Raw genomic sequence first — 72,089 nt, 5'->3', positions numbered from 1 at the left:
CACTTGGTGTACAGTTTTGAAAGTTCTGAACTTCTGGCCTGATAGGAAGTAAAAAACATAAGCCACTATAATAACATAGATTGGAATAAATGACCTAACTAACAAATTGTACAGTCCACATAAAAGGAAAACCACAAACTGAAAGATGTACACATTAGGAATGCTTAAGTTGCAAGAAACAGAATACTTGACTTAAACTAGCTCAAATGACACAGGCAAATTTTTGACTCACAAAGGTCTAATTATAAAAAGAATAGACTTCTGGTCATTCATGATCTAGTGGTTCAAGAATGTCACTCAGAATCTAGTTTCTCTTAATTTCTCCTGCTTTCTGCTTAATCCTAAATTTGTGTGTTTTGCACTTACAAGAGGCAGTAGCAACTGCAGAGGATTATGTCTTTTATTTTTTTTCCTAATTTCCAAGAGAAAGAGTATCTCCACTGAAGAATAATGAAGCTACTTTTCTGAGAAGTCTCTAAAAAAATAACTGCTAGCATCTCAGTCACCTGCCTATTCATCAACCAATCTCTATGACCCAAAGTATTGGAGGTGCTTTTTGGCTTCAGTTAATTAAGAACTGTTCCTGAAAGAGTGAAGTGTTTTATATGAGGAAGGGGTTGACAAAAAGAATAAAACAACCTAGCAGCTGGGGAGGCTGAGGCAGGAAGTCACAAGTTCAAAGCCAGTCTTAGCAATGTAGAGAGACACTGTCTCAAAATAAAAAATTAGATAGGGGTTGGGGATGTTGCTCAGTGGTTTAAGCACTCCTGGGTTCAATCTGTGGCACCAAAAAAAAAAAAAAAAAGAAAAAAAAAAAAAAAAAAGAACTAAATATAAATAACAGTAAGACCATTGAAAATTTCCCTAAATAGGAGAGACTGAGTTATGGTATTGAAGTTTAATGCCACAGTATGAAGTTTATAGTTAACTAAATAGCTGGCATGTGTCCTTTAAAAAGCAGATTGTGAGAGTAACTGATCTGAATAGAAGATAACAAAATGGAAACAGATTGAACCAAAGAGATGCCATTTTGTTCTGACCCAACTCCATTTTATGCTCACCTAAAATGTTTACCTTTCAGCCTCCTGCCAGCTGTATCCATGTTGACAGGACAGTGGGACGTTCCCACCTCCCTGAGTATGGCCCTGATGTATACATAGCAAGGATGATTCTGAAATGTATGATCAATTCTCTTATGTAATCAAAATATCTGTCTCGACAAGGTCTTTTTGACCTATATCTTTGTGGTTTTTGTGGTTTTTTTACCTTCATAAACACTGTGCTTCCAAAATTCAGGTGCTGGGAGTTCTTGGAGGCACTAGCATGCTCCCGGCCACTTGCCTGGCGTGCTCATTACAGGACCTTCTTTTCCCTTTCAATTTGGCTCAATAAGCCTGGTGGTCTGTAAACTTCAGGCACCCCATAACAAAATTAATCTCAGATATGTTGAATTTAAGATTATGGTACGACAGCATCTAAACAGGAAATTGGAATGGGAAACTGAAGTCCAGAAAAATAAGTGAGGTTGAAGACACACTTCAGACAGTTTTGAAGCTGAAGTCAATATAGCATGTTGGCATGAAGAAACTACCAAAAAAACAGATTTCACCACCTTTTATGTAACTTGTGTTATAGTGCCAGTGTTCAGTGCTCGATCACTCAGATAAAATGATTTCATCTAATCGGGGCAGTGTGCAGGGAAATGAAATTGCCTGAGCGGAGTTCATTTTGCACTAACAGTTTTTATTTTTATTTCACAAAACATCAAGCTTAATTCTATAGTGACTTTTAAAATATTGTGGCAACGAGTCAATGTGCCTTTCTCATGGGATTCTTAGCTGGTAGAGAAAAGTGTTAATAATGCCTACTTATTTTATAAGCTCTTATAGCTTATTACAATTCTTAAAAAGTCAAATCAGGAAACAATTGGTCTTTAATGTGAAAAAATTGCAAATATGACATTTTTGTGTTTTCTTTCCAATTTTATGGTTGAGATTTAAACTGTATTTAATCATCACTAAATGATTTTGTATAGTAATAAACCCTTTGGCTAGGCCGCAATGCAGATAAACCACTGGCATAAGCAGAAGTTGGAGGAAAGATGAAAAGCAGAAACTGTTCTTCAGCTGCATTAAATTGCAATTATTCATGTGAAACTGGACATGACCAGTAGGTAATACATGGATTTGTTATACATTGGGCATTTAAGACTTGTCATTAAAAATGAATTAGCTTAAGTAATTTCAGAGTGTTCACTAATAAATAGTTGTGTGTTATTGAGTGCTTATACAATGCCATATGGCTTCAAAAGAGAAAGGGAGGCAATCCAGAGCTGAAAACAGAATTTTGAGTTATTATCCTGAGGACTATTCAAGAATCATACCAAATACGTAAATTTCACCAGACCCATTCTTTACTTTTAATATATAACACCTTATGATCTTACATCTTACAATAAAAAATTTGTGATTCATAGAAGATTTCAAAATTATCATAAAGCTGATACACATCATCATTTAGGATACCTGTCGATCCCCATCTCACATTTTGGAAAGTTCAGATTAGCTCCCCTGCCATCGATATTTTATACTTCAGATTGGTCTTTCTCTTCACTACTTTGTACATTCTAGTGGAAATCTTTTTATTAGATGTTTTTTAGAGGTTTTGTTAAAGTTATATCACTCAATCCTTTATCTCTTTCCTTTTGTTTTTCCCTGATACCGTCATAGAGGGGTAGTCATGCTTTGAACCTAACTAGCAGTATAACCATTGTCATAACAATCTTATAACAAGAAGACTACAGCAAATGGAACAGCATCAAGGACATTAATTAAGCAAATTGTTTCTGCTAGTATTCACACAGACCTCAGGAAACGGCAGCCCAGCTAAATATACTGGGATATCTAGGATGTTGTATGAGGCAATAAGAAGCTAATGTTGTGGGAACTGATTGAAACATACTAGATTTCCTATCACTAAAAAATCACAGCATTTCAGAACACATTTGGTTTTAGACAATATTTATTCATTTGCATTTCCAGACACAGCCCAAATGTGGAAGTTAGCTTAAGATGCGTTTCTAGTTTCTTAGAAGACAAGTATATCACTATTGGTCATGAATGACATACATCAGCATCACATAATATTGGAGACAAATTAAAAGACTAAAAAGTCATTTACAACTAAATTTAAATTACCAAGGGAGATTTTCACCAGTGAACCACCTTTGACTGGAAAATAAAGGTCCTTTAGAACAATAGTTTCTACATGTCTACCCACACACAAGTTTAGTTCAGTAGGGTTTCTATGAGTTTGAAGTAAAATAAATCAAATATGAACAGTACAATTAATTTATTATAGAATTCATTTATTTCATTCTAAAGAATATTTTCTATTCCAAACTTTTTTTAAAGATTCTTTATTGCTATTTTTTTTTAAACTATGAAATACCAGTAAAGATAATATAAGTATAGTTTTGGTTCTTTGGGGTTTTTTTGTTTGTTTGTTTTGGCTTTGGGATTACTCACACATGCTAAGTAAGCACCAGGTCTAACACTCAGCTAAAACCCATTTCCCCCTGTTGGTGCTTTTGATTGTGTTCTTAATGACAAAAATTGCTAACTTTACATTTTTCATCTTTCATTTTCTTTGAAAATGAAACTTCTCTGTTTCTTTATCTGTTCACTTACCTGTAAACTCTTGAAGTTTGAAAGCCACTTAGCACAGGGATTCCTAGCAAGTCTTGGGGGAACAGTTGCTCCCTGTTCACTCCAGACAGGTCTTTCTCAGTGCATGGTCATGTACACATGCACATCATGTGACCTTATGGAGATGGGCAAGAATGGGAGAGACTCTCCCAGGAAGTAACCAAGTTGCTTCCTCCTGGCAAAGCATCTGCAATTTTTGCATTGACCATCAGAAGAGTGGCTTGTCATCTTACTATCCGGAATAGCTGATCAATTTGAGGAAGATGAGTTTAGTGAGAGAGAATCTACTTCTGTCCCTAGACAAGAACAGAATTATCTTAGTTCTTTTTACTTCACTTAATCCTCTCATCCCATTTACAGATAAACATCATAGGAATTAGAAAGCTTTTGCATGGGTTGTTTATGGCCACGTAACTTGTGGTCAATGCAGAATTTACAAATTAGAACTCTCTACCTCTTCTGAGTTTCAAGTGAACTCAACTCTTCAGAAAAGCTTCTGTTAGACCAGACTCCAGTGTTTCCTGTTGCAACATTCAGGTTACAAAAAATTCAAGTGAATTTTATGGAGATTGTGAGAATGAGAAGCCTAACAATATAGGTATTACTTGTGAAACATAATCCTAATATATTATTCCATAAAATGATTCTTGATTTACCCATGCCTTAAAATGTTTTGCATTCATTTGCAATTTGTTATTTTACTGAAAATAAATATATTCTGGTCCCTTAGTTCCACATGGTTAAATGAATCCTTCAATTCACAGCTATTTTTAATTAAAAAATGCATGCTCCCCTCTGACTATAATATCACAACAGTGAAAAAAGTCATCTAAATGAATTAGGGGAAGATTGCCCCTTCAAAGTCAAGAGCTTTGTTTTAACACATTTTCTAAGGATATTGCATTTGGCTCTTCCTGTTTTTTCCAGGGGAGACAATGCAGAGTTCGAAAGTTTGTTTGTTTGTTTTTTTTTTTCCCTGAACAAAAAAACAGCTTGGGAACACGGGGAAGAGAAAGTGGAATGTCTTAAAGATATCCTGTCCTTCTGCCTGATGATATTGGTGCCATGGAAGAATATCATTTGAGTCATAGCTGTTAAGAAGATTGAAACTGAAGTCTGATTTATAAGATTTTGGTCTCCTTATTTTATTTCACACTGATTTTTTTCTTAAGTTTTATTTCTCTTGAAAAAGATTCCAGGCACTATGAATTTTGGTTATGTCTTTGCATGGTTATTGTTTTGTACTATTGGCCATTACACTTCAGATCTAAATAGGTCTCAATAGGTATCTTTTCAATTCTCATTAAAACCTGTCTGGCCAGACTTCAATTTGATTATAGATATCTGAAAAAGACAGCCTTAATAATATGTTCTTTCATTCAGATTTATACCTTTACTTACTGAGGTGATGTAAACTGACTATATTTTTTTATTTAACTTGAATCAGGGGAAATTTGAACAAGCAATGAGTACAATATACAAGCTGTTGAGCTCCAGTGAATATTCCCTTCAGATTTTAAGTTTGTTTTGACTTTTCATCTGAAAGCTGGAAAAGGGGGAACCGAGTAATATTAAAAGAAATGTGTGGGTAGTTGCTGCCTCAGAGGCCCACACTGGCCTCCATTAGGACTGGTCAGTTTGTCTCAGTATCAACACTATCAACGCAAGATTAACATGTTGCCTAGTTAGAGGAGTTTGAATGTTGAAGGAAGATCCCCAAATGTGGTTATTTGTACAAACTACTCTTGCTGGGAAAAGGGAAAATGAGATATTCAAGAGAGATTTTTCAATGACTCTCCATAAGCCCAAATAACCAAGGTTTTATTGCTGCCTCTCTGGTGGTGCAAAAAGCTGGGAAGCTCTAAGAAGGGTCAGGAGGGGCTGGGATTGTAGCTCCGTGGTGGAGTGGTTGTCTCACCGTGTGGGGCACTGGGTTCCATCCTTAGCACCACATAAAAATAAATAAATAAAATAAAGGTATTGTGTCCATCTACAACCGAAAAATAGTTTTAAAAAAGAAGGATCATGATTTTAAAAAATGAGTAAATTGGGGGGCCCAGCTGCTCTCACTTGGCGAGTGAATATTATAATGGCTGTAAGTCATTTTGAGAGTCAGTTTTCATTATCTAATCCCTGCCTTCCATAACTCCTTGTAACAGATAAACCCCAGTTCTAGCCTCAGTTCTCCCCATTCTCAAGTGAATCTTAGAAGAGCAAGTCACATGGGGGGATCTTCTATCGTCCCTGTCCACTGGATGTGGAACTGAGTCACAGTTGCCAATGTCAAGTTCTGTGGGTCCCAGCACAATTGTTGAACTCCTAAATCTTCCTAAGTTTACATGACTGATTGCCTCCCAATCGGAGCAAAGATCTGGAGAAGAAGTACAAGTCAAACAGGTTGGAAGCAGAGGACTTTTCTTTTCCCGAGGAGCCAGAGCACCATGATAGATGGCTGGGCAGGGTAGACAGCAAAACTCAAGGCAATAACCTAGACCCAGATCCCCAACCAATGAGAGGGAGAGGTTAGGGACCAATGAGGAACAACATACCAAAGTAGTAATAGTGTGGGCCATAGCACCAGACTGCCTGTGTCCAAATGTCTACCCCATCATTTACTAGAACTGTGACTTAGGACAAGATATTCACCCAGTCAAAACTCAGTTTTCCCATCTAGCAAATGAAAATGATATTATTTTTAACTCTTGAAGTTGGTATGAAATTTTAAAGAGACCATAGTAAATACTTAGGAAGAATAAGCTACTCTTATGTTGATGGTTTATCTTTTCCTATAGTTGGTATGTGTGTTAGTGAGCTTTATGTCGCTGTGACCAAAATACCTGATAATAGCAACTTAGAGGAGGAAAAGTCTGTTTGTGCTCATGATTTAGGAGCTTCAGTCCATGGGGCCCACTCCATTGTTCTGACTCCAATGTGAGGTAGCAGATCATGGCAGAAGGGCATGACAGAAGAGTGCTGATCTGTTTCTGGCAGTTGGGAAGCAGAGAGAGGAAGGGGAAGGGACCTCAGGGAAGAAGAATCTTTCCAGGGCATGTTCCCTGTGCCCCATGTCTTCCAGCCATGCTCCACCTGCCTATAGTTACCAACCAGTCAGTCCATTCAAACTAGGTTGGACTTATGAGGCTACAGCTCTTAGTCTCTAATAATTTCACCTCTAAATATTACTGCATTAACATAGGAGCTTTCCGAGGATGTCTCCTATTGAAACCATAAGAGTATGTCTGGCTAAATATCCTAGTTCCAATTTCTATGATTATTTGTAGTGGGACACAACTAACTAAGTAGAGGAAGCATCATGTTACTCTACCACCCTGCTACCTTTACAGGCATGTAGATGCATTAACAGAGAAAACTACAACTAAGGGGAGGAATTTTTGTTTTCATTTTTTAAACCTGTCTTTTTCTCCTGAAACCTTACAGTAATTTTCACCCAGAGATCTCTTTCAAGTGTTGCAAATTTTCCCATCACATCCTTCTTAACAAATGCACCCATACTAGGATCTCACTTTGTACCCAGTTGTCATTTCTCTTCCAGTTCCTTCAATCTTGAGCGATATCTGTCTGTCCTTGACCTTCCTGATCTTAGCATTTCCAGAGTTGCAGGACATTCATTTTGTAGAACATTCCTCAATGTGGTTTTGTTTGATATTTCCTCTTGATGAGAACCTCATTATGCATTTTGGATGAAATTATCACAGAAGTGAGGTGGTATTCTTCTCATTTCCTCCAATCAGATGGTACATGAGCCAATCACTGTCAGTATTGATGGCCTTATTTTTGACTATTTGATAAAAATGGTTTCTGCCAAAATTGTCCTGTATAACATTACTTTGGAATTAATAAGTTGATTGTGTGGAGAAAATTTAGGACCATTCAAATGTCCCATTCCTCATCCCACATTGTCCTATTCAATTTAGCACTTACTGAATTATTGTTGCTGTAATGGATAGGGAGTGGTCATTTTCTATTGCTTCAGTTCTTCTACCTTTCTTATTATACATTCAACTATAAAATACTTTCTATTTCCATTTGGTTATTCATACTAATTCAATGGATTATTTAAATATACATTTATTTACATGAGTATTTCTTTTGAATACTGTTCCATATGTGGACAGTAGGAACCCTTCAGATAAGGGTTTTTGACATATTTCCTCTATTCTTCCAGTACTTCTTTCATTTATGGCACACCAAGCTGGTATAATTACTCTTTCTACTTTGTTTTCACTCCGCCCTGGGTTAGCTATTTCTCTATGAAGGCTTGGATGTTTTTAGTGAGAATAGTACTTAGAAATCAATGCCTGGATGCTAGGGTATGTTCACTGTCCTGGGATGTTGCTATTTGACTTGTGCCTTTTATTTGCAACATCCACTAAATTTCTTATTGCATTTCTCACTCCAGAGTTCATATTGACTCAGGGCTCTCTTTCTTCCAGACTTGCATTCACGTCTCCATCAGTGAGAACCCTAGCCTGACATCTTCAAAGTATTTGTTTATTTGCCAGTCCCCTTATGTAGCTAACGTCCCAGCTTGCCAAACTTTCCATACCTCCCAATAGCCACCACCATCCCTGACCAGACCACTGATACTGGTCCTGCCTAATGGCAAGAAAGGAGGCAAGAAATCGAGAGGGGGGAGATGGAAGGAAAGAAGGAAAAAAGAACATTAACAGAATTGTCTTACTTTGAACCTTGTTTCAATTGCTGCTTATCTTGCATTATTTAATACACTCTTAAAATTATTGTTAGATGTTCCCCTTGTAGATCATTCTCCTGCTATGAAATTGCTGTGGTTTCATCTTTGGATTCTTATTTGGTTCCTCTCACCTCTTTTGGCATGACTGGATTCTAGTCCACTGAAACTGATAATGGGAGGGATGGGTAATGAATATGGTTATTGTCCCAGAACTTGGCCCTTTTGCTGTGTTAGGATGATAACGTACTGTGAGTGGCAGCTCTACCAAAATCCCACAATGCGAGTGTGTGTGCATCTATAGCAGGAAGGCAAGGAACAGTGGGTGAGTCTGTTTCCATGAGGAAAGAAACATGTTCCTTCTCAATTCCGCAAATGTTTCTCCTGATTCATTGCAATGATCTCATAGGATGATAACGTACTGTGAGTGGCAGCTCTACCAAAATCCCACAATGCGAGTGTGTGTGCATCTATAGCAGGAAGGCAAGGAACAGTGGGTGAGTCTGTTTCCATGAGGAAAGAAACATGTTCCTTCTCAATTCCGCAAATGTTTCTCCTGATTCATTGCAATGATCTCATGGCTGGTGTTCTTATCTTCAATTTTCAACAAATTTAGCTTTCTTACTAGAGACTGTGCATGTTCCTCTATCAAGGTGACATCTCCTTTTTCTCCTCCAGCTTGGCCTGGGAGACATCTCTGTTTTATCACTTATGGTGCTAATTTGAACTGTCTATCAAGAAACTCTGAGGTTCTATGGAGGAGGAGTCATTGGATTCATCTTTAAGCCCAACCCATTCCTGAATGTATCTAGAATTCAGTAAGTGCTCAATAAATCCTTGAATTAATAAAATAGGGGATATATGGAAGCAATCTAAGGAAGCCAGTGTCTGGTATTGTCACTTCCTTTATAAGTTACATTCTACCATTAATTACTTTAAGGCAATGCCCAGGAGTCTGAAAGTTTAATAAGGTTTCTAAATGATTCTATTTAAGAAAAACTGAAATATTCTCTTAATTTTTGGCTTTCGAGTTTGAAGAGAGAATTTCATTCTTTGTTGTGACTCCTAGAAGATTGAGCACTAGAGACACTAAATGAATTATGTTTCATAAGGAGCTGAAATGATTATCTATTGGTCTTCATAGATGCAAACTGACACATTATTTTTCTTCTATTTTACTGTGGATGCTATGTAAATGCTTCTTCTCATTCTCCCAAAGTACTCTTCATTATCTGTGTATTTTAGATCTCAATCTAAGAACATATCTTCCTGTCTAGAAAAAATATGAACAGGCTTTTAGGATTGCAGGATTTTAAAGAATGACCCAAAAGTCAATGAGTCTTAAAAAATACTGTGATCTAGAGATCATTTGCAGATAACCAAGTCTCTTGTGCTATGTACATGACTAGATAAATGGCAAATATGTTTTTTATATCACGGCACATTTGTCGTCTTCAAGTTCTCACCCTTCTCTACACAGCTGGGTTGATTTATATCCTTTCTAACGAATGAGCTCGGGAGGAAAATTAAATTAAAACTTCTCTTCATTGCCCATGCCATTTGTTGAATAAAAGACTTGAGTTGTGAAATTTATATATGAATGGCAGGTCCCCTTTGTCTGAAAAGATCTAAAATGATTGTGCTTGGAGAAAAACAAGAGGAAAAAAAAAAACTAGGTCTGTTTTTGTGATTTCTAGAAGTGTGAGCACTTTGACTGCATCTGTCCCTACCCTGTTCATTCAGGGTGGGGAATGGCCAGGTCACACCAGAGGCCAAGCCCTGGACTAGAGTTGGCATGGACCCATGACTTCAAAACCCTGTTTCTCTTTTTCACAGAACTGGACATGTGGTCTCCTGCTGAGTCACTCACATCTCACTTTCACATCTGATTCAAGAGTGCTCTTCTCTGCTGCACCTTTTTGACCTTTATATTTTGTCCTCTAGTCTCTTCTTGAACCTCCTCTTCTCCTACATCATGGGTTTTTGCACATCACAGTTTAGATCAGAGTCCCAGAACCCTTGAAAAATACACAGTGCTCTTAAAGTATAATTCCCATTTGGCAAAAAAAGTTTTGAACTACACTCATTATCCTGCCCTGAATTATAGGAATTAAATAAAGGACATCACACAGATAAAACCTGTGAATCCATCTCTCCCCCTTTTCCTTCTAGCCTGTGGGGGGGGGGGGGGGGGAAAAATGTTAAACCAACATGAGAGATTTTTCTTAAGTATATCACAATAGAAAGGTGGAAATTACCCACATATCAGTAACAGTTACTTCAAAAGTGTTTCATATTGTGTAACTATATCATTTCCCAGATGGTAACAAACATATTGATTACGCCCACAGTATTGACTTTTTAAAAAATGTTAAACAACACCAATGGAAAGTAAGATAGGGAGATGAGCAGTTAGTCATAAAACCTCTCTGAATGGCTCAATCTCTCAAAGATTTCTTATGTTGGTAGCTATAGTTTCAGTCTATTCCTGAAATTTTCTGCCTGTATATATGTATGTGTGCACCTACTCAGAAGTTTATTCAGTAAAACATTGTATACCCACGGTTACCAGGTGAGTGTGTTTAGTAATGCTCACAAGAATAGCAAAAGTTGGCTTCAGTAGCAGGAATTTGCTCAAAGACAGATACACTGTTAAGAAAGTTCATTAAGAATTACAGTAATCAAATATTGTTCTACCCTTGTGTCCATTTACTCAGCAATGAAGAACAGCCAACTTGGTAGTCAATGAGGGAAAGAGTGAAAGTCTAGGCTACATTAGTCTTCACTCTGCTTACTTGTTTCCTAGAGACCAGGATATGCCATTGACAGTCTCCTGGGTAATTAGCAGTGTGATTTCCACATAGTTACAGCGCTCTGTCATAGGTGTGACTTTTTTTTTTTTTTTTTTAACATCAAAGATTATGGTGGAAAGTGCACCTTAGGAGTCATTTCTCTATACACATCTAGAGCATTTCCCCCTGCTACCCTAAAGTAATTGAGTAGGGGAGAGGGACTAAGACTGCTTGACTATATCAGAAAAGGCCAAGTTGTCTAAGATCCCTTAAATTTGGTGCCTTTAAAAATGGGAATACTTGCAGGACAATAATAGATCTGGGAAGAATTTATAGGAAGCTCTTCACTTTGTAAGAGAAAGAGAAATATTTCAAAGTTCATATTGAGTGAACAGGGAGTGAATGGGCAGGCTTTCTTGAGATGAGAGCAGAGAGACTTAAGTTTCTAACTTCCCCATAGCTCAAATCAGGAGATTGCCCAGAATGCATCTGGATTAAGAGACAATGTGTCTTACTAGATTTGGTCAAGTTTCCTTAATAAGATGAAGTGTGATTAAAACCAGTAATCTTGGGCAAATTTCTTAACATCCTTTTATCTTAGTTTCCTCATCTGTAAAATGGGAATACTACTTGTTTTAGTCAGCTTTTTTACTGCTGTGACTAAAGGACCTGACCAGAGCAACTGTTAGAGGAGGAAAAGTTGATTAAGGGACTCCCGATTTTAGAGATTTCAATCCATAGATAGCAGACTCTGTTCCTCAGGGCTCAAGATGAGGCTGAACATCATGAAGGAAGGGTGTGGCAGAGGGAAGCAGCTCACATGCTGATCAGGAAGGAGAAAGACTCCACTCTCTAGATACAAATACGTATCCCAAAGCCATGTCCCCAACGCCCCGCCCCACCTCCTCCAGTTACGACTCAGTTAATCCTATCAGGGGATTAATTCACTGATTACAAGTTCATTTCTTCTGTGAACTTTCTTGCATTGTCTCACACATGGACTTTTGGGGTACACCTCACATCCAAACCATAACACTATGACTATGTACTTAGAAAATAAGTTGTAAGGATTAAGGAAAGGAGTATGTGTAAAACTCTTACATTATTACTTTTTTGGTTTATAGGGTTTTTTTTTTTTTTTTTGGAAATAAGCATAAATTAACTTTTATGTTTAGGCTTAGCTTTATAACCATCAATTATATTACTTAACTTTGATTCTATTGTTTTTTGCTCACATTCAACAGAAATTTCTGCTTACTGGTTGGATTTTTTTCCATAATTTCTCTCTCTGCTGATCTGTTTAGGAAATCAGCATTGTGAGAAAACTGAAAATCAATAAATTTATTTTACTTTGACAAGTTATCTTACAAAGTAAAACCATGCTTTTGATACATACGAGGAAAGACAGGAGGAAATTTAACATTTTTTAAATTGTTCAATATCTACTACCTTTCTACATCGTGGATACTAAAATTTCCATTCATAGTTGAAAAAAATTAGTCCCAGGCAACTTAAGTAACATTTTTAATATCATGATTTCCTAAACTTTTCAATTATAAGAACCTTTTCAAAGTCACTAAAAAATCACAGAGTACACCATAAAAGCAATTGTAAGTATTGTATTGGTTAATAGAGAAAATATATACTGATAATAATTGGGTATAGATTGGCAGCATAAAAATCATAGTGAGAACAAAATTAAAATGAAGGAAGTGGTTTGATTATTTATATTTAGTCTATAAATTATGATGTATATATTAGTCTACCTTTTAGACTTCTTACAACAACCCTTTGGAACTAGATGATTTCTCAATCAATAATTTGAGGAAGCAAACAGTGAAAAAATCATTTTTAATTAATTATATATCATGTTTTCTGGTAGTTTTGAGGCATTTTTAGGTATTTATTTTAGGCTATCTTACTTAGATTAACTTTATTGAGAGTAGGATAGATATATAAATGAGTTTTAATAAGCATAAATGGGCATTTTTTAAACTGTTATTGAAATAAGAACTCGTTTATTTATCTGGAATGCATATGTTTTGGAAGAAATTTTGGGCAGAGCACTGTTATGGTTTGAATGTGAAGTGTCCCCCAAAAGCTCACTTGTGAGACAATGCAAGAAGGTTCAGAGGAGAAATGATTGGGTTGTAAGAATCTTAACCCAATTGGTGAATTTACCCCGACAGGGATTAACAGAGTGGTAACTGAAGGGTTAGGATGTGACTGCAGGGGGTGGGAATTCGGGTGTGGCTTTGAGGTATACAGTTTGTATCTAGAGAGTGAAGACACTTTCTCTCTCTTCTCTCTCTCTCTCTCTCCTTGCCGATCTTCTCTCTGCCACACTCTCCAGCCATGATGCCCTGTTTCACCTCAAGACCCAAGGAACGGAGCTGGCCTTCGGTGGACCCACAAATAAACTTTCCCTCCTCTTCAGTTGTGCTGGTCAGGTCCTTTAGTCACAGCAGAGAGAAAGCTGACTAAAACAGGCCCATATTAATAAGAATCTGCTTTTATAGTGCAGTGACAACTTAGTCAGAAAGGTTATTTTTAAAATTTTATATTAAACCAAAATCCTTTATGTTATAATCACGAATATTAGAAAACAGGTAGTTATTAAAATTTATTGTATAAAAAACTGAGTATAAGGACATACGAAACAAAAAGGGTAGTAAATATGTAACATGAAAACACTAACCAAATTAAAGTTGGTTAAAATCTATTAAAATACTTTTAAGGTTAATATGCATAACTAAGTAGAACTTGTTCTCATCATAAGCAACTGCAAAAGGCAGGTCATTTAGTAGAAAAAAATGGTAAGAAGTATAAATAGGCATTTTACAAAAAAGAGCTATAAACTTGACAAGTAAATGGAGGAAAATGTTATCAATTTCAATAATCATCTGGAAATTCAAATTAAAAATAGGCACAAAGATCACTACGCACCTACCAGAACAAAATGAAAATATCTGATGATACTAACTACAATAAGAATATCAAGGAATTACGACTCTCACAAGTATCTAAGTGATGAAAGAAAAGGAACTGAAAAGGAGCCGGGAGGCATGTTCACTCTAGCCAGCCCTCGGTGGGCTCTTAGAGATCCCAAGTTCATGCTAGTGCTATTCTGGAGGGTGTTGTTTTATGGATCTTATATCCTTTTTAAGAAAATACACAAAGACGAGCACACTCATGCTATACTCACACATATATACATACAAAAAATATATATTTTAGCATATATTCAAATGATTATATTAAACACACACTTGATTCTGTGTATATTCAAATGTGTGAGCTTGCGTGCATCTGTCTTAAGATAAATATTTAATGACCTTCATTTAGTTCTTATCCTATTGTGAATACATTCATTCTCAATGATTTCCTTGTCATCACAAATCCCAGAGTAAATACCCCTCTCAATGGTGCTAAATACATCTATCGGAGGCTCAGGAATTCCAAATATGTAGGCTAGGAAAGCCTTACTTTACAACACGTGTTTGAGTAAGAATTTTTTCTCTCTGTAAGTATTGTTTTGTAGATATCATCCTCAAAAACACAGAAACAACCTCCTTCTTACATAAGGAAAAGTTGCAGTTTGCACAGCATGACATATTGGCATGACCGAAAATATTTTAAGTTAACATTTTATTTCTAAATGTTGATGCTAAATCTTTCTTCTAACTTTGTGATTAGAATCTCCTCACCACCACCCCACATTCCATCAAAATTTTTTCCTTTAATATTTATAAAACTATTTGTCACTCCATCTCCACTTCTAGCACCCTCCTTAAATTGTCCAGACTTTCAGGGAATCTTTACCTTCTCTTGGATGTGTCACACTTTTTACTGCTGCTGCAGAACTTGGGAAAGGCCCTTTCACCTTTCACCTCCTCTCTCCCACTGTCTTGAATATGCACAGCTGTACTCCAGTCATCTAGCCTGCTCCTGGTCTGTCATGGCATCAGATTCTTGCCAACTCAGGCTTCAATAGTAAAAGACTACAGTCTGGGTGGCTTATAAGCAGCAGAAATTTGTTTCACACAGCTCTGGAGGCTGTGAGCTCAAGATCAGAATTCCAGCATGGATGGGTTCTGGGGAGGGCCCTCCTCCAGGGTGCAGTCTGCTAGTTCTTGTATCCTCACGTGGTAGAAAGAGAGCTAGGTCTCTGACCCTTTCTTATAAAGGCACTAAACCCTTTTGTGAGTGCTCTGCATGACCTAATTACCTCTCAAAGATTTCATCTTCAAATGCCATCACATTGGGGGCTAGATTTCAATATATATATATATATATATATATATATATATATTAGTGGGGGGGCACAAATATTTAGTACATAACATAACACCAATGTAAGTTTTATTTAGTAATAACTTTGCATATAAAAATATTTTAAAATAAGCATAGATATCACTGATTCTCAGGTTACTTAGTTTCTCTGGTCATTCTCCTTAGACCTGAGTCCCTATTAGCCACCTTCTTTCTCCCAAGTCTTTTCCATAATCTTCTAACCCTTCCTCTGTAACAGCCGGAAAACAATCCCCAAATTCTTGTGACTCTACTATATAAATAAATGATTATCTTTTTAAATTCATATCCATCTAGACCAGTCCTAACCAAAAGATCCTCCAAATAAATGAATCTCTACAACAGATCTGCACATACACATGGATCTATACAAGCTCATATATCCACACGTGCATATAGGTCTGCCCCTCTAATACAGTCATTTTTCACAGACAAATAAAGCAGGGTTTCTACTTTCTAAGAATCTCATATGCCTTGGAAAAAATGTAAACTCTGAACTCATAATATACATTTACAATGATTGGTTTAGCATCTTTGTCTGCTAATTCTATCATATGTATCAGTTCTTGGTAGATTTTATTAATTTATTGAATTCTTACAATAACCTTATGACATAGGTTGTTATTATTATCCCCATTTTATAGAAAAAGAAACCAAGGAATAGAGGTCAATTAGCCTGCTCACATTAAACAACTATAAATAATGGCACCAGGACAGGAGCCCAATATTAGTCTGACTCCGTGGAAGTGAAAGTAGACAAAAAGTTTTTTATTCAAATTATTTTCATTTTTTAATGAGTTCCTGAAATTCCAGACTATCATAAGTCAGAGTTTCAGAATTCCTGGGCCCTATAGACAAATAGAGAGCAGTGAGCCTCTCAGCCCCTGTATCTTACATGCAATCTGGGCTGTGGTTTAGGCCTGGCAATCTGCTTTGTGTTTACTGTCCCCACCTTTATCTGCCAGATGAAGAGAATGAACTAGATTAGCCTAAAGGTGACATCCAGCTACAATTTTCATAATCAATGGTAAGATGGAATGCAATTCTATTATTTTGAGTACTCCCTGGAAAGATCGGCTTAGGCTATGAAAACTCAAAAGATTTGTGTTGTTCTTGTCCCTCGAGAACTTTGAACAAATTATCTAATTGCTCTGAGTCTAATTTGTTCATATTTAAAATGAGGTGACCATAAAGCCTACATTACATGGTTGTTGAAAGGAATAAAGGAGAAAACATACAAAATATTTGGCATGTTAGTCTCTCTCTGTTCACATCACTATAAATACAGTAGTAAGGAGACAGAAAAGACTACTAGTCCTCCTCAGACTGTGACTTTATGAAAACAGAATCCAAAAGTGGTGGGAATTTTTCTAAAAATTTTGCAATGAGAAAATCGTAGTAAGTGCATTGCAGCTGTCTCCAGGAACTGCAGATCTACAATGGCTTATTAGTTTATATGTTAAGGACCTTTTTATAGTATTTAACATCAAAGGAAAGCAGGAGCAGGAAAACCAAAATCATAATCATTATCACTCTTTTCCCTTACTCTGCTTCTTAGAAATCCCTACACAGTCATGCAGTGTCATGGATGCATTTACAGCAAAGGTCAAAATCCTTCTAAGGACACTCTTTAACATTCCTTTAAATTATAGGTGTTCTACTTCTATAAGGCAAACAGTCTGAGGCTTGGTTAAATCTTCTGATTAGCACATATACTGTGTTAATATTATATTAATATCCACTCCAGAGAACATACTTTGACCCATACAGAACATGGGAGAAAGAGAAATGAAAACACTCAAGGACAGTAAAGGGTCAGATTGTCTTCTAAAAATCACATCCCAAATGTCTTCCACTCAACTTTATCACGTATGTTAGAGTCTCCTGGCTTTGGAAACATCTAGAAATTCTTTCCTCATTAATTCTGAAGGTTGTTAGCATTGAAAAATATACTTCATTACTGAAAGTACAAATTCAAATATCAGTCAAATTTTCTGATATTCAGCTTTGAAAATAAAACAACTCTTTTTCTTTCAGTATCTTGATGATGGATATGTGGTTTTCTTCAAAGGCTGGTAACAAAAAATAGATCTTTTCACTGTGCCCTGAGACTGAGATGGCATCCCTACTCTATCATCTTTGGACAACAATTTTAGTACACATAGATGAGCTAAATGAGTATTATGGAAACTACACAGTTCCTGGTCATAACCAGTTTCTTTCTTATTCAGTTTCCCTGGAATATCAGAAAGAAGTTTGAAAAGTTACTCAGTTATATCATAACTATTCCAAGAATTTAAGAGAAGAAAAATCTTGCTTTTTACTATCAAAGAATGTTGATGTTAAGGGTTTAACATGATCTTTTTATACACAAGTCAATTTTCCCCACAGTTTATTTAAATCTGATTAATATTCAGGATTGAGAGGAGAATGTGAGGGACAAAGGGAGACCACGCAATAAAACTAGGTACTCACTTGCATTTAGAAGAGATTTTGAAACATGTTAAAGATTTGCTAATTTAAATGGTATATGTGGAAATGACACAGCAAAAATACTACTCTACCATTGGAATTTTGCACCTAGTTCATGAGTCATTTTTTTATAAGAGAAGATAATGAAAATCATACCACAAGCAATGGGTAACATGACATTGTCATCTTATGCCCACCTCACAGGTAAGACATGCATAGAAAGGAATAAGAAAAAAGTTCCTTGGTAGAGCAGATGGCTTGATGCATGCAACCAGTGATTTGGGTACAAATGGTTTAAAATTACAGTCTTTATTTTTCCCTGAACCCTAGTACCTGATGACAGAAGCAAAATCAACCAGCTTAAAAATATGCAGACATGTTAACATAATTTTATAAATGGAGATTGCATTTCTTTCATTAAAAACACTCAAGGTCAGTTCTTACCATATGTCATAAAGATACCAATTTTACTGACACATGAAAATACAATCTGGAAAGAGCTTTGACACAGTAGTTACCAATTTCCAAAGAGAGTCAGAAAAGAGTACTAAGGTACATTTGTCTTAAAAAAAAAAAAAAATACTATGGTTACCATTAGAATAAATCAGCCCCAGAAAATTTACTTCAATTTGGAGTGACAAAACCAAAATACTTTTTAAAATAAAAATTTGAAAATTAGAAAACTAAAACATATAGCAAAAGTCAGTTTTCAGAGTAACTAATTGTTTTTACAGAGAATTCAGTAGAAGATTTGAGAACTATTTGGTGGGAAAGCCAGGTATAAAAATCTAAGCAGGAACGTTTCAATTTAATATTAAGAAGACCTAAACTAATAAGAAAACTTAATTCAAGTTGAAAGCATTCTGCAGGAGATAGGGGATGAGAAAAATTCAAAGTAAAGAACTTAACATTTCAAATAGAGAATATGAAATTCATTCACTATAGAATATAAAACACCAAGATTATATTTCTCTTCCATATTATGTTCAGTAAAAGGAAAGAAGCAGAAAGTCCAAGGTGGGGAGGACAGGAAAAGAAGAAAAAGGAAACTGAGAAGAAAGAGAGAAATGAAAGAGGGAAAGCCGATAGATTTCCACTCTTGGATGAAATTGACAGCTACTATCACCAGGGAGGTTAAGGTTACATCCCAGATGGTGCTGGAGGATCAAAAGGAACTTTGCTGGTTACCAAGTCAGGCCTTGGAAAGTAAAGGTCATAACTTTTTCACATCTTTCCTGGTCTGACTCAATATTTGTCCATTAAGAATAAGAGTACCCACTTTTGTCTTAAATATAAGCACTCCTAAATCTGCACTATAGTTCATAAAATTGAAGTGGATTTAAGCTGGGATCTCAGAGAGACCCCAAGTGATACCAGCATATATACTATCTGGATGACCCTCCTTCAGGGTAGAGAGGGACTCATATATCATTTCCAGAAATTCCATGGGCTCCTTGAAATTGTGTACAACTTTTAAAAAAATTGACTGCATCCTTTATTTGATATAATCTTAATAAACACCAATGTCATTTGATTATAATGGAAAGTTCATTCAGTTCTTTTACTTAATATGTATATGTACAGAGCACAGCATTGGGCACTGGAATTGTTTTTCATTGTTCAAATGCATTTTTCTGGAAGGAGAGAATATACTAATGTTGAGTTTTCAAAAAAGTTCCATCAAAACAAAAAATGTTAAGAATCATTACTTGAGAGTGTTGCTGGAGGCATCACAACGCCTGGTCTTAAATTACTATAGAGCTATATTAACAAAAACAGCATAGTATTGCATAAAAATACACGTGAGGATCAATGGAATAGAAGATTCAGAGATACATCCACACAAATAACAGTCATCTGGTCCTTGACAAAGGTGCCAAAAACATATGTTGGAGAAAAATAGCCTCTTTAAAAAACGGTGCTGTGAAAACTGGATATCCACATGTAGAAGAATGAAACTGAATTCCTATCTCTCATCCCACAAAAATATCAATTGAAAGTTGATCAAAGACCTAGAATTAGACCAGAAACACTGCAATTGCAAGAAGAAAACAGAGTCAATACTCTAACATATTGACGCAGACCCCAGCTTCCTTAATCAGACTCAAGAAATAAAAGCTAGAATTAATAAGTGGGATAGCATCAAGTTTAAAAAGCTTCTGCACAACAAAGGAAACAAAAGTATGAAGACAGCTCATGGAATGGCAGAAGATCTTTGTCAGCTACTCTTCAAACAAGGGATTAATATTCAGAAAGTATAAAGTACTCAAAAAATTTCACACCTAAAAAACCCCCAAATAACCCAATCAAAACCTGGGTTTTACAATGTAAAATACAAATGACCAACAAATAAATGAACACGTGTTCAACATCCTTAGCAATAAGGGAAATGCAAATCAAAACTACACTGAGATTTCATCTCACTCCAATTAGAAGAGTGATCATGAAGAATACAATTAACAATAAACGGTGGCAAGTATGTGGGGTAAAAGGTATACCCAGAGATATTTTATGGGACTACAAGTCTGTACATCACTATGGAAAACAGTATGGAGATTCCTCAAAAGATTAGAAATGGACTCACCATTTCACCCAGCTATTCCCCTCATTGGTATTTATTCAAAAGAATTTAAATCAGCATATTAGAGTGATATGGGCATACTAACATTTATAGCAATATAATTCATAATAGCCAAGTTATGGAACCAGCCTAGGTGCTAATCAATAAATGAATGTATAAAAATATGTAGTATACATACACGCACAGACACATTACACGATGGTGTTTTACTTAGTCATAAATAAGAATGAAGTTGTCGTTTGCTGGTAAAGAGATGAAACTAAAGAACATCATGCTAAGTGAAATAAACCAGACTCAGAGAGTCAGGAGTCAAATGTTTTCTCTCATATTCAGAACCTAGAGAGAAACAAAGAATTAAAAACGGGGAAGATCGTAAAGTAGAATGGAGAGCCATGGAGTAGAAGAGGGGATTGGACCGAGGGAGAGAGGAAAGATGGGAAAGAAGAGGAACTTCAGTATGAAACTAATCAAATTTATGCTATGTGCTTGTATGAATATATCACAATGAATTTCGTTTTTATGTAAAAATATAATGTATCAATTTGAAAAACAACAACAACAACAACAACAACACATAAATATAAGGAAGACCAATAGAGTAGAGGAAGGGGATCTGGTGAATGAAGGAGGTGGGGGAAAAGAAGGCCTGGGGATTTAAAATTAAGCAGATTATGTTATAGACACATGAATGTGTCCAAATGAGCCCCATTATTATGTACAACTATTATGCACCAATAAAAACATTTAAAAAGGAAGTATTGCTGTGTAAAATAAACTGAGCTTTGTGCACATACTGGGTGAGAAGACAGGATAATGACTAAGCACAGACTGCAATGCTGAAGTCGTTGAAACTTACTGTAAGGTAGTCACAGGCTTATCTCATGTTGCATTCATGAGAATCCTATGTTGCATTCCCTCATTTATAAATGGCAAAACTGAGGTCTGAAGCAGATTGATATGTGTCAAATGTCACACAACTGATTGATGAGGTCCCCAGACCCTCACTTTTCATGTCATTTGTAGATGTCAATGTTCCCAGAGCTTTTTGTTAAGGCCTACCTCATATTGCCAACATTCCCTTTTTCTGCCTTTATTTCAATGGCCATCTCCATGTGATTAGTTGTGAAATTTTTATCTTTAATCTCAACTTCCTCTTAAGTTCAAGCCCAGTAAATACAATTGCATATGAGAATACTTCCTTTGTCATAGTACTTCAAAGTCTAGTTGTTTTTATTCAAACTGAGATTACTTATCACCAGTGTTTCCTTCAAGGCACTTGGAATTATCATTGTCAAATTGTCAACTTCCTGATTGCACAAACCAGAAACCTGGGAACCACCTTTGATTCCTGTCCTCTAATTGCACACATTCAAATAATCACTGATTCTGTTGATACAGCTTCCTAAATATTTCTAGATTTTTTTCTTCTTCTATGCTCCCTCACTACTTATATCTCTTATGCATATGTGGTCACATGAAATTCTCCATTCTTGGCTTGTTGAGCTTCTGGGGATTCTCCATTCCCTTTGGAAAACACTGAAATGATCTGCCTGCAAGACCCTCATAATCTAGTCTTTGCTCTAGACTCATCTTCTGTAACTCTAATCCCTATTTAAAATGCAGTCTCAGACTCCCCCAAGCAGCCTAGCCCCCTCCCCCGGGAAGCGCCTCTCTAGGCTAGCTTCCCGGGGCAGACCGCCCAGTGAGAGCCTCTCGAAGCAGAGCCAACCACAAGTCCCTAAGCCAGCGGAGACATTCGACACGCAAGCGGCTTCTGGGACCAGGGCTGGGCAGCCAGAGACCTCTCCAGGCAGCATTGTCCCCCTCCAGCTGCAGGCTTTTTCCACGGGGCGATCCAAGATGGCGGACTAGAGGGTAACTGCATCTCCAGTCCCCCAGAACCCAGGATTCAAGAAGAGGAGGCATTTAGAGACTCGGACTAAGATAGAACCACGGGGTGAATCTCCCCCAACCAGCGAAGCTCAGCTGGGTGGCAGGCCAGGATTCGAGCGGCTTATTAGAGTAGGACAGGGCAGATAGCGTCTCCCCCAGGCAGCTCTGTGCAGTCTGGCGGTGGGCTCCTCCCACAGGGACAGATCATCCAGCCTCTTGGAACAGGCCCCCCAGTGAGAGCCCTTCTGCACAGAAGCAGCACGGCCAGCTCCGGCCCGCGCCGGCCAGCTCCGGCCCGCCCCACTGCCAGCTCTGGCCCGCCCACAGGTTGCTTCAGTGACCAGCACAGGGCACCAGGGACTTCCCCAAGCAGCCCAGCCCACCTCCGGTGGGAAGCGCCTCTCTAAGCTAGCTTCTCTGGGCAAACCGCCCAGTGAGAGCCTGTCTACACAGAGCCAACCACAAGTCCCCAAGCCAGTGGAGACCTCCGACCTATAACCAGCCTCTGGGACCAGGGCTAGGCAATAAGAGACCTCTCCAGGTCTCTCTCCCTGGAACCAGTAGCGGGCTAGGGGCAGCGTTCTTCGGAAGCACTGCATTATCAAATTAACCCAAGACTTCTGGCTACCGAAGGCTGGTAGGTGATACACTGGAAATCTACAGGGTCACTATAAGCCAATAAAGGAAATCTACAATATCACAGAGTCCCATTGACATCTGACCAATATGAGAAAACAAGGGAAGAAAATGTCCGAAACAAACCTAGATACTATATCAATAAAACCCAATGACAGCACAGCAGAAGAAATGTCCGAAAGGGAGTTCAGAATGTACATAATTAAAACAATCAGGGAAGCAAACGAGGAGATGAAAGAACAAATGCAGGCATTAAATGAACGCACTAATCAACAGTTAAAAGAACAAATAAGGGAAGCAAAAGAGCATTTCAATAAAGAGTTAGAGATACTGAAAAAAAACCAAACGGAAATCCTTGAAATGAAGGAAACAATAAACCAAGTTAAAAACGCCATAGAAAACATAAACAATAGGATAGATCACCTGGAAGACAGAACCTCAGATATTGAAGACAAAATATTAATCTTGAAAACAAGGTTGACCAAACAGAGAAGATGGTAAGAAATCATGAACAGAATCTACAAGAATTATGGGATATCATGAAGAGGCCAAATTTAAGAACTATTGGGATTGAGGAAGCCTTAGAGAAACAAACCAAAGGAATGAACAATCTATTCAATGAAATAATATCAGAAAATTTTCCAAATCTGAAGAATGAAATGGAAAACCAAGTACAAGAGGCTTATAGGACTCCAAATATGCAAAATTACAACAGACCTATACCAAGGCACAATATTATGAAAATACCTAACATTCAAAATAAAGACAGAATTTTAAAGGCCGCGAGAGAAAAGAATCAGATTACATTCAGGGGGAAACCAATAAGAATATCAGCAGATTTTTCAGTCCAGACCTAAAAGCTAGAAGGACCTGGAACAACATTTACCAAGCCCTGAAAGAAAATGGATGCCAACCAAGAATTTTATACCCAGCAAAACTTACTTTCAGATTTGACGATGAGATAAAATCTTTCCATGATAAACAAAAGCTAAAGGAATTTACTAAAAGAAAGCCGGCATTACAGGACATTCTCAGCAAAATATTCCATGAGGAAGAGATGAAAAACAATGATGTAAATCAGCAATGGGAGGAAATAGCCTAAAGGAATAGCCAAATAAAGGAGAAACCAAATCATGTCAAAAAACAAAAATGAGTTCAATGACTAGGAATACAAATCATATCACAATAATAACTGTGAATGTTAATGGCCTGAACTCATCAATCAAAAGACATAGACTGGCAGAATGGATTAAAAAGAAAAATCCAACAATTTGCTGCCTGCAAGACACTCATCTCATAGAAAGAGATACCCATAGACTAAAGGTGAAAGGATGGGAAAAAACATACCATGCACATGGAAACAGCAAAAAAGCTGGAGTATCCATCCTCATTTCAGATAATGTGGACTTCAAGCCAAAACTAGTCAGAAGGGATAAAGAAGGACATTACATACTGCTTAAGGGAAGCATAAATCAGCAAGACATAACAATCATAAATATCTATGCCCCGAACATTGGCTCATCCATGTACGTCAAACAAATCCTTCTCAATTCCAGAAATCAAATAGACCACAACACAATGATACTAGGTGATTTTAACACACCTCTCTCACCACTAGATAGATCGTCCAAACAAAAATTGAATAAAGAAACCATAGATCTTAATAACACAATCAACAATTTAGACTTAACCGACTTATATAGAATATACCATCCAACAAAGAACGAATACACTTTCTTCTCAGCAGCACATGGATCCTTCTCTAAAATAGACCATGTTTTATGCCACAAAGCAACTGTTAGCAAATACAAGAAGATAGAGATACTACCTTGTACTCTATCAGATCATAATGGATTGAAATTAGAAATAAATGACAGAATAAAAAACAGAAACTTCTCCAATACTTGGAGATTAAATAATACACTATTATATGATGAATGGATAACAGAAGACATCAGGAGGGAAATTAAAAAATTTTTAGAAGTAAATGAGAACAAAGACATCATATCAAAATCTCTGGGACACTATGAAAGCAGTACTGAGAGGAAGATTTATTTCATGGGGCGCATTCAACAAAAGAAGTAGAAATCAACAAATAAACGACTTAACACTACAGCTCAAAGCCCTAGAAAAAGAAGAGCAGACCAACACCAAAAGTAGTAGAAGACAGGAAATAGTTAAAATCAGAGCCGAAATCAACGAAATTGAAACAAAAGAAACAATTGGAAAAACTAACAAAATAAACAGTTGGTTCTTTGAAAAAATAAACAAAATTGATAAACCCTTAGCCACGCTAACAAAGAGAAAGAGGGAGAAAACTCAAATTACTAAAATTCGGAATGAACAAGGAAATATCACAACAGACATGAGTGAAATACAAAACATAATTAGAAGCTATTTTGAAAATCTATACTACAACAAAACAGAAAACCTCGAAGTCATCAACAAGTTTCTAGAGACATATGAATTACCTAAACTGAACGAGGAAGACATACACAACTTAAATAAATCAATTTCAAGCAATGAAATAGAAGAGGTCATCAAAAGCCTACCAACAAAGAAAAGTCCGGGGCCAGATGGGTTCTCAGCCGAGTTCTACAAAACCGTTAAAGAAGAGCTCATTCCAATACTTCTCAAAGTATTCCATAAAATAGAAGAGGAGGGAACCCTCCGAAACTCATTCTATGAAGCCAATATCACCCTGATACCTAAACCAGACAGAGATACATCGAGGAAAGAAAATTTTAGACCAATATCCTTAATGAACATCGACGCAAAAATTCTCAACAAAATTTTAGCAAATCGCATACAAAAATATATTAAAAAGACAGTACACCACGATCAAATGGGTTTTATCCCAGGGATGCAAGGTTGGTTCAACATCCGGAAATCAATAAATGTCATTCACCATATCAACAGACTAAAAGTTAAGAATCACATGATTATTTCAATAGATGCAGAAAAAGCATTAGATAAAATACAGCATCCCTTCATGCTCAAAACACTAGAAAAAATTGGGGTAGTGGGATCATTCCTTAACATTGTGAAGGCCATTTATGCTAAGCCCATGGCCAATATCATTCTAAATGGTGAAAAACTGAAAGCATTCCCCCTAAAAACTGGAACAAAGCAGGGATGCCCTCTTTCATCACTTCTATTCAACATCGTTCTTGAGACTCTGGCCAGAGCAATTAGACAAACTAAAGAAATTAAAGGGATACGAATTGGAAAAGAAGAACTCAAACTATCCCTGTTCTCTGATGACATGATTATATATTTAGAGGAACCTGGAAATTCCATCAGAAAACTCTTAGAACTCATAAGTGAATTCAGTAAAGTAGCAGGTTACAAGATCAATGCTCATAAATCCAATGCATTTTTATACATAAGTGATGAATCTTCAGAAAGAGAAATTAGGAAAACTACCCCATTCACAATAGCATCAAAAAAAATAAAATACTTGGGAATCAATCTCACAAAAGAGGTGAAAGACCTCTACAATGAGAACTACAGAACACTAAAGAAAGAAATTAAAGAAAACCTTAGAAGATGGAAAGATCTCCCATGTTCATGGATAGGAAGAATTAATATTGTCAAAATGGCCATACTACCAAAAGTGCTATATAGATTCAATGCAATTCCAATTAAAATCCCAATGATGTACCTTACAGAAATAGAGCAAGCAATTATGAAATTCATCTGGAAGAATAAGAAACCCAGAATAGCTAAAGCAATCCTCAGTAGAAAAAGTGAAGCAGGGGGTATCGCAATACCAGATCTTCAACTCTACTACAAAGCAATAATAACAAAAACGGCATGGTATTGGTACCAAAATAGACAGGTAGATCAATGGCACAGAATAGAGGACACGGACACAAACCCAAATAAATACAATTTTCTCATACTAGACAAAGGGGCCAAAAATAGGCAATGGAGAAAAGATAGCCTCTTCAACAAATAGTGCTGGGAAAACTGGAAAACCATATGCAACAGAATGAAATTAAACCCCTATCTCTCACCCTGCACAAAACTCAACTCAAAATGGATCAAGGACCTCGGAATCAGACCAGAGACCCTGCATCTTATAGAAGAAAAAGTAGGTCCAAACCTTCAACTTGTTGGCTTAGGAGCAGACTTCCTTAACAGGACTCCCATAGCACAAGAAATAAAAGCAAGAATCAACAACTGGGATAGATTCAAACTAAAAAGCTTTCTCTCAGCAAAGGAAACTATCAGTAATGTGAAGAGAGAGCCTACAGAGTGGAAGAATATCTTTGCCACTCATACTTCAGATAGAGCACTAATATCCCGAATGTATAAAGAACTCAAAAAATTCTACACCAAGAATACAAATGATCCAATCAACAAATGGGCTAAGGAAATGAACAGACACTTCACAGAAGATGTACAAGCAATCAACAGATATATGAAAAAATGTTCAACATCTCTAGTAATAAGAGAAATGCAAATCAAAACTACCCTAAGATTTCATCTCACCCCAATTAGAATGGCAATTATCAAGAACATAAGCAACAATAGGTGTTGGCGAGGATGTGGGGAAAAAGGTACACTCATACATTGCTGGTGGGGTTGCAAACTAGTGCAGCCACTCTGGAAAGCAGTATGGAGATTCCTCAGAACGCTTGGAATGGAACCACCATTTGACCCAGCTATCCCACTCCTTGGCCTATACCCAAAGGACTTAAAATCAGCATACTACAGAGATACAGCCACATCAATGTTCATAGCTGCTCAATTCACTATAACCAGATTGTGGAACCAACCCAGATGCCCTTCAGTTGATGAATGGATAAAGAAACTGTGGTATATATATACAATGAAATATTACTCCGCCATGAGGAATGACAAAATTATGGCATTTGCAGGCAAATGGATGAAATTGGAGGATATCATGCTAAGTGAGATAAGCCAATCTCAAAAAACTAAAGGACGAATGATCTCGCTGATAAGCGGATGAGGACATATGGGGGGGTATGAGGGGTTAGAGTTAGGGTTAGAGTTAGGTTTAGGGTTAGGGATATGGAGGGTGGTAAGAATGGAGGAAGAAAGGAATGTATAGAGGGAAAAGAGGGGTAGGAGGGGAGGGGGGAAGGGAAAAAAATAACAAAATGAATCAAACAACATTGCCCTATGTAAATTTATGATTTTTAATTAAAATTAAAGAAAAGAAAAAGTAAGATACCTTTACCACACAAAAAAATAAAATAAAATAAAATGCAGTCTCAGTAAACTGTTGATCTCTTGAATGGTTCATGTTCAATCTCATCCACTTGTATTTCCTCTGCCAATACTGCTCACTATGTTCCCTCCTATGACTAACTTCTACAAATCCTTCAGGAATTGGAATTGGAAGTTGTTCAATGGGCATAAAATTTTACTTATGATAGATGAAAAAGTTCTAGATGTCAAAAGTTCAACATTGCAGCTAGTGTTAACAAGAAGACATTGTGCCTTTCAAATATACATTTATTAAATATGAGAGGATGAAGCTCATAAAAAGTGTTCTTATCACAAAAAGAATTAGGAAAGAGACAAAAGAAAACTTTGGGCGGTGTTGGGTATGTCTATTGCTTTGACTATGGCAGTAGAATCACAGGTATTTGCAGATGTCCAAACTCATTAAATTGCATACATTGAATAAGTATATTAATTTTTATGTCAATTACACATTGATAAAGTCATTTTTAAAAAGAACTAAAGTGATATCTTAGGGGAAGAGTTCTTGATCCCTCCGAAATGCATTCAAAATCTACTGTGTTCTCTCCCAATACCCTATGCTTTCTCCATCTCAGACCTTAGAGGGTGGCCTTATTCTCCCACTAGGCAGTACCTCATGGAGCAGAAAAACGATGGTTAGTTTACTCTTTTACTCCCCAAGTTGGGCATGGCTACTGGTGCATAGTAGGTACCCCATAAATACTATTTAGTAAATAGCTTTAACTTAAGCCTATGAGTGGATCTCCTCCCACATCCTGCTAACGTTACTTTGGTTAGTGTTGTCAAATAACATACAATTTACCCAGTTAACTTTGAATTTCAGATAATGAAAAGTGATAGTATACACATGCCCCATACCATATTTAAGACATACTTAAATCAAAAGAAATTATAAGTTGTTTATCTAAAATTGGGTGGCTTATATTTCTATTTGCTAAATGCAGCTATGCTATTAGCTTTTCTGGCTTTCGTTAGGGACTTTGCGATCTTTTTAGCTCATACTAACTAAAACAGCATCTCTCACAGGCTTTGAGGGTAGGCCTGCAGCCTTCACCATGTACTTCCTGGACTGCCAAGAACCATCCTCTGCCTTGAGATGTATTGCTCTGACCCAGCTTCTGGGTTTTCCCTTACATTGCTTTCCTTCTGCTGACCCTAGCTTGATGTCTGTACCTTGATGGTGCCCTATTCACTCACTCAAGTCCACCATTAAGCTGCTACTAATTCCATTATTCTTAACTCTGCCTCCACCATATCCCATCCTGGAGAATCACAGTCAAATTAAGTGATGAGAACCCACAAGACACTTTGTTACACTTTTGGACAGTTCTAATTCTTAGGAAATATAGCTTGTAATCTAAAATTGTTTTCCCTGAAGCTTCAAACTATTTTCAATAGACAGTTTGCATCTTACAAGTCATGCCTTATTTACTCTGATATCTCCAGGATCTATGGCAGTTATTGGCATATGGAAGATTCTTATGAATGAAAAGAAACATTATTGCCTCCAGAACTACACTGTGTAAAGTGAATCTCTTTTCCTTAGTTTTTCAAATATATGAACAGTACAGAGCTCTGCGTCAAAGTGATCTTTTATAAGCTAGGCATTCCCAGTCCTCAAATCATTTTTTATTTGAGAAGCAGGGTACTTGGCACACAAGCAGCACTGGATAAATGTTTGTCTCTAAGAATTTACCCAAACTCAATTAAAAATGGGAAATATTGATATGCAATATAACTAAGCATAACTTTAAAGGCCATAGAAATCACTAGTGAATATAAGTAAAAATAAAATTAATAGTCAAAGGTAATTGTATTCCAAAAAAAATGTATGTCATAACTTCTCATTGAAAAGGACACTTACCATAGAGACTGCCTAGATATTTTTAACATGCACCTGTGTGCACACATGCCTAAACATGCCAGTAACTTGGCTTGTTTCAATTTTTTTAAAATGCAATACTCTTAATTTTTGTGTTACACTATGAGATAAACCTTCAACAAATCACCTATCTTATTACTTGTCAATTCCCAAGGGCCAACAGTGAATTGTCTAGATGCCTTTAATCTTCACATTTGACATGTTGCTAGAAAAAGTTAATCAATATCATTTTTTAATGAAACACATCTCTCCACCTTCTACTGAAGTAATTAGTAAGAATGATATTATTATCTCTTTGTTTCTATGCAAAAAGATCTATAAAGAAAGAAAGGCAGAGGAAAAACTAATGATTCAACCATGAATTGGAGAAAAAGTCAGGCTAAGAATGGTAAGGAACACATCCAGATGCTTGCTGCACCTTAATTAGGTTATCAAAAAGCAGGATAATTGTCAGTGTGTCTTCAAAAATACATTGCATACAGGATATATACAGTATACAGCTACATATTCTCTTTCAGCTCAGAACTGCTATAGTTCATCATTTGTAACAATTGGGGCAAAACATATTTTAATAAACTAAGTTTTATAACCATAACATTTATTGTGGAGTGAGCAACCCAACCCTTTGCTGTCTCCTATTTATAATCTTCACTAGGCTCTATGATGGTGTACTGACTCTACCATCTACATTCAAGTCAAATGTGGTGTTGGATGATAGTTTTGTCATTTTTGTGGTCCAAAAAATATAAATGGAATTGAAGAAGCACCAGTCTAATTCTGTATCAAAATTTGCTTGAGGTCACAGTATTGACTGATGGAGAAATATCAGGCCTAATTAAGTGGATGCAAAATGAAGGACCTTCTCAACAAGTGCCCTGCAGAAGGTGTGTCTTCAACACATAAGCAGGGAGAAGTATTCAAGAAAGTGGGCTGCATTTTATCATAAGCTTTCTGAGTAGAAAATTCTGGTTTATAGAGTATCAATACACATGTGTGGGCATATATATAGAGAGAGAGAGTAAAAGACAGAGAGAGAGAGAGAGAGATATTAAATACACCACCATGCTGGTATCCAGCCATGTAATAGCTTTAAGAGTACTACTGAGATTCCACAGTACATGAAATTGTCTTCTGCCAACAAACACCACAAGAGCCACCAGAGTGTTTGTTGGATGTCCCTGTGTTTTAGCTGAATACCATTGTGTGTTTGTCTTCCCCAGAGAAGTAAACAGAATTCCCCTTGTCCCACCCCCTCCATCACTCTCACAGAGCCTCTGCTCCAAAATAGAATATTCCAGGGGAAACCCTGCAGTAGGTTACAATCGGTTACCAGAGGTAGTGTTTCTATTTTTAAAGAAGAAGCAATAAGGAGAAGATCCCACTGGCTCTGATACTCCTCTGACAAGCTGCTGTTTGGAAAGCAAATCGACTGCTCCTGACGCCTCCACATTATCTGGGAGCCGTGCAAGAAAACCTTCTGTACTGGAGACTATTCTGTTCTGGATGAGCATGGATGAGCATCTCGTGGGGAGGAGAAAAAGAGACAAAGCCTATGCAGAACACGCTTATGAGGAGAGACCTTCAGGCAGCAGTGAAACAGAAGTCACTGAAGCCCTTCTGGGCCACGTGTCATGGGTGGTGGTGAGCTTTCAATTGTCTGCATTCTCACTTGCCTCTCTGGGCTGCAGTGTCAGAAGTCAGATAGCCTAAGAGGTAGGGTTTTCTTAATTTGAATTATAGCATATGTTCAAGCTGTCTTCCTAAACTCCTGACTGAGCTCCTAAAAATAATATGACTCCTGAGACAATAATGAGTAATACTCTGCACGGTGCTATGGAGAGGGAGGAGAATGTTTGCAGCTGAGTTTAAAAGAGGAGAATCAGTGAGGGAGAAAGATTTAAAAAGTGATTGTGAGAGCAAACAGAAGAAACAATTTTTTCCGGGCCAATTTTCTCCCATGTTGTCTCTCAAAATGAACCAGTGTCAGAAACAAAGTTATAGAATAAGTTCTCAATGAGTGGTCCTGGAAATTAAAGAAGAGCAATGGGAAATTATTCTTAAAATTAGAAAATAGCATCCAGAGGGATTGCATAATATTCATCATTGATTAGACCACAATTTGTTCTTATCAATAGGAAAAACAGATTAATCAAGAAAAGTGGCATTCTGGTTTGAATAGTGTGATGATGTCAGTGCCTTAAGAAACAAAAACTCTGCCTTGGGAATTAGCTTCACACCTTCTGAGAAATAGGAGCAGCCTCAGATCTTCTTAGTACACACCATGAAACAAAGTCCACAGTTTCTCATCCCATTGAAACTTTTGCGAAATGTCTCTTGTGGGTAATTCCTTTTAAATTTTTAATTTAATTTAATTTTGGGGGGTGCTAGGGATTAAAGCTCTGCCTGCTAGGAAAATACTCTGGAATTGAGCTAGACTCACTGTGGCTAATTCTAAATTAAGTTCTAAATAAGGAAGCCAGCTGTCATTAACCAAGTAATCAAAATCAATAAAATACCTGAGAATATTTGGCAACTGTCATGAGATGTTAGAATCCCAAGCTGGATGGATAGTGCCTAGATGTCAATTCCTGGACTATTTTGGGGGAACCCATTCAGATGATAGTTACTCAGATAACTTTTAGAGTTAAAATAACTCACATAATTTTTCCAAGTTAAAACCATCTTCATAACATAATTTTTCATAGTTTGGAAAAGTGCTTCAAAGAGCAGCCTATCTGCTGTTCCCAGTGAACAACACTGACTTTGAGGGCAACTGACTTAGGATTTTGAAAATGAGGAAAATAAACATGCTCCCATATCCATCAATCAATTTTGATCTGTGCTTTGAAACTTTCTAACCAAAAATATACTCTGATTATTGTGGCAGTTGTCCCAGAATATTCTTCAAGGATTTATTATTCATCTTTATATTGTATTATGATCTAAATATGAAATAATTATAGGAACTCTCTTCTGTCTTCCATTTCAAATGACACTCCATGAATCACCTATCCAACATTCGTTATTATTATTTTGTAAATGAAGTTTACAAAACTACATAGCAGAGGACATAGTTTTCTACATAACACAGGATGATCTCCCCATGGATTCTGCTAAGTAGAAAAAGAGTAACTCCTGTGTGGTCTAGAAAACTTATCCCAATCAGTGACATTAAATTCTGCTTAATTTGAATATTTGAAATAACCTCCTTCTCTCTAGAAGTATGGCCCAGGAGATGAGAATTATTTTATTTTGCCTAACCTCCCACCCACACTAAAGTCTGGATTCTAGCTGCAAACACAGTTATATTTGCTATGGGAGACAAGGACAAAATTAAAGAATCAAAAGTTCATTCAGATGTTCTGGCAAGAGAATGTGAGTCTCCAGGAGAGGGACTGAAGCCCTGAAACACACCACTGGCTTCTTGGGGAACTGAATCTGCAGAGAAATGAATGCATTATATTTTTTCCTCACAATAAAGCATAAAAAAATTCAGAAGGGTAAAATTTTGATTATATTGATTTCAGGAGTTCTTTAGATGACAACTCAATTTTATTTAGCAAATATTTTAATTACCTATGTACTGTGATAAATTGAAAAACAGGAAATAAGGTCCTGTGAAAAATAACAATTCGATTCACTCAATACTTATCAAGTGCCATATTAGAAAAATGTGAGAAATTCCACACATGATATCTAAGACCCCTGATGGATCAAGTAATGATTTTTCTTCTCACAGGAACAGGAAGGTAATGGTTCCTGTCCAGATGCCCATTCCCAGTACTGAACTGCCACCACAGTGAGGGAAGAAAAAGAAATGTCAGCAAAGCTGACATTTAATACTTGCTGGTATTTCATATTTCTATAAATATTAGGGAGAGGGTAGTCCTTTTTCATTCCAAATAAGGCAACAGGAAATTATTATTGGATGCTACCATGGACACCAGATTCTACCCAGGGAATGTAAATAGAAGTGATGAGAACACCCTCTCCCTGCTGGAGCTACGTGTGGGGGTGACTGTACCCCGAGGTCTCTGCTTTTCCAAGGCAGCGCTGCCAGCCCTGAGGAGCAGAAGCACATGGGTATTGAAAAGTCTCAACTGGAGCAGAAGGTTGGAAATCCTACAGGGGCTGGCTGTGGAGTACTTAGCATTGTAGTTCAGGGAGTAGAGGGAAGGTGTAAGCCTTGGATTGTCTTTTAACATTCTGCAATTTCTATTCATTAAGGCCCAAAAGAATCCAAAGATGGTCTTACCCAAAGTAGCACTTACAAGGCTGAGCTCTCCTAAGATCAGGGTTTACCAACATGAATGACAACCCTCTTCCCAGGCAGATTCAATATACTCCTACCTAACTGAAAGGCCAGGCAGATATGTGAAATTTGTAAATCTAAAAATACTAATACAAGGCAGAATTTAGTCATTATTAAATATTAAATTATTTTTTAAAAATAAATATACCATGCTATTAGAAAAAAAAAAAAGAAGGGCAACTTCTAAGATATTTAAGAAACAATTAATAAATAACTGTATTTTGGAATTAAATATTTGTTCAATACCTAAATATTACCCAGAAAGGTATCAAAATTAGGATCATAGTCTGTATATTGAAGACACTCTGTTTTATGTGAACAAGTTCTTCTTAATTGAGTTTCTAGGATCTTTGGGAGTTTGAAATCAACATTACAGCATGCACAACACAACAATTATTTTCTTAATTTAAACAGATGATACATTTTCCATATAGATAAAATTATGAGAGGACACTTCATTATAAGAAGACATCAGGTTTGGTTTTAGAGGTACAACAATAATTAACACATCTCTTATCCTCAAGGAACCAACAGAGTTGAAGTACAAAGTCACAAATTAATGCAGTGAGATTCTGTACTAGGTACTCACACAAATAGATAAGGCAAGTAGAAGAAACTGCAAATAAATCCATCAAGTGATTTAGGAAAGAGATGATTAAGAAGGGGTGTTTGAACTGGATCTTATAGACAGAATTTGTATAGGTTATGGCATATGAACTGATCAAGCAGATGCAACATTTTCAAGCACATGTAACATTTAAGAGATTTCAAGGAAATCACAAAAAGAATGGCAATTATTGTCTACAATATATACTGTAAATTTGCCAAAAGGGTTTATAATTTCAAATGTTGGACAAAGAGAGAACAGAAGTGTTGTATGACGATGTGTCCATGAGGGAGGAGGAGAGAAGCCAGAAGTAAAAATCTATAGGAAGAGTGGAAGAGGAATTGATAGAGATTGGCCATTAGTGGGAGAAAAGATAGAGAATCCAGGAAAAAAGACAAAAAATATATACAAAGAAAAATATTAAAAATATAAGAATACATAACAAAACTGCAAAATACCATTAATATATCACAGTTTCAATAAACCGATGCATGAAAAATACTTGGTTTCAAAAATGGTAGAGATGCTAGAGAAGAAAAGAAAAAAAAAACCCTCAATGGAAAATTGAACAACTGTTTCTGTCAGCATTCAGCAATGTTTATAGCAGCTCAACTTACAATAGCTAAACTAGGTGCCCTTCAACAGATGAATGAAAAAAATAAATGTATAAGAAGACAGTAGCATGATGGACTATTACTTAGCCTTAAAGAAGAATGAAATTATGGCATTTGCCAGTAAATGGATGGAACTGGAGAATATCATGCTAAGCGAAATAAGCCAATCTCAAAAAACCAAAGGCAGAATGTTTTCTCTGATATGTGGATACTAATTCATAATAAGCAGGGTGGGGGGCTAGGGAAGAAAAGAAGTACTTTAGGTAGATGAGAGTGAAGGGAGGGGAGGGGGTGTGGGGAGAGAAGGGATAGTAGAATATATCAGACATTATTACCCTAGGTACATATATAACTATACGACCAGTAGGATTCTACATCATGTACAACCAGAAGAATGAGAATTTATACCCCAACTATATATGGTGTATCAAAGTGCATTCTACTGTCATATAAACTAATTAGAACAAATAAAATATGTGCAAAAAAAACAATGGCAAGATATTCATCATGGCTGGTGCTTGGGGAAGGGTGGATAAGTCAGGCAGTAATAGCTAAATAAGAGACTGGTATTCTCAGTGCAAAGATATTTTGTCTTTCATCTATTTTTTTTTTAGGTTTATGGCTCCCAAGTTATTTTTTTTCTTAGAATATTTGCACATGGATTCTTTCTTAGCCATGATTTCCCAACTGCTCTTGTTCTAAATGATAGTTTGGTACAGTGTCCTACATACATCGCCATCTAGGGATCAAAGTGCACATATTTATTTCCCTTTACATAGTTTACCCAATTTCTTAGTTTATCCACATGTCTGATTGTGAGGTGATTAATTTGACATAGTCATAAGCTACTGAATATTAATTACTTATACAACCTCCAAGGGGTTTTTTAACTGCATATTTACAGCAGGCTCTCTGTTTAATAGTTTAGCAGATATGCAAACTAGTCACGACAAAGAGGTGGTATGCTTTTTTTTTTTTTTTTTTTTTTTACTTGAAACTTTACATCTAATTTGGATAGAACAGAATGTTGGTGAGGTCACAGGGATGAGTAGTTTCCTTGCTTCTGAGCCATAAACAACACACTTATCTAGAGTTGTCTGGCCCATAAACTCAGGCCTTCTATCAGAAGGGATGTATGTCCACACACTTGTAAATTAGCAAATCATAGAATTCCAGAATTGAAGTTAATTCAATAAATAGTCTACAAGTGTGCAGTATTTGTCGGGCACTGCACTAGGAGAAGGGGATATAGCAATTAGGAAAACAAAGAGCTCTCAACTGTGTAGCTTTAGATGGGAGAGAATGCCAAGATACACAGCATACATACATGTATAAATGCAGTGAAAAAGAAGAAAGAACAAAAGAAAGAACCAAGGTGGTACCTGGGTGTGAAAGTAGGTCAGCCAAATAGTTTAGTAGTGAGGAGAAACCTGATGGTCTGAGAGAGCAAGATAAAACTGTTATAGCCATATTATTATTGCTATATTGAATAACACACAGTAGACAATGAGATGATATTCCTTGGGACTCATGCTTTTGTTTGACTTACTTGTCTTATTGCTGAAATAAAACTGACTCCAAATACATTTCAGGATCAGTCCCCTGCAGCAACACCGCTGACTTTAAAGTGCATTTGTGCCAGTGTGACATTTCCACATCATCTCGCCTTCCTCCTCCTCCCTCATCCGGTCTTCTTTTCCTCCTCCTCTCCCCCCACAACCTCCTTCTCCTTTTCCTTCTCCTCCTCCTTTATTGATGGAGAGGTCAAAAATGAACGATCCACAAGAATTCATCCAGTGAGGACACAGGTCGCCAGCCTTTCCCTCATTCCTTCTTTGGCATTGACATACTTCTGCACCTGCCGCCGCCTTTGCTGGGCGATGACCTCTTTGTTAGACCTCCACTACCAGGTGGTTTCCCTCACAAAGACAGAGAAAGCTTTCCTTTCTTACTATGCCATGACAGAAAATTCATAATTATCAGCCAGAAACAAAAGCTTGGGAGGTGCTTATTGTTACAGTTTTGCTGAATCTAGTATGAAAGGATGAATTATTTAGAGCCAAGTAAATTGCTAGGAAACTTCAAAAATTCATGCTATTATTATTTCTGAAACTCTGGCAGTAGGACACCTAGGCATGTTAATTGGGATGGCACTATCAAACAAACCCATCACACAAAGTAGGCAATAAACCTGAGGATATTTGGGAAATTAAAATCTAATGAGGGAACATCTTTGATTTCACTGGAGCTTACCCAGGCACTATGAGGGTATGTGTGAAATATGCAAGTGAATGAGAAGTTGCCCGTCATTTAAGAAGGAAAACCACAATCAAGAATCAAGAATCTAATTATTGTTAGCAACACCAACCCCTTTCCAACACGCAAAATTAGATATTCTTCAAATGCATCAAGCATTTTCATATCCTGCGTTTCTGCATAGTAATTCTCAGGCACCTTTCTTCCAATTCTCTGCCTTTGAAATATTTCTCATCCTTCAAGTTTCAGCTTCCTGGGAATCTATGGATCTCTCCAGTGACAGTTCCTCCCTCCTTCCCTTTTTTACAATTGCTAATATGTACATGTTTGCTCGCCCCATTAGATTGTGAACACCTTCAAAACAGGTATTATATCACATTCCTTTTTTAACCAGCTCAGTGTCTAGCCAGTGCCTTACCCATAACACAAATGTAATTTTATTAATTGGTTGGCTGATGGACTTTTTTGTGGTACTAGACACTGAACCCAGGGCACTCTCTCACATGCTAGGCAAGCACTGTACCACTGGGCAATATCTCCAACCCCTTCCCAATTTTATTTTGAAAATAAGTCTAAGTTGCCCAATTTGACCTCAAATTTACAACCTCCTGCCTTGGCCTCTCATGTAGCTGGGATTACAGGCATGTGCCACCATTCCTAGCAAGAATATAATATCTTTTTGTGGAGCTAAATTGTTTCATAGATCACCAGTGTGAGAAATTTTCATCAAAGAAATATATACCTATATATATAATTGTTGGAGTCCCAGTAACAGTGTCTAGAACTTACTGAACTTAATCTATGCTGGAAGCTATGCTGAGTGGCATATACAGTGTGTCTAATGGTCACATTAATCTTTACGAAACCCCTTTGAGGTATATTTTAATAAGACTTTTAAAGGTGAGAAAATTGAGACTTATAAAGGTTACTTGGCAAGATCAAAACCTCACTTTTGGCAGGGGCAGGTCAGAGTCTGGTCTAGATTCAAATCCAACCAGATTTGACGCTAGTTTTTGCCCACCCCCCCAGTATATCTTTTTATAATTTTTATTAGTTCTTTTTAGTTATACATAACATTAGGATGCATTTTGACATAATTATAAAGGCAGGGAATGTAATTTTTATATGACTCAATGCTTTCATGCACTATGCAAGTTGCCCGAGTAGCACTCCACAGCCACAGCCATCTGCTACCTGCCACTGGAAGACAGGAAGAGCTTGCCTTTTACTGAGCACTTACCCTGGGCTAAGCACCCTGCCACTGCTCAGCATGTTTTGTTTTATTTACATATCAATAAAACTTCCATGGCATAGATTAAAGAGGTTCAGAGTGAAAGTTAATTATCCCAGATAGCACAGCCAACAGTGGCAGAGCTAAGTTGTCTGCCCAGACTCTACTCCTAACCAGGCACTTGAATAAACCATCAAAGCATGAAAGCCTGGATCAGCCAGAGAACTCAGTGCCAACTGAGCTTCCTGTGTGCTTTCCCAGGTCATTTTTACTGCTCCCAACCCCACTTCCTCCCATTTCTTCCCAACCCTTAAATTGCTAAACTGCAGCCTCTTCTTTTCCCCTCCCTTCCTATTGCCTGAGCCTCTTCTTTTCAGAATGCACAGAGGTCTGTCTCATTGATTTCCCAGACACTCAAGGGGAAATCCTCTGGGGCATTCACCCTAGAGGACACTGTCCGTCTTGAACCATGTACCTCTGCCTTTTCCTTGCCCCATGTCACAAAGAAACTGAAACTTTCTACCATTGTCCCTTCATCTTGGCTGTCATATCTGGGTGTGTGCAGGTGAGGGTTTGGCTACTGGTATCTGGTGGGTGGAGTCAAGGGTGCATAGCATTCTATGCTGCTATGTATGGAAAAGTCCTACACAACAAACAATTGTCACCAACACCAAGGTTGAACAACCTGGTTCAAATTTGAAAACACATGGTAAGGAAAACACTGTCTTTAACATATTTGACACTAGAAAACTGAGTTTTAGCTTTTCTGTATGTAAAAAGGAGTCATAGTATTAATTTTCTTATAACTACTGGAATAACTCCACGTACCTTTCACAATACAAATGTGTTTGCTTACTCCCCACTTAGTCCTTTAGAAAGAGTATTATACATAAGATAGAAAGATCTGGTTTGTTCTTCTTCTGGGAACACAGTGAGCTTCTACTTCCCTATCTCCCACATATGCAGGTAGGGCTTCATGACTGGCCAATGCCTTGTGAACACAAGTGAGGTGTGCTACTTCAGGGTCAAAGCATTTAATGGCTGGTGCAGCCTGTCCAGTCCTCTCTTCCCTTGTTCAGAAATTACAGAAGCAGCAGATGAAATGGGATACCATAAGACAGAAGCAGCCTGGACTCCAAAATCTCATATGGGAGACAGCTGCCTAGAGACAAATTCATGAGATTTTACATGACATAAACAAACAAAAAACACTGAAATCTTAGGGATGCTTATTAACGTAGTTTAACACAGACTCGCCTGATCAGTATTCTAAATGAAATGGAGAGCATACTGAGTGTATTGAGCATTTCACTCTCCAGTTGAACAATTCCTGGGGTAAAAAGGATGCTTAAAAACATTTTAATGCCTAATTGGAGGAAAAGGGAAATTATTGACCCAGTTTCTTGCTTTTCAGAGTATCTTGTCCAATTATGACAAGAATGCTGGGTCTGGTCTCATGTTTTTCTTTTTAAAGAGTTAGAGTCTGGGAATTCTGACTATGGTATTTGTAATATAAAATATATCAACCACTAATATACATTTAAATAATGTGTAGTAGCTCTTGAAATGCACTTCTCACTGACTCAAAACGCTATATCCACACACATTGGAAAATCTGTGAACACTTGATGATCTTGGGCTCCAAAGAACTCCTGGATAAATTAGTGAGGAAATGCAAGGCCTTTTCTTCACTGTTTGGCAGGACTGGATTTGTAAAGCTTGCCCTCTTGAGGCCAAGCAGTACCAGTCCACAAACTGTTATACCTGGATACTAAACAGATATTGGTCTCCTCACTGTTTTAAAGCTACTGTCTGAGGAAGGTTGGATTCTGCAGCACTGCAGGGTGGGGAAAGGCAGGGACCCTGAAATCAGATGTTTGGGCTGATATCAGGGACCTGCCTATCATGGTGGCATCAGGGGCCTCTTGTCCTGTATTCAGAAAGTAAAGATAATAAAAACACAGTCTACAGGGCTGTTCAGGTAAATTTGCTAATACATGTGAAGGGCTTAAAATAATATTTTCTGCATAGCAAAATGTTCAAATAAGGTGACCTATACTATCTCCAGTGACTAACATGACAAGCAGTTGCTATTGCTAAAGGGTCATGCTTTACTAATATTTGAAAATATATTTGAAATACATAAAATTGAAAGATTAAAACCATGATTATAGTTTATATTGAAACATGCCTTCCGAGTCATATGTTTTATATAAAAGTCTCCTTCAAACCATGAAGACAGGAGAGTCTAAGATGTACGAATATTTGAATCTGCTCTAGTGATATGGAGAGAAAAGAAGCATTTATTAAATATTCTTTCTCCCACCTATCCTATTTCCTTTACAAATGTGTAGGCAGTCAGTTAAACATTGTAATGAGTAATCTAGATATGAATATCATGTTGTAGATAAATTGATTCAAAAATGATTTGGGGTGGGTCCAGAGAGGATATTCAATTCAATGTAAGAACAAATTGCAAAATTGGTTATTGTGCATTCTCTGGAAGTTGTGTCAACTAGCACTATACAAAAATAGTTTAAAAAGCACTATAACCCACTTCCACAACTATGGGGTCTCCACAAAGAGTGTTCAATATAAAATACAATCTCCTAAACTGCGAAAAGTCTATAATTATATTTGGCTCTATGATATCATGAATATCAGATTATCCTGAACATTGTAGAAGTAGTAGGCAATAAACAGAATTGTTCAAACTGGCTAGAATCCCATTCACTTTTTGCCAAGCTATTCTATATTAACTGTTGCAAATTATGTGAAATGAACATTATATTAAAATTAAAATGTTTAAATAAGTATACATGACCTTTGGAAAATATTGAACATGCAATTCCCTGATGCATTTAAAATATTGAATACATTTACAATTACTTAGAATTATGTTAATGATAGGGAACTTTATGCTTTTGTTCCTAATCATATTATATTACTGTAGACACTGAAGAAAAACGAGAGGCTGTTAATTTATATAGAAGTTATCACAGAAAATAGTTATACATGCACAGCAATGAACTTGGCAGGGAGCACAGTACTAGGTATTTAGCAGCTTTTTACAATGAGATCATGGGATGCAGTGAAATTTCGATCAAATTGAAATGTATAGTATTAAATTCATATGTTTATAAAGATGGAAGATCTGAAATAAGATCTTATAGAAACTAGAGGGGGGGAGAGCGAATTAGGCCTAAAGGAAGCAGAAGAAAATAAACAATAAAAATTACAGTGGAAATCAATGAAATGAAAAGTACAAAAAACATAGAGAAAAATCAATAAAATTTATACTTAGTTCTTGAAAAAAATAAAATGAAGGTTTAGCCACACAAACCTAGGGAAAAAATAGAAGAGACAGAAGAGATCAATATCACAAATGAAAACGAGGTCATTGCTACAGAACCAACGAACAATAAAAGGATACTAAAGGGAATATTGAAGAACAATTCTGTGACTTAAATGAAATAGATCAATTCCTTAAAAGAAACAATAACTGAAATTCACACAAGGAGAAAGAGATAACTTGAGTATTTCATTCCAGGATGAAATGCAGACTATGATAAAGGGAACGTAACTGTGTTTGAAGCACATAAAATAATCTCACTGAAGAGAGAGAGAAAGATGTTCAGTTACGTCACTTTAAAAAATGAATGAATCCCCAGCACCCCCCCAAAAAAAAGAATGAGTCTGTAATACCGAAGGCAAAAGGAACCTTACAAAAACACTGTATTCTACATAATAAAGTTGTTTTGCACAGGGAAATGGGTTAATAATTCTGAAATAACTTCACATGCGTACTGGAAGTGCACAACTAAGTAAACATATAGCAGATAATGGGAGCCAACTTTTTTCACTATTGGAGTGAGAGATGCAGATGAGCAGGGGGAGAACGTCAGAATTATCCATGTGATCATGGATTAGAGCAGGAGACAACAGTATGAACTCACGTTTAACTTAATATAGATACTGACAGATACAGAGAGGTATACAAACATGCATTTATACATGGGTTATATGTGTGTTATATAAACATGAATGTGCTTCACATATATCTCCTTGCTCTTCCAGCTGAGATGGTCTTAAAGTAGCAAAGCCTTAAGTATTAAAAGTAGTAGTTTCTAACACCATCCCAATCAAAGAACTCATATCTTTTTGAAAAAAAAATGACTAATTTAGAACTGTGGGTGAAAAATATGTGTGCTTATTGAAGGTCATCGTATAATGCCAGAAAGTAGGGAAGAACTCAAAAATAAGAACTAAGGATGATGGGGCTATATCAGAGGGACACAGAGGCCAAATGAAGGAGTTTTCAATGGCCACGGCTGGAAGAGTGGGTAAAATATAAGTACAGTAGCATGGGATTGTAGGTCAAAGAACTAAGGAAACAGCAATGAGTCCATATTAACAGAAATAATTGAATATATAAATTAAAGGGGGAGAAGATATAAACACAGAAGAATTTAAAATAAATTACACAGAGTTCCTTCCTCAGGGGGGTGGAGTGTTACTTCAGCTCCACACACACAGACTGCGCGTAGTAAATTCATTTCAAAGAGAACAATATAAAAGGGTGGGGAGCAGAGACAAGTAACCTCACTGAGGAGAAATCTGAAAACCACTACCCCTTCCAAGTGATCAAGAATACTATCAACGATGCTAAGTCATACTGATAGCATGTATACCTCTGATATGGTTTATAAGCATGGTGCTTTACCTATGCGGTCTTCCTCCTAAAACCTCATAGCTCTAGTTTAATTGTGAAGACAGAATCAGACAATCCCAACTGAGGTACATCCTACGAAATACATAGTTAGTACTTCTCACAACCATTAAGGTCATCAGAAACAGACAAAGTCTGAGAATTGTTAAGACCAAAAGAAGCTAACATGTTAACTAAATTTACTGTGGTATCCTGAATGGGATGTTGGAGTAGAAAAAAGGACATCAGGTCAAAACAAAGGACATCTGAATCAGACACAGGCTTCGAAAACTTATCAATGTTGGTTCATTAATTGTGAAGAGTGTGCCATACTAATGTAAGATATTAACAACAGGGTGACTAGGTATGAATACCTATGTCCTTTTGTATTACCTCTGCAACATTTCTGTAAATCTGATACTACTCTAAAATAAGAAGTTAATTAAAATAAATTAATGACATATGTTGCTGATTTTACATCTAAAACTGCATTCTGCACTATCTCCACTTTTATTCAAAGTACAGTGAAATAAAATATTAAAAAGGAATAAAATGAACAGGGATTGGTGGAAAGTAAAAATAGCAATAGGTTTGCATATATATATATATATATGCACAATTCTTTAAATGAACATTTAGAATTATGGTCATTTCACTCTAATTCATCATACACAAATCAACTTGATTTCAATATTATATATGGAGTATAAGATTTTCAGATCGTCTGATGGTTAATCTTGATTGTCAATTTGGTTGGATTGAGAGAAACCTAGCAAATTAGTGAAACACATTTCTGAGTGTGTTCGTGAGTACGTTTTCAGAGATGATGGGCATGTAGGCCAGCAAACTGAGGGGAGACCTGCCCTAATGTGGGTGGTACAGTCAACTGGCTAGGGACCCAATGGGACAAAACAGGACAAGGAGGAAACCCACCAGTGCTGTGCAAGCGTAATCCTTCTTGAGCAGGGCATCCAGTCTGTTGCTTCTGCCACTTCCCATGGACATCAGCCTCCAGCTTTCTCATCTTTCATGCTGGACTCTCACCAATGATTCTCTAGGAGCTTGCAGGCCTTGGCCTCAGACTGGAGCTGTTTCATTGTTCTGAGCCCCTGAACTCATTGAACTGAGAAGTTACTAGCTTCTCTGGCTCTCCCATGGACAGCCATTGTAGGACTATCCAGCCTCTGATGATATACGCCAATCTAATAAGTCCCCTTTTGTAATTATAATTATGTACCTGCAAATTTTTTTTGTCTGTATATATTCCACTGGTTCGGTTCCTCTAGATAACCCTAATACAGACCTCTTATTAGAGAGAGATATTAAGACTACATAAATGATAATTATACCATATGAATACTTTTGAAGATTCAGGATTGTATAATTTTCAATTTTCCTCAGATGGATCTATGGAGTCAATGCAATTCCAATGTTACTTCCAGTCAGTGTGTTTGTGAAAACTGACATTTTATAGAAATTAAAACAAGCAGAATGTTTAAAGCAAACTTGAAGAGTTATAGAATTTTCTCAGAATTAAAAATTTTAAAAACAGAATGACTTTGATTTAAAGACTTATAATAAAGTTAATTAATTAAGAATTGATGCAAGTACAGACACATAGACTAACAGAATAGAGACAAGAAACAAACCCATCCTTAAAGGAGTGCTTAAATGCAGATAAGGTGGTACTGCAGGGGAACAGGAAAAGGATAGCCTTTTCAATATACAGCCTGGACTGATTGGTTATCCACATGAACATCAAATGAAACTTGATAACTTTTTTCAAAATTTCTTTTAAGAGTAACCTGATAGCTCGTGTAGCATTTATGCTTCATTGTCACTAAATGACACTAATGTTTCACAAAATTTATAATGAACTGAAATTATCTCATTTATTTGCTTCGTAATTATTTGCCCTGCACCCAACACCATACAAAGTTCTTACCGTTAAGGATTTTGTTTGTTAGACTCGTCTTTGTTCCTGGATTGTTTTGAACATTCCCTGGAACAACTGTAAGCTTTTGAATGTGTAAATAACTGTATAAATCTGCCAGGAAATTTAAGAATGAGAAGAACAGATCATCCTTTGGTATACCACATGAAGGTTGAGTAGAGTTTACTTGGGAAGGCCTGAGATGGAGTCATTAATCACATTAACTTGTTAGAAACTCTGAACTTATGGAAATGAAAACGGTGTAGCCCCTGTGGAAAACAATGTGGAGTTTCCTCAAAAAACTAGAAATAGAAATATTATGGGATCCAGCAATCCCACTTCCAGGTATTTATCAGGTTCTTGATGATATATGAATACCTCGGTGTTCACTGTAGCACTCTTCCTAACAGTTAAGATGTGGAAACAATCTTCTACAGAAGTCCCTTTGGAAGGGTGAATGGATAACAAAATGTGGAATATACATAAGATCTTTAAATTTTGAGAAGCAGGTTTGGGTCAAACCACTGTACCTGCTAGAAATACAATTTACTCCACCCTAAACCTGCTAAATCAGATTCTTCTGCCTTAGTAATGTCTTTTAACAGACCTTTAACGTAAGTTTGAAAAACACTAATCTATACCATGATCTTGCCTTTAATTTGAGAACCATTAGTCCAAGCCCTCTTTCTGTATAAGCATGAGCATTTCTCATTTTAACTCAGAATATGATTCTTAGTACAAGTCTACTCCTAATCCCGTGGAAATCCAGAAGTTTAGAGAAGAAGGGATCAGCAGAAATCTATGATGTTGCCCATGTATTGAACAAAACCGTGCCCTTATGACAAGAATTGAAGGTTTTCTCTTTTTCCCAAGCTGGAGATGGTTGGAAGGGCTAATTGGGTGAACATAAAGGTCATGTTCAGGTTGGTCTCAAAAACTTCCTCAGAGATATACCCATAACTTTCCAATATCTATTCTAGTACAGGTCTTACTCCCACCTTGACTTCTAAATTTCAAAATGTCTCTACCTCTGAAAAACATGTTCAGTGGTTGGCAATTACAGTGAAGATAGCAGGGTAAGCAACTGCTTTGGTTTATTTCAGGAAGGTCAGAGGATACCAACACCAGGTGTTCCTAAATATTAGGGCAAAGGGGGGCATCCCTCAATTTCATAAATATAGAAATCTTTAAAATAAAATCCCACATTACAACTACTTTCAGTCCATTATCTAGAATATTTTAGAGCTATTTTATCGCTTATAAACATTACCAGCTAAATCCTTGAAAAGGCATTTTTTTTTAGGAACTTTAAGTAAGGTTACTGTAGAGACCCTGTCTTCTTTCTCAGATTCACTTTCATTTAAATACTTAAGTTATCAGTTTTTTGGTAGATGATATTTATCAGATTTATTATTTTTGCATAAATTTAAAGTGTACAGCATGAGCTTTTGATATGCTTTTTATGGGCAGAGAATCTAAATCCACTCTTTTATGAAATTTTCAGTGTGTGACACAATATTCATAACCACAGCCATCACACAGCGTATTAGATTCCAGACTTATCACCCACAACTGCAACTTTTTACCCTTTGACTTATATCTTCCATTTCTTTCCTGACTCCAGTAATCATTATTCTAATTTTTGTTTATACATATTTGACTCTTTAAAAGACCCTAAAGGGGTGTGGGGGCACACATCTGTAATCCCAGCAGCTGGGGAGGCTAAGGAAGGGTCATGAATTCAAAGCCAGTCTCAGCAATTTAGGGAGGCTCTACACAACTCAGCAAGACCCTGTCTCTAAATAAAATACTAAAAAGGGCTGGGGATGTGGCTCAGTGGTTTAGGGGCCCTGGGTTCAATCCCTGGTACCAAGAAAAAAAAAAAAAAATTCCTACATGTAACTAAGATTGTGCATTTTTCATTCTGAGTCTGGATTATCTCACTTAGTAGAATGTCCTCCAGTTTCTTCCTTGGGTATGTGTGTGTGATTTCTTTATATATTCATCTACTCATGGACACGTTTCCATATCTCGGCTATTGTGCATAATAATGCAATGAACTTGTCTCCTTGAGATCCTGATTTCACTTCCTTTGTGTATACACCAGAAGAAGGATTATGGGGTCATGCCTGGCTTTGGCTTCGGCAATAATATTTTGGATATCACATCAAAAGCTCGAGCAACAAATACAAAAACAAAGAGAATTTCAACAAACTAAAAAGTCTCTGAACAGCAAAGGACACAATCAACAAAATGAAAAAGCAGGCTATGGATTGGGAGAGAACATTGGTGAACCATACATCTGACAAGGGTCATGTCACACTATCAAATATCCAATTAACAAAGGGGATATGGATCTCAGAGGCAGTTTTCTAAAGAGGCCATACCAAGGGCCAACGGACATAAAAAGGGTGCTCAATATTACTAATCATCAGGGAAAGGCATATCAGAACCGCCCATGCCTACAGGAGGTAACCAGGGTCCGGAGGAAAGGGAATGTACCTTGGTACAGCCCTAAGAATGCAGCAAGGAGCGTCCTCAAAACGTTAAATCAGACGACCCGGGACCCTATATTCTCACTCTCACGTGGGCTGCGGGAGGCCCGAGGCGCCAGGCGCTGCTCTCCCTCGCGGCCGTCTCGAGGTGGCTCAGGCCGGGGCAGCAGCCGCGCACCCGCCGCGCTCCGCACGCGCCGCTCGGGCTTCTGCGGACGGCGCTCCGAGGGCTCCGGCCCGCGCCCGCGGGGCCCACCAGGGGGCGGCCCGGCCTACCTGCGCGCGGCGGGCCCGGCGGGCACTGGGGGAGGGAGCGCGGCTGCGGCGGCCCGGCCTGGACGGCGCCGGCGCGGGCGCGACGGGAGCGGCCTCTCGCGTGTCCTCCCCGGGCCGGCCCCCAGCCCGCCCTCGACCCGCCCGGGCGCGAGTGCGGCGGGTTCCGGGTCCTGTGACCGGCCGGACGAGGCGGCGGAGCGCGGAGGGCGGGCCGGCGGGCCTCGGGGGAGTTTCCGCGGCCGCGTCTGGGCGGCCCCGAGGGCGCGGCGGGGGAGCCGCGCGGAGCCCAGCGCAGCCCGAGCCGCGGCGCCCATGGCGGGCGGGGGAGCCGGGGACTCCGGGGCGGCCGCCGCCGCCACCGGGGCGCCCGAGACCCGCGAGCACCTCTTCAAGGTGCTGGTCATCGGCGAGCTCGGCGTGGGCAAGACCAGCATCATCAAGCGCTATGTCCACCAGCTCTTCTCCCAGCACTACCGGGCCACCATCGGCGTGGACTTCGCCCTCAAGGTCCTCAACTGGGACAGCAGGACGCTGGTGCGCCTGCAGCTGTGGGACATCGCGGGTAAGCGCGGCGCCCGCCTCCGCGTCCCGCGTCCGAGCGGGGCTCTCCGCCCCGCCGCCGCCTGTTTCCCTCCCGTCCTCCGCCCGTCCCCCGCCTGTGTACTCGTAGGAGAGAGTTGAGGTGGCGCGGGACGACGCCGAGGGCCGCGGTCGGGGACCCCGGGACCGCAGCGCGGAGGGGCAGTAGTGCAGGCCTTTCAGAGCAGACGGCACCGTGCGTAAAGCAGCAGCCCAGCGTGGACGCCCTGCGAGGCCTGCGGGACGCCCGCCCTCCTGACTGTCCAGGGTTAGAAAGGAGGCCCTGCACCCCAGGCCTCTCTGCCCTGACGGGAGGTGAGGAGGACATGGGAGCTGTTCCAGAAGTTTTAACTCCGAATAGTGACAAGATTTTTATCTGCCAGGAGGAGTTGGAACGAGGGTTCCGAGGGTTCCGGTAAAGAGGAGAGAGGTTCTTAGAAAGGCTGTTTGGAGGGGCTGGCTCCTCTCCTTCAACTGTCACTCAAGTTCAGAGTGACTGAAAGACCACTCGGGTTGCACTGCCAGTTAGTGCCACGACCCAAACTAAAAGCCCGACTCTTTTCAGCACGTGTTTTTATCACCCATCTTGGGTCTGTGTCCTAGTTTTGTGAGGGTTTTCTCTCTCCTGACAAGGAGTTTAGGAAGTCAGGAAGACTATTCCAGAAGTTTTAACTGACTAATAACAAGCCATGAACAAGAAAGGCTTGGATCTGAGCCCAGCCTTTGTGAAGGAAACTCCATTTCTCAAATAGCTTGCCCTAGGCTGGGTCACCCAGGTGAAACCCTGGGAAAGTTTCCTTGAAACTTTGTACTCCTGTCTTCCTCCCCAAACCAACACCTGCTTTTCCCCCTGGCCTTCTCCTCCCCATTCCACAAATACTATACTGTTTCCCTGGCAAAGAGAATCATAGAAGACTGATTCTCTTTGAGGGGCTGCACATTCCCCTTACTGTGATTTATGAACAGCTGTATTCTGGCTAGTGTGGTGGATGGAATGTGGGTATCTACAACGAGAGATATTAGTGGAAACTTTAATTATGGAAATGGCATCAAAGTTTACCTTGTTCCTTCATTGCAGAGGCTCAGTCAGCCATGGAGCATTTGATTGAATGGGAGCATGTTTAGAGTTAGGGGACACCTTAGCATCCCTTCTTCAGACCCTTTCCCTGAAGCCTATAGAGAACGTGGATACCCAACTGGGAGCATATGGGGAGAACACATAGCTACTGTTTGTCAAGTGCTCTTTTTTATCGCCTGTTACATATAAGAAAGTATTGAAGAATTATAAACTTTATACTCATTTACTTAAGAGCAGATTTCTGTATCTCAGAAAAGAGAACACACATCCAATCCTCAGGGAAAGATCCTGCACCTTGGGCTCAGCTGCTTCTTTCTCTAACAAAAACCTGAAGAACGTTTGAAAAGTCATCTATTGAAGCCAGAGGTTCTTTCGAAACACTTCCTTCTGTTGCCCAGAGCATGAGTGAACATTTTACTGCTTCTTGACAAAGCCATGGATTTTAAAGGTTGCCTTATCATGTGACAGTCACCATCCAGCAATCCTCATTGTAGCTTTTACACAGACATGATTTTAATCCTCTGTCTAGAAGGGCAGTTGACTTGTCTCATTCTTTATGTAAATTAATACGGTATTTAGATACTGAATTATGTTTGAGTCCTCCTGCAAGCAAACAAGTATGAAGAATAAGATTTTTTATGACACGTGCTTTTAAGTTTCAAGGTAAAAATGCTTCTATTGTAGACTTAAGAAAACAAGAGTTTTTCTTCTTGGGGGTCACCTCCTCTTTTTGTCCTTGAACAGAATAACAGCCAGGAAGGAGACCTGGCCATTCTTTATCACACCTGCGGATGGGATATTCTTGTACTTTGCCTAAATCCAAAGCTCAGGCTTTGTCAGGAATGAAAAGCAGCATTTTAAGATTTCCAAAAGGGATTTCTGGTTGTTAAGCTACTGTTGTTTCAACAGGAACTGTTCTACCATTCATCAAATACCTATCAGCAACTAACAAAATTAGAGGTGAACTTTTGAGTTAATTAGAAATTATTAGGTTTTTCTTCTAAGTAAAATGTTCAGAGAGGGAGACTCAATATAAGGATATTGAAAGACAAAAATAACAGATTTGGGCTAGGGTTTGGGGAGCTATGTCATTAATTGTGTTTGTTTTGAATATTTGAGCTACTAGTGAATCTTAGCTAGTACAATTTGCATTAAGTAGGAATGATGTAATGAAAGCCACTGCAAAAATTTCCCCCAAGGCTAAATATATTTGCCTTATTCAGTAACACAAAGATGGATCGTTTTGGATTCTCAAAGAATAGAAATATTCCTTGATTGCAAAACGAGGTGGAGCCAGCCACTTGATATGACTAAACCTAATGGTTGGTGTTATTACTAGTTTCTTTTCATTATTATTCTTATTGTGGAGGCTTCAGAGTTGGATAAGTCCATAAAGAAGTTATGCCAAGTGTCTATATCCTGGAAAGCTTTGGCAAGAATTGTTGAATGGTTTCTATAAATGTAGCCAAGCAGATTTAGTTAAACTTTTCAAATTAAGAACCACAGAACTTTCAGGTGTAGACATTAATGAATCTTTTCTCATGGCATTTTTAAAGCCATGTTTTAAAATAAAGATGTAGTTTAATACTAATTTTGTATAAGACAAATTGCAGCCTTTTAAGTTCATACCTGCTTTGAGACTGCTGCTAATACAGAACAAATATACTAATATTAAAGCTTTTAATACTATTTTAAGGAGAGCTGAATAAATGCACACTAAATTCAGATGTAGTAAGAAATGCCTCTGATACTCCTTTCAATGCATAGTATGGATAAATAATATTTGGTTAACCATGAATAGTAAGACTTGCTACTAGCAGTTGTAGAATTTTCCAAGCAGGTTGAATGGCTAGCCTAGGTTAAATCCTAAAGTAAATTTGCCCATTCATACTTTAAATTTGATGTATTGATTGAAGTGATTTAAAACCTTTCTTTGGGTCAAGGACAAATTGGGAATAGTCTGCTTTGAAGTTCATGTAATAATTTTTACCCAAACTTAAAATGGATGCTTAGGAGACATTATAAATTATAAAATCACTATAAAACTGTATTTAAATTTATTTTCCTCATTTCAGTTCGAATCCTAAAGCAGAATGTTGATCCTGGTTGCCTTCTTCTGTCTTTACTTTGCCAATTATACCTAGTAATCTGTTGTATTCTTTCATAACTCTCCCATTAACCCTTCATGAGAAAGAATCTGAAATATTACCTTGGATGCTTTCTTGACCTTTAAACTATCAGTCTGGAATATTAATATTCAGTTATCTTCCAAATATGAAGTCAGTGTTTGGGAGAATTAGTTTATGTAGTCATTTATAATCTCACACACAGACACTCTGGTAACCTTCCTGATGCTTATTGGTGCCTGATTACATACACTCATTTAAAAGACTTTTTTCAAGCTAAATTACATATGAGTGATCAGACTCTTGTAGAGTCTTGCCATTCTAGTCTTATTGAGGCTCAATTACTGTGCTGGATTACAAACAGAGCCTGCCGTTCAATTTGACATTTGAAGTCTCTCTCCATTCCCAAGTTGTGAGACACCTTTGTACCCACAGTCTGGGTTGTCACTCACAATTGCCCAGCAGACACATAACAGCATATTTGTATAACTGTTCATGGAAATTCTCCTGGTAATGATATGCTTGTGGCCTTTCCCTTTTGAATGTGTTGCCATTCTCAGTAGCTTCAATCAGCCCTTTTTTGCTGAAAGATACTCAGGTTAGTAGAGACAATGGAGAGCTGATAGGAAGTTCTCAAACTTCCTTGGCTCCCAGAAATTTGCCTGGAATTTTTCCCTTCTGAACTGCATTATAGGCTCTGGGTGCCCCAGAGCGTAAACAGAGGTATACCCACTTGAACAAGAAAATACAGGTAATCAACAGAATGGAGACAGGATTCATGATTCTGAGATAGGAATATAATAAACTTTTGACAGTATAGCAGGTTTTGGTTTACTGGTAAGATTAATAGCCTAAGTTCTAGTTTTTCAACAGTTCTGGTTACTACTAAATGAGAGCATATAACTCATTGATATAATCACCATTTCTTCCTCTTTTTAATCTGGAGTTTCCAGGTATTCTACTTCTCTACTTGTGAAACACAGAAATTCCAAAGTAGATAGTTTCAGATTGGCTTCATCATTTTCTGTACATTGTGAAAGGCTGTTTCTAAACCATGCATTCTTCTGCATGTAAGTTGTTTTATTGGTATATGATAGTAGCACACACCTTGTAAAAGCAAGGCAATAATTATCGATGTTTTCTAACTTGTAAGCAATGTATTATTCCAGGGATGGAGTATTGTTTTTAAATGTATTTCAGGATAAACTGTATGCATCATGTATATGTTATCCCAATCATCCAATATTTTAGGCTTTTGATATGAAATTTTCTGTGATGCTCATTCTGTTTTATAATGTACCCGGAATTTTGTTTTTATTCAGTTATGATGAGGCCAAAGATGATTGCCATTGAAAAGGTGCTGGGTTATTAACACAGTCTCATAGATGAGGGGGCCTACTGTCCCATACAGGGCCACAGGGGGAAGTACCACAGACCATTGTCAGGCAGAAGGAGCAAAGGAACTCCTGGTCTAGGGACTTTATTGTGGAATCTGAGAATAGGAATGAGAGCAAGGGTTTACAAGCCAAGCAAGTTTGGGGTTGGACAGTTCGAGTAATTTCAGGGGTCTCTCCTTGGACCACTGGACTCTCCTTGTCTGATACCTGCCTCTGGGATGGTTTAGCACAGGGAAATAATATTCTAGTCTGCTGGAGCCTGCTAAATGAAGACTGATAGGGACTTGTAGATTTAAGATTGGTTGGTTTGCATATGAAAGGTGTGCTTGCAGACAGGTAGTTTGCGAACTCTGGAAATAAGCGAACTCTGGTAGGGGCAGTGCCTTCCGAGGCCTGCAAGGACCCAAGATGTCAAAGCATCATAAAATATAGAAAATTAAAAATTAATACATATTCCTTGGCACATACTGTAATAGATAGAAAGAAGTGGTGATCTTGTGAAGAAGAAAAATTTGAAGACCTTAGGTTTTTAGCTCAGGAGTAGCATAATCTTAAAATAGGATGTCACCCTTAATCAACACTTAGGTTATGGAGAGTGGGCTAAGTTGGCAAGTTTACATTTTATTACAGGTGTTGAGATCTCTGGAATGGTGAGAAAAATGTATTCATATACATGCAGGGAAACTTCTGGAGGGTGAGACAGAGGACCAAGGAAAGGTGCTTTAGCATCCTTTCAGTTGTATTATCAAATGCCTTTTACATTTTATGATCAAGTAAGCTGAGCATAGGTCTTTACTCTTTTGAGAGAGACAACCACAGAAAAATAACTGGATTGCAAAGGTTTTGTTTAGGATTTCTATTGATATTTTCCAACTGACAGATGATCTATATTATCTTCTTCCCTGTTATTTCCACTCACTTCTCTTCATACATTTTCCTTTATCATCTTCTACAGTGGTTTTGGTTCTTTCTTAAAATTATCCAACCTCTTCAGTGTTCTTAGTGTGATTATATGGTGCCTCTTTCATCAGAATCATTTGAGGTGCTTAAGATGCAGATTTTTAAGCATCCACGGTGTCAACAGATTTGTCTTCATCTGACAAACACACCTGTGCATCGTGGTTCAGCAGGAGAGGAGCCACTTCTTTCTTACATAAGTCTGTTGTTGGGGACTCTAGGACGGGAGCAGCACACCAAGTCTTCATGGACAAAGGCTGACTTTTCACCATTGGGCTCTCCTTAGGCCGTGTCCTTTGCCTCTATGGTCCGATTAACTGGACATGGTCTCCCCAAATAAAATTCTGTGAAGGGAAATTGGGATAGGCAACTAGCAATCCTTCATGACTTTCAAATCACAATTGCTGGAGTCTAGAAAACTGCAGTCTGTTGAGCGCCCTGGGCAAGTCTGATCTTTGCTGTATTTAAGAAGCATTACTCTGCCTTTGACTTTGATGCCCCCCTGACACCATGCCCATCTTCTTGAGACACTCAGTGCTGCACTTACCAGACAGCCTCCCTGCTGTCCACACTCCCTCACATTCTCTCTTGACCCATCATCCGTCTCTTTCTGAGATTCACAGCAACTCCCAGAAGTGGCAACATATCGTTATCATGCATGACATCAGGAGTTTCTGGTTGAGGCCAGCGTATAGATATAAGAGGAACTTACAGGACAAAGACAGGGTACTTTTGCTCCTGTGGACTAAATATGTCTCATAAGGAAAAGACCTGATATCATAAGCCTTTAAAACTACTATGAGTTTGGACACCAATCAGTAAGCTATTTAGATTTGAATAGATAATTACTCTTTTATAACCAATGGTTAGGGGCAGCTTGTTGTAAGTACTTCATTTCTGAAATACACAATGAGATTTAAGGATTTTCTTTGACTGACTTTCCATTACTTACTAGAAACTATACATTGTCACTGAAACACCTTGAGTAGTAATGTGTAGCTTGGTAATCCTCAGTGGACGGGGAAAAGGTGGGTGTTCGTACTTGGAAAACTAAACATCCCTTCATCCTGGTGCTTTGATTGGGTTTGAGTTGTGAAACTTATATTTTGAATTTCAACTAACATTAAAAGAGACATTAATCATATGGGAGCATAAATATAAAATTTAGAGGCAGATAATAAATATCTAAACAGAACCAGTGATGAAAATCCCAAGAGAACGTATCTCTTATTTGTGTTTCTGATAACAGAAGAATTTAATGTTTTCCTTACCATATCTGAAGGGAAATACTTTAATTTTTAGGATTTCTATTAACTTTTATGAGATAAAGCAAATAATTGTGTTTATTTTCTTTAACTTAATGGGAATACATATTCTTAGAACCCTAATTTTGTAGTTTTAAGTTCTTTTGTTGTTTTAAGTTTTGTTTGTTACTATACTTTGAACTCAAGGGTGCTTTACACTAAGCTATATTCCCAATATTTTTTTTTTTATTTTGAGTCAGGGTCTTGATTTCTTTCTTTTGATGATGTTCTATTTATGTGTTTTTGTTGTTTGTTTTGTTTTCTATGCTGGAGATCCAACACAAGGCTTAGTTCTTGCTAGGCAAGCATTCTACCACTGAGCTCCATCCCTTCTCTGATGTTCTTTTTATCTTGGGGGGCAGGTACCAGGGATTGAACTCAGGGGCACTCAACCACTGAGCCACATCCCCAGCCCTATTTTATTTTATTTTATTTAGAGACAGGTTCTCACTGAGTTGCTTAGTGCCTCTCTTTTCCTGAGAGTGGGGATCCTCCTGCCTCAGCCTCCCAAGCTGCTGGGATTACAGGAAAGGGCCACCACTCCCAGCTCTGATGTTCTTTTATGCCATTAGTGTTGGGAAACTCTGAATATTAAGGTAAACATTTTAACACTTTGCCAACATGTGTAATTTAAAGTTCATCCATTTGCACATAGAACAGGTTGTGTGAATATTTAAGTATCTTTGAGCCTGTAGACTAGGACCATGCTCTTTCTCCTTCTTTAGTGCTAAGATGTCCAATTATAATCATGAGTCCTTCCTCCAGAGAAGGCAGTAGCATACTGTTTAAGGGTCAAGACATTGTGAGAGTCACTGGGAATGTGCTGTCAGTGCTCCAACAGCACATGGATGACCAACACTCTCCCTAGTACTAGTGACTAATGCGCTCCACAGGAGGAGATCATTCCCTAGCTTCTGTGGGTAAAGCACAGCACGACACACAGGAGATGTGACTTCGGTAGTAGCACTGTGCCATCCTTAAGCAAGTCACTCTTAAATGCTCACATTGTGGAGTATCTCTGGACACACAGGCCACATGCAGAATTGTCTACTACAGCAAATATCTGACTAAGATTAGACAACACAGTAGATGACAAATCAACCCAGTAAAGTCAGGTAATATCTTCTCCAGGGACTTTATTTTCTCATGTATAAAATAAGAGAGGTCAGACAAGATGATTTGGGGTGCCTCCCTGTTATTGTTAGTAATGACCATTCCAGTATGGCTCAAAGAAGATGTTGGTGAGTTCTTCATGAACTAACCTGAACTCGTTCAACAAACCTGTTATGAAGATGATCCCCAAGGTTCTGATTAAGCAAGCTTTAGCTCTGTACATGTGCACCTGCATGAAACAAAATTTATGCTTGTGTCTCATAAATATAGACTTCCTCCACTTCCCAGCCCTCTCCTGTCACAAGACTCTACCAGAACCCAACCCAGGACATTCAGCATGGCAGAAATTGCCTGAATTTTGGCAAAGTGTTTGTTCATTTCTTTTGATATCTTATTGGGTTTTCACCTTCTTCTTTGGAAATCTTGAGAGTATTTTTATGTACTTAAACTGAGTACAAATCCTTTATCAGATAGATGATTTTTATCTTCCCGTCAGTTACTTTCCTATCCATTTGCTTAATTGTGTGATTGACACTTTTTGGATTTGCCATAGTGTAGTTGTTAAGAAAAAGCAGGTCTGATATGAGGGCTGTCAGGGAGACTTAAATTCTCACCTCAGGATCTAAAGAAAACCGATTAACATTTCTAAACTAGAGTTCTCTAAAGTTTCTTGTCTTTGACATTTCTAATTTTCTCATGTTTTATCAGAAAGTTTATATGAGTAAATCTTTTAACATCATTTTGCGTGATTAATAAAAAGAATTAGTTGGGATTTTTAGGTGCTTCACTAAAAGAAGCAGTAGTCACCAAAGCTTGGTAGCTCTTTGTAACATCTGGATATTTATACTTTACTTTTACTCATTTGTCACCCTGTCCTCTTTGCTAGATTAAAAGGATGGTCCAAAGAAGTAACTTCTTCTAACTATGTAATTACCTTGAAATCTTAATCCTTTGATGTTTCTTAATCTAAGACCGTCTTAATGAGGCTAATTACTCTTCTTGCCATTACTCTTCTTGCAGTTACTCTTCCTGTCCTTTCATGTTCAATAATTAGAATTCCTAAAAATGGAAGTGGTGGTTGGTGATACTACTCTCTAGTAGAAACTGGAGTCCGAACCACCTTAACGCACTCATACAGTTTTCTGTAGAACAGTGATGTTGACTTTGAATAGTTGAAATGACCTGGGTTAGCAGGCCCTGAGTGACTATTACATGTATGTTTATGGAAAAATGGTACAATGTTAACTTTTTATAAATCCTTATGATCAAATGAACTGTACAGCTGAGTGATCGGATTTATCTTACCAATAAACTACAAATTATAATACCACGGTTTTATATGTGACCATTTATCACAATAAAATTTTGACCTTTGGACTATAATAATGCTACTTTAGATAAACCCACCTGAGGAGTTTTCACAAAGCAAGTGAACTATAAATGTATCCACATAAGCTTGACAGTTGTCATATTCTTCCATTATTCTATAAAGCAATATATAACATTGTATGATGTACTGAAAAGTTTGGAGGAGAAAGAATTTTGTAATTTGGGGTAGCTTTTCATTTGTGGAAATGAAATGTAAATTAAAAATGCATCAATAAAATATAGATAAAGCTTGTTTTTCATCATGTGTTTTAACAGGAATGTATCCTATCATAGATCAAAGAGTTGCAAATCTTAGACTCACATTGATTGTTATCACCCCCTCCCAACCTAGTCAGTAATTTGACACCTGAAGCAATGAGCTTTAGAAATCAAAAGCAACTATAAGATAGTAGAGAATCTTAACCACACAGGCTTGAGGAAGTCAGAAGACTGGCATCTGAGTCCTGTCCTTAGTTGGTGCTATCATTTTGTCTATCTTTTTATCTGTCAGATGCAGGAAAGTGTCTTGCTACATGTAAGGTCAGCATGGTCACGGATTGTAAGAGAATGCTCTGTAGTAATCCTGTGTGATGCATAGGCAAAACTATAGGAAGTAGCAGCATTTATCCAGTGCTTCCCATAAGTTAAATTATTTTCAAATGTCAGTGATATTTGAAGAACTCTGCAATTTATCCTCCTTATAATCACACAACCAGCTGCCACTTGTTCTGAAACTGTAGGCTCTCATTCGTCTGCTTCGTAGAGGAGTGCAATTTTACATATTGACTCGGAAGTGGGTTTCAGCTCGAGATGCGAAGGAAAGATGAGAACATGAGCTACTCCACCTCTAACCATTTTGACTAGCATTTTACCACTGCCCTTATCTCCTTCCTGCAAACTTCATTTTCTTCTATTTTTCGTCTCTCCCTCCACTTCCAGCTCGCTGTTTTCCTCAAGGGCGTCTCTTCTTAGACTAAGGAAGAGAAGGAGACAAGACCAACTCATAGCCTTCAGTACTGTCCTGTTGAATTTATGGCAGGTGTTTATACACACACAGAACATAAAACTAGTTAACAATGTGTTTGAGCAAATTATCAACCTCTTCTGCTTTGAAAGTCTTGGTTCTGTGTGGATGATCTTAATCTCACTGGTTTATGTTGCTATGGAATGGGAGTTATTTGTTGACAGTATTCTTCTTTTGGACCATGGGGTCAGACCTAAATACGAACTAAGAGTGTTTATGTTTATGTTTATTTCTAGGGCAGGAGCGGTTTGGCAACATGACCCGGGTGTATTACAAGGAAGCGGTCGGTGCTTTTGTAGTCTTCGATATATCCAGAGGCTCCACCTTTGAGGCCGTCTTGAAGTGGAAAAGTGATCTGGATAGTAAAGTTCATCTTCCCAGTGGCAGCCCCATTCCTGCTGTCCTCTTAGCTAACAAGTGTGACCAGAAGAGGGATGCTGGCCAGAGTCCTCCCCAGATGGACCAGTTCTGCAAAGACCATGGCTTCACTGGCTGGTTTGAAACCTCTGCCAAGGTGAGATCTGCTCCGGACGAGGCCCTCTCTTCTGCTTACCTTCTCCGTCTGAGCTGGAAACTGAAATATTTAGATGGATTTCTATGAAGGGTTTTTGGGAGCCCAGAAAAAGCATAACATGGGTATATTATAGCTTTCCCGTTCTATATCAGGAGTGCTTGAAAATTGGCTAATGAGAAGTGAGTAGAACAGATTTTTTTTTTTCCATTAAAATTAAAATGAGTTGTTGCTTCAAAGCAAAAATTAAGTGACATTTTCTGTGAGTTTTTTTTTTTTTTTTTTTTTAAACTGAAGTACTTGTCTTACTGGAGTGAATGGTGAGATAAGGTATATTGTCAGTTACAAGCATTTTTACCTTTACAAGAGCTGTCACCACGTCCCTGGTGAAGGTGTATGTCATATGCAGGATGAACAAAGACATTGAACGGCCAGCAAGAGGATTTATTCAGAAGATGTTTGAAGAGCCGTAGATTAACTGTGTAGGAAAGATTGAAACAAGAAGAAGCTGTCAATGTACGGGACAAGTTTCTTCATGAATAGTATAGCATAATTTTTTCCTTCCATTGTTGGGAGCTGGATGAGATGTATGTTTGAAGGAGAAAACCCACTAAGGTGAATTTTCAAAAGTTTAACCATCTAGATATACAAAAAAGGGAAGGTGAAAAGGAGAGGTACAAAATAAGGGGAGGGTTGTGTGCTCTGGGTATTTCCATAAGAGGGTTAAACAGACTTAGAGTATGATGACGTTTGTGAAAATCCTCTGATGGTGAGCATCAAATCATAAATTTGTATGTTCATAATACAGTTCCAGCTTTCAGCATGTGCTCCTAGAATTCTTTTATGTATGAGCATGTGTGTATGTGTGTATCATTGTTCCTCCAAATCACCTCCCTCTTCTGGAGACTGAACACCAGATTACTTTCAGTTTTACTAGAAACTCCACTTCATATGAAAGATTATTTGATGTCAGTGGTGATCAGATTGATGAAAGCAAGTGATGAGAGACTCTACCTTTGGGCCACCTCAGGATGTTAAGTGATGGTGGAATCTCGGGACAAAAAGAATGTCTCCTGGAGGCAAGAAGTGTGCATACCTGTGCCACAGAATCCTTGTTTAGATAAATATGCATCTGACTTTGCTTCACAAATGACAAATTATGGTGGAGAGGTAGTGCATCTATACTCATCTGGCAAGAAGGCTGAAGTGTCAGAAGGAAAGGATTCCAAAGGACTTTTTTCAGGGCTGCAGCTCCTGTCTGCTGAGTGAATTGCCTTAACTGTATAGCTCATTGAAAAAAAAGCTAGCAGTATATGAAAGGTTTATGTAAGGATATAATTTGGTTGTGTAGTTTTCTGTATTGCAGATAAAATTCCACTTTAGGTTTTATTTGAATTAATCTTTCAGCTAATAGGTCCACATTTTCTCCCAGAATCTACATGTAAGTTTCTTAAATGATGATGTCATATGACCTAATATTTGAGACTAAGTGTTCTGCTTTATTATATTTATAAATGAGACTACATGAATAGGTGAGGGAAAAATGGTTAAAAGTGTCAGGTATGTTCTGCACTTCCTTACAAATATATTAAATATGGATTTTACAGAATTTTCTGTGTAATAAGCCAGGAATCCTCAAAGAGTATAATAGTAACATTTTTAAGTTAAAAATTTGGAGTCAAGCTTCAAGTACCACCTAAGTTCACTAAATAGATATACTTCTAGCTGGCCATCTGATTTTTGCTTGAAATTTTAGTGGTCTGCATTCTAATAGTAATATAGCCAAAAGAGAATTTGAATTTGTGAATTTCATCCTTTCCCTTTTATGGGAAAATGCCATCATTTTCTGATTTGAAACTTCGATTAATTTCACTAAATATGGGAATTGTGACTAAATGCTGCTAGAGAATTTTTATAGTTATTGATGTAATGGGTATCATGGGGACTGGATAACACTTGGACATCTGAAGACCTGTTTGTATTAAAGTTAATATTTGGGAACAAAGTTTTTAAAAACCTGTCAATGCTATGAAAGAAACTTAAACATAACTCTTCCAGGTTTCCCACTGTTTGAGAAAAGGCAACCCAAATAGTGAATCTTATGATGTTGAATTCAATTGAAGATATCAGTATAAACATGTTTCATATATAAATGTGTATATTTGCATATACACATATATATTTATAAACAGAGATTAACAGAAAAGTAGGTAAAGATGTGCATGGGGCGTGTGTGTATGTGTAACTAGCTTTATCTGCTGAGAGGGCTTAGAAGAAATGACACTGTAAAGTGAATAAACTTACCTCGTCGTCAGAATCTATTTTTTAAATAGTTTTCCAGTAAAAGGAATGAGGATCACTGGAAAAATAATTTACTTCATGGCTGGGAGAACTGACAAGTAAAGATGCACTCAAGATGTTCTGTGGTGCCAGAAACTAAAGAAAGATTCAGCAGAAGTGAGACATGTCAGAAAGACATGGGAGCCTGCATATGGGAGCAACAATGTAAATAAGCATTAAATAGGCCTTAACCCATAGAAGCAAATAACCCACAAATATGCATAAATAAATGTTAAACACTTAAAGAAAAGTCTTTTCCCAACAGTAGCATCTCAACAAATAAATGCCAAAGGAATGATGGAAATAAAATGTCCACCATTAAACCCAATAGTAATGATTGTTTTAGGGAAGAGATAATGATCTAACATCAGTGAGGAAGAGCATGGGGAGAAACAGGGTAGTTACGTATTTATACTTACTGAGTACAAAGGAAAAAAGCAGGTAACGTTTTAGTTGAGAAGCTTGGCAGCGTAACTTTAATTCCAGTGTATCTCCTGATAGGGCTGAGAAGGGACATAAGGTCCTGTCTTAGTCTGCCAAGAATGTAAAACTTGGATGATAAGGAAACATCAAGCAGGGCCAGAATGAGGGGATATTCTCTGGCTAGTGTTCTCCAAGAGAGTGAAGGTCATGAGAGGTAGTGACTTTCCAGATGAAAGGAGCCCAGGGAGACATGGCAACAAAATCCAGCTTGTGGGGCTGCATCAGAAACAGGCCTTGAGGCAGTTGGTGAAATTAAATAAGGTTGATAGACTAAGGTTGACTCAATACTGTTACCTCATTTCCTGATTTCCGAATTTGTACTCTAGTTATCTAAACTGTTAACTTTTAAGGAATAAGTGAAGAGTATAAAGGAAATCTTACTGTTTTTGTGATATTTTACAAAATCTGAATTTATTTTAGGAAGCAAGCACAGTATTTGCTATGTGCTGCTTCTTGTGTATTTCCATGATAACTTCTAAAACAGTCACACAATGCTGTGATAGCTAATAATTCCTTAGGACATCCTTAATGGACATCACATTCACAACATTATTTCAGGCTAATTATACATGACACTAAAAGTAGCAATCTGTACTCAGATGGAGGAGTAATGTGGTGCAATTTTTTATGTGGTTGAGCCCTTTCACATTTTTCTCCATAATGTGTACTGAATATTTGAATTACATATTCATTATGTTTGGATTTAGACTGTCCCCCAAAGTCTCCTGTAGAAAGCTTGTTCTCCTAGGCAGAAGTGTTCAGAGGTGGAGCCTTAGGGAAAGTGACGGATCACGGGGACTCCGGCCTCATCATTGGATTGATCCATTGATGGATTCATGACTTGAATGGATTATGGGGAGGCACTGGGAACTGTAGGAAGTGGGGCATAGCTGGAGGAAGTGGGTCACTGGAGCTGGCCCCTGGAACGGTGTATCATATTCCCAGCCCCCTTCCCCTTCTCTCTGCTTCTTGGCTGCCGTGAGGGTGAGCAGCTTTCCTCTGCCACACCCTTCTGCCATAGTGTTCCACCTTGCCTCAGGTCCAAAGCCATGGAAGTCAGCTGACCATGGACAGAAACCTCTGAAATCATGAGGCAAAATAAATCTTTCTGTAAGTTGATTTTTTTCAAGTATTGTCACAGCAACAAAAAGCTGACTGACACAGCATTCAAGGGCACAGATTTCCCAATCCGAATGCCTTCACAGGCGGAGAAGTATCCCTGCTGGTGGCCCTGGAGCTGAATACATGAGACCTTTGTCAGCTTTGGTTGTTGCCAACATCTGCAGGATCATGTTTACATTTTCAACCATTGAGATAGCACATTGAGCCTCAGTGGCAAAAGTTAAAACACAGACATCAAAAAGGGTGTCCATGGTAAAAGAGAGTTCTCTGCATAGCACATGACTCAGTGGCATTGAACTCTTAGTGTGCTCTTTGTTACTAAAGAAAGTGGTAGCTGGTATACTTACAGGACCCCCTCTGACAAATTGTCTTCGCTTCTTAGTACTCAACATTTCTTCTAAGAATGGATCCCACAATTGATTCTTTGCTTTGCTTTGTATTACAGGGATAACATAAACATAGATGAAGCCGCCCGGGTTCCTAGTGGAGAATATTCTCATGAACCACCAAAGCTTTTCTAGTGAAGAAAATGGTGAGGGCATCATTAAACTGGATCCGAAGAGCGTGACCGAAGCACGCAGATCCCAGTGCTGCTGACCTGGCTTCTGGTTCTCAGGTGCCCGCCTCCGTCCTGAGCACGTACCCACGAATGACCAGACCTCTGCACTGTCAACCCACCATGGTGCACTTCACAGTACAGCTCCACAGGGCATTTGAAAGTGGAATGATGGAGAAGTGTCCTTGCTAGTGGCTCTGGAGCTGCATAGATGACCCCTACCTAGGCTTTCGTTGTCGTTGTCGTTGCCAACATCTACAGATCCTGTTTACATCCTTTTAAACTGCTCTGTAAATGATTTCTAAGTGGTAGCTCTTCCTGTAAGCACTGGGGGTGGTAATAAAGCTTCCCTGTGGTGTTCCTTCCATTTTTTGAGTGTGTCTTGTGTCCCCATGTCCCATCCTCACTCTACAAGGACGTTGTTAGACACAAAGGCTTGAAAGTTCCTGTTTAGCAATTCTATTTCCTCTTTCTTTCTCTTTTTCTTTCTTTTCTTTTTTTTTTTTTTTTTTTCCTATTTGGTCCTGGGACTTGAACCCAGGGGCATTTAACCACTGAGTCACATCCCCAGCCCTTTTAATTTTTTATTTTGAGATAGAGTCTCACTGAGTTGTCATGGTTGGCCTTGAATTACAATCGTCCTGCCACAGCCTCCCAAGTCGCTGGGGATTACAGGCGTGCTCCCACCATGTTGGGGTAGCAATTCCATTCCTATTCAGAACTTCAATTCTTCATGTAAATTGTTCCCCTTAAGTATATGATCGCAGCAGTCATGCTGTGTAGCATGTGGTCAACTCCTCTTAAACACCTTGAGGACACCCTTCCTAATTACTCAGTGTTCACACGACACCTATATTTGGCACCTCCTTCTGAATCTGTTTCGTCACTTGGAAACAACATAAATGAATATTTCTTCTCTCCTCTCTCCTTGTGTTCTTGTGTTGCTCCCCACAGGCCTCGCTGGTTGGCTGTTGCACTTCACTCTAACCAGAGCTAGTCTTTGCAGGTCTGTCATGGCAATTGTCAAGGCAACTGTTTTCAGAGTACATAAAATCATATACCAGCTTCTGTATTGTGAGTTGTGAAAGAAACTAGGTCATGTTAGTTTTATAGAAGGTTTTAAACATTTAAAATATAATGCTTGAGAAACTTAAGGCAGATTCACAATATTTGTATTACCACTTAACCCAGTGGAGGAAAAGAATAAATATTTTAACTGAAATGTGTGTATTAATGACATTCTAAGAAGATACTTTTCTGCCTTAGAAAACTTTGTTCACTTTTGCTTTTATTTTTTTTTACTTAATCGTATTATGTAAAAGTTCCAACTTCTTTCAAAGAATTTTAAAGACCTCTGTGTCATAATCCAAAGCTAACACAAAATGAGATGTTGACCAAATTTGTCTCATTTATTAAGTGCACTTGGTAGTAAAGATTCACCGATTTATTGAGAATAAGAAAAAAAAAAAAAAAACTAACACAGGACTTCATTGGCACTGACAAGTGTGTCTGAATAGAAGTCGTCATTGGCCATAAGGTGTAGCTTGTTCTGTTCATTAAACCTAAGTCTTGCCTGGAAGTCACAAGGATGTTCATGTGCTATCAGGAAAAACTCCTTTGATCTCTTTGGACATGTATTCTACATAGAATTTCTGAGGTAAAGAAATAGAAGATCTTGGTTTAATTAATACTTTTATTTTAATAAATATTGTATTAATCTCAGATGTCACAAAGTCACCAATGTTTTAGCCTGTTACATGTAGATCAGTAATGTTTCTAAAGGTGATTGCTGTCAAAAATTGTGGCTTTTCAAGTTGTAATTTGATTTCCTGAGAATGTATTTGAAACAGTCAAATTGCTTAATGAACATTCCTGAGCCCCACTTCAGACCTGCAGAGTTAGTTTTCCAAGGATGGAGCTCAGAAATATGTTTTCACCAAAAAGTCTGATGTTCATGTTAAAAACTTCCTATATTACATAGCAATAGTAAAATGTTATTCAGTTAAAATGTATCAAAATACAGAACTTTCTTTTCCACCTATAAATCATGGTTATTAAAAGTCTGAATACCTTAAACAATGGACAATCCGTAAAAATTGCTTTCATCTACTGAAGGAAACAGACTTAAGGTTCTGACAAGGTAGTGTAATCTATAGTGTAGTTACTCCCACCAGTTAACCATTTGGGATAAAGTTAGTCATAATTCAATCTCAATTCTTTCAAACTGATATAATATGGAAACTAGTTTAAAAGTAAAAATAAGAAATAATAGTAAAAAACTTTGGCATGGATGGAGAAAGTTTTATGTTAAAATTCTTTTATATTCTCAAATGCTGAAAGCCAAAGAGTAAAACATAGATACTTTTGAGAATATCAAAATATCTTCTGGAGCAAGATGATATAAGCAAAGTTAAGCAACAGACAAAAGAAAATATTTTAATCTCTCCAATTTGATGGGGCTTAACAAAGGTAATGAGTAAAAATGGGCAAAGGATGTAAAACAGGCATTTTTACAGAAAAGGTAATGCATATGTTAAATGTTAGTAAGGACACATTAGAAAATACAGCCAGTAATATCAGATTCATCAAAATGTATAAGTTTGATTATATCTTTGATATTCACAGAACATACATGAAAATAGTACTCATATTTTGCAGTTGGATTCAATTTATCTAAATAGATACTACCAAGTTTTCTCACAAAACTGCTATTCAATTTACATTCTTAGTCCATGTCTTGCCAAGAAGTGAGCCTGTTATCATTAGGGAAATATACTTAAAAACCAAATCCCTTCCCAATCCAGAGACTTCTCTGTAGAGAGAAAAGATGAGAGAAATGTTTTATTATTGAATACGTATTAAATCAAAATGTGATGCCAATTACAAGAAATCCAGTAAGAGTTTGCCAAAGACAAGGGGAAATTTCATTCTGGATATTCAGGGAGATTCAACACATTACATATCTTAATATAAACAAGGAAAGATCCGCTTCTCATATCTGTATGAGAGGAGATAAGTTTGACTTGGTGTAAGGTACCTAATCAGATCAAGGCTCCTACCCCACTACAGAAACTATGAGATCGAGGACCATCCTCCTTGATAATTACATTTCAGAGATGAATTTCCAGGAACTCAAGAAAGCAGCTTAGTTTATAAAAGAATTTGCACACATTTCATTGAGAGAAAGGACCTGAAAGTTTTCTAATGTAAATAACTGTCAGAAAAGGAAGCAGTGTGGAGATTCCTTAGAAAACTTGGAATGGACCCACCATTTGACCCAGCTATCCCACTCCTTGGCCTATACCCAAAGGACTTAAAATCAGCATACTACAGAGATACAGCCACATCAAAAAGTCATGCTGTTAAATTGTGATCTGAGAGCCTACAGAACTTTAAAGGAATACAGCAATTGCTTTAAATGAGGTCTAATAATAATGATGATTGAATCTAACTCCAATTTCAATTCAATATACTGCTTCACCTGTCTATCTGTAGTGAAAGACTAATTTCTATGGATTTAGCTTTTTATTAATTACGAACTTTTAAGTAGCCTCCAAAAACTTTTCTCTTATAGAAATTCAGTGCCCTGAAGTATTATTGTACTTTCACGCTGGTTTCAGAATAATATTAATAGGTGGAAGTAAAATCTGATTTTTTCCTAGTATAACACCTTTAAAAATTGAATATATTCTCTAGACTGTTTTGTAGTACTATGTAAACACATTTTTATCCAGTTTTACTTTAACAAGAGGATGATCCATGATAAATTCAGTGCATGTACAATATGGCAATAGTAGAGCTGAGCTTATATGGAAAGGAATTACAGTAAAACAGGAAAGGTGTGTAAGCCATTCTTCAGGTACATAAATTGTAAGCCCATCGTTTTCTAAAATCATGGTAATAACTTAGCTAGAATACAGCTTATGCTCAAAAACATTTAAACAGCTCATGCTTCATCCCAGTATCAGGTGAAGACTGCTAAATCCAAGCTAAGTTTAAAATAATTACATTCTGATGTTATTTGTGTATTTGTATACAAAAATATCCTCTTCAATGCATTCTCATCACATTTTATTTAAGAACAAAAATAATATGAAGTAAGTATTTCACTCTGCAAGAGATTTCTCAAGGTATGTCACAACTTAATGAAGGCTCCCAAAGAACGTAGTCCATGCATATTTCAATTCAGCTCTAGGATGAGACAAATTAAGCTAAATCCAAACACAGCACATGAAATCCCATCCTGTGGCCAGTTCCTTTAACTTTTTATGGCTCTCCTGACTTGTGGGTGCCAGACACGATTCTGATGTAACAATGAATGTTTAGTTAAAGCATGTCCATGTGTGAGCATGAACTGCTATTGGATTATTAGCTCCCAATCCTGTTCTTACAACTCAGAGGTGCTGACTACAGTCTTGTGCTTTCCTATAATTCCCCGTACAATATTCTAAATCAACAGATAAAGAAGGGAAGCCGATGCTTTCTTTTCTCATTAAAGAGGTGGACAAACTTCCAAGTGACTACTGGCAATGGTATTTTAGAAGTGCATATTATGAAAGAGTCTGTCTTTTAACCTTACTAAATGACATGTTTATAAGTTCATTTTTGATGTTTCCTTGTCTTTTCAAACCAAGGTAATGATGAACTTGATAAGGGAAATGAAACAAGGTCTGCCAAGTGGAGTCACCTATGAGCTTCTCCACCCACTCAGTCTGCTTTTATTAAAGAAGAAACAGGAGCCAATATCCACTAGGTCCTTACATGCAATTTTCATTTTTTTTCCACTCCTAATGTTTTAGATAAGATGTCCAATATGACATGGCTGGTTAACTCTGTTCTAATAGTTGTTTTAGGGGTCACCTTAAAATGTGGGAGTTCATTATTTCTAAAATAGGATTTTATGTGTTTTAAATATTAGAAATCAATAATAGACATTTTAAAAATAATTTTTGAAGTAAAGATGAGCACCACAATTAAAATAATTGTGCTATTTAGCAAAACAAAATTGCTTTTTTCCTCTGCCCTTTTTATATTTTTATTTTGAGACAAGGTCTTGCTATATTGCAGAGGCTGACTCAAACTTGTGATCCTCCTGCCTCAGCTTCCCAAGTTGCTGGGATTACAGGCCTGCCCCACACTCAGCTAAGCGCCACTCCTGGATCAGAAGGACATGTTAGAGTGGAGAAAAGAGTCAGAAAATAAGGTCCAGTTAGAAAGAGTACAAAGGAGAACAGACTGCTGAAAACACAGTAAGGATACAGAACACAGGATCACAAAGAGAAATGTCAGTAAATACAATGTTTTTAAATATCAAAGAAAACATGCAGCACGAACAATGGAGGCCTATTAATTATGTATGAATATGCTAAAATAAAGGGACATATGGTTTGAAAATAATAGAATGGAGTTATGGTTTAGTTATGTGGTGTCCCCCCAAAACTCACGTGAGACAACGCGAGAAAGTTTGGAGATGGCTGGGTTATAAGAGGTTTAACCCAATCAGCTCATTAATCCCCTGATAGGGATTAATTTGGTGATAATGTGCAGGTAGGGAGTGGCTGGAGAAGTGGGTCCCTAGGGGCATGCTGTTGGGGTTTATACTTTGTCCTCCTTAGGCGGAGCGCTCCCCACCCCCCACCCCATCCCCCTTCGTGGTGCCATGTTCCCAGCTGCTTTCCTGTGCCACACATTTCCGCCATGGTGTTCTACCTCATCTCAGGCCCTGAAGAATGGAGTCGACCATCTATGAACTGAGACCTTTAAAACCATGAGCCCCCAGATGAATTTTTCCTCCTCTAATTGTTCTTCTCAGGTCATTTGGTCACAGCAGTGAAAAAGCTGACTAAAACAGACGATGAAAGATAATACAAGAGTAATACAAACCAAAATAAGATGCAATCAAGCAAGATAAAATCAGGGCAAGAAGCCCTAAATGAAGCACAAGAAAACACTTTATTACAGAGAGAATAATTCATGATGAAGACCTAGCAGTTATGAATGCCATTACATAAATCAATGTGCATAAGGCAAGTTCTAAGAATTATGGGGGCAGAGAAGCATTTGTAGTATGAGACCCTCAGCTGCACTTTCCTCAAACAAATGTGAAATAACATAAGATAGATCTGCAAACAAACAGAAACGATCTTCAAATAATCAGTCGTTAAAGTAACTGCGGACTAAGCCATAGTGAAATCCCAAATTCCTAAAAAATATTAAAAGCACTATCAACATTCATCAGAAGTAATATGATCAGAAGATAAACCAAAATAGGAAATAAAGCAACCTAACCTGAACATATATCTCAGGTCAAGGAGAAAGTCAAACTCAAAATTACAGAGTATCTGAGAAATCACTATAATGAAAATATCCTATATAGAAACTTCTGAGCTTCAGATAGCATAATGCCAAAAAGAAAATGTTTCCAAACAATTAATAAAGTAAAGTAATAACAATGATGTATAGAAAACCCGGAGCTAGCATCATACTCAGGAAAAACTGAAAGCTTTTAATCTAGGATCAGGAACAAAGTAAGAGTGCTGATTCTTGCCATTTCTATTTCACATAGTTCAGCAAGCCCCAACCTGAGCAATTCGGTAAGAAAAGGATATAAAAGACAACCGATTTGGAAAGAAAGCAGTAAAAATGTCTCTGTTTGCAGATGACATGCTTTTATCTACAGAAAACTGAAGACCACACATACACACACACACACACACACACAAATCTATTAGAATTAATAAGATTGTTCACTACAGTACCAGCACAGAAAATCAACATTCAAAACTGTTGTACTTTTATGCACTGACAACGAACTATCTTAAAGTAAAACAATCTCATCAATGCCATTTATAAGAGCATCAAAAAGAAGTAAATACTTAAGAATAAAATTAGCCAGGAAGGTGAAAGCCTTTTACACAGATAACTAAAAAATAATGATGAAGAAATCCAAGCAGACATGATTAAATAGAAAAATACCCTGTGCTAGTGGATTGGAAGAACTAATATTGTTAAAATGTCCACCCTGTCCAAAGCAATTTCAAAAGTCAATGTAATTCTTATCAAAATTGCAGTGCCATTTTTACAGAAATAGAAAAAGAAACTTAAATGAAAACTATAAAAGATCCGAAGTAGACAAAGTAATCTCAAAAAACAAAAAACAAACAAACAAACAAACAAGAAAAAAACAAAGCTGGAGGCATCACATTTCCTGATTTGGGAGGAACTTTATGTAGAAGGAAATGAGAGGAAGGGGGTATGAAAAATGGCGGAATGAGACAGACATCATCACCCTATGTACATGTATGATTACATGAATGGTATGAATCTACATCATGTGCAACCATAGAAATGAAATGATGTACCCCATTTGTGTACAATGAATCAAAATGCAGTCTGTAAAAAATTTAAAAAATAATAAATAATTAAAACAAACACACACCACACACACACACAAAGATTAAAACAGAATAGTACTAG

The 72,089-nt window shown here is 37.7% G+C and overlaps 1 protein-coding gene across 1 annotated transcript; it reads left to right on the top strand.

Annotated features, from left to right (window-relative positions):
• The first annotated feature begins 48,716 nt into the window (after nt 1-48,716).
• Nucleotides 48,717-64,975, top strand: RAB32 (RAB32, member RAS oncogene family). The gene is given in 4 exon segments (XM_079146924.1): nt 48,717-49,217; nt 59,838-60,115; nt 64,504-64,533; nt 64,535-64,975. Coding segments are annotated over 4 exon segments (678 nt in total). The 5' UTR covers nt 48,717-48,967; the 3' UTR covers nt 64,655-64,975.
• The last annotated feature ends 7,114 nt before the right edge of the window (nt 64,976-72,089 follow it).

The sequence above is a fragment of the Sciurus vulgaris genome (genome assembly GCF_902686455.1).
Source record: "Sciurus vulgaris genome assembly, chromosome: 7".
NCBI lineage: Eukaryota > Metazoa > Chordata > Mammalia > Rodentia > Sciuridae > Sciurus > Sciurus vulgaris.
This window is presented reverse-complemented; position numbering and strand designations above follow the sequence as displayed.